Below are 72,089 nucleotides of genomic sequence, written 5' to 3'. Positions count from 1 at the left end.
CTCACTCTCTTGTTATTATTCTTTTTGAAACCAAATACTTTATGTTGGACCTCTGAGTCCTCCTCACTATCAGAGAAGACAAAATCTGTGAACATGTTTTTTCTTTTATTTCCCACTTGACCGAAGAGATTTGGACGAGTCTGTTTGTTTGTTTCTGGTTCAACAGTCTTATTTATAGTTTTATTAGTAGAGTTGAGTAAAGCATCAGGAAAAACCGGTCGATTCCTAGGTCCTTTATTGAAGAGGTTTTTTGGAGCGACCTCTATAGATTGGTTTTCGATGTATGTCTTTCCGAGGGACTTGCGTGAGCCCATAATGTCGTCGAATTTGGCTTGAGTTTGTCGCTTCTGGTTGAAGAGCCTCTGCTGTGGTACAACTATGCTGGCGACTGATTCGTTGTCACTGCTTTGACTCTGTTGAACCGATTGGCTCTGCTTGTCATCTCTGAAACAGTGAAAAAAAGTTGTAAGTTTATTGGGTCCTTCAGGTGAAAGGCCCAAACATGAAATTATAACTACTACCAGTCCTTAAGTACAACTATGGTCCAGTTTTTGACTTTGATTGTTTGACCCTATATGGGCCATACAATAATATGTATACCAACTATTTCAAATGTGTAACTAAGTGTATGGATGAATAAAGCTATAATAATAATATATAGATTATTATAAAGACATCTTTCTGTACATTCATCATCATCATCATTCATCATGCTGCTGCTTTGCTGGGACGTCAGTTAGCCGCGACCACGACCAGTGAAACCTGTGTCGAAACGTCGGTAAATAAAGGTAATAAAATAAATTCGCGATAGACCCGATTTTAAATGTGATTTAATATCTTTTTGTACGCCAAAAGGCAAAACATAGTGATACCAAATAGACAATTTTATACACCACTGTGACAGTTTCACCTATGTTTTACAAATAAACACTTTGACGATTGATTAGATCTAGGATCTCTAGAACTGTGTCAGACCTACTTGTTCTTTAGTCACTTTTTCTTTAGTATCATCATCTTCCTCGCGTTATCCCGGCATTTTGCCACGGCTCATGGGAGCCTCGGGTCCGCTTGACAACTACACTTTTTCTTTAGTATATGACATCTATTTAGATAATCTGGCCTAGTGGGTAGCTATGTAGTGACCCTGCATATGAAGCCGATGGTCCCGGGTTTAAATCCTGGTGAGGGCATTTATTTGTGTGATGAGCACAAATATTTGTTCTCGAGTCATGGGTGTTTTCTATATATGTGCCATTTTCAACCAAAAGGGTACTTATTGTCGCTTGTCAGTAAGGTGCTATTTCCATATAGCTTCAATTAGAAATCAACCTTATCAACAAGTGACAATGTGGTACCTTTTGGTTGAAAACGTCACATATTTAAGTATTTATAAATATTTATGCGACCATGGAGGGAAGAGCGTCCTCAAAGTAGACCCCAGATGCGTTGGGACGACGACATTAAGAGGACTGCGGGGAAGCAGTGGCTCCAAGTCGCACAGAACCGTGACGAATGGCGCAAAATGAAGGAGGCCTACACCCAAAGGGTAGGAATGGGCTAAAGAGAGAGAGAAAGTTAAGTTTATAAGGAACTTACTTCTCAACTTCAGACTCATATTCCTGCAGCAGGTCGTCAGTCATCTTGTTAGTGTCCAGGGCTTCGAGGACGTCCCGGCTGCTCCCTTCCAGCCTCTTCCACCAGCTGGCACCTGGAATTCATTCATATTATCTTGAATCTGTGAATCTTGTTGTAATGCTCGAAGGATGATATTGAGGTGTAGCCTCGCGTGTCTGTTGTCTTTGGCGGTCAAAGGGAGATATCATATACTAACCCAGTTCGTTTTATTTAGCATTAGAATAAACCGGCCAAGTGCGAGTCGGACTTGCGCACGAAGGGTTCCGTACCATTACGCAAAAAAATCACGTTTGTTGTATGGGAGCCCCACTTAAATATTTATTTTATTCTGTTTTTAGTATTTGTTGTTATAGCGGCAACAGAAATACATCATCTGTGAAAACTTCAACTGTCTAGGTATCACGGTTCATGAGATACAGCCTGGTGACAGACGGACAGACAGACAGCGGAGTCTACTAAAGATTAACTAACGTCAAGATTGTTTACCTTTTTAGGGTTCCGTACGCGTTTTTACCCTTTGCGTACGGAACCCTAAAAAGGTATACAATCTTGACGTGTCTTTTTATTGAAACATATTGAAAAAAGCTTTTAGAAAATTTGTTTATATTACTTATGAAAGCAAAATAATGTAACGCATAAGATCGTATATAATTTATAATTGTAACATATTTCCTGTGACTTATTTATCAAAAGTGATTTTTTAGGGTTCCGTACACAAAGGGTAAAAACGGGACCCTATTACTAAGACTCCGCTGTCCGTCTGTCTGTCTGTCTGTCACCAGGCTGTATCTCATGAACCGTAATAGCTAGACAGTTGAAATTTTCACAGATGATGATGATGTAATTGATGTATTTCTGTTGCGGCTATAACAACAAATACTAAAAAGTACGGAACCCTCAGTGGGCGAGTCCGTCTCGCATTTGGCCGGTTTTAATAAAAAGACAGTCAAGATCGCTTACCTTCTTTCTAATGCTAAAAAAAGAACTATAAGTAAACGTAAGAATTATGGTGCGCCATTTTATTTCAAGTTGTACACAACACTTTCATTATATTTTATTCAAACATTTTTATGTTATTTCTACTGAGAATGACAAGCTCTTTGAATCCTGATAAGAGAAAAAAGTGCCGCAAGATTTTTATTTCTTTTCCGTTACCATTTTTCATAGATGAGATATATAGGAGCCAGGAACACTGGGATAGCTAATTAAAAAGGTCAATGCACGTCTGTTCGTATTCAAAGATATATTCGAAGACAAGTTACAACTACCACCAAATTATGACATCGAATTATTTATAAAAATCTTAACCTACCCGCGAGTTGACTGACCGAGCGATCAGTTGTGATACGTGTCTATGTATGTACCTGCGGTACTATACATGTACATATATCACACCCTACCACTTAACTAAAACTACATAGTATACGGTCGTCGGCCATGTACTAATATGGCAAGTAAGGATCCTGTGAAAACTTCTCCTCCAGGCCAGATGAAATTAACCCTACTAAAACTAATAAATGCTACTAAAACTGATATGGAAAAGCCGTCCCCACTATAGATAGTCGTATCTACTCTATCTCTTACCTATTACCATAATAAACTGACAACAGAACTTTCTTAAATATAGTTATTTATAAAGTACACAATAAACAATTATAATACTGGTTATAATCTACTTTTTTTTATCCTAATAATTGTATTATTACAAATAACAAATAAGTACCTAATATAATATGGGATTACCATATCTTTCTACGGGCAATGGCACACGTTTAGGTATCGGGGCGGGTGGCACAGAGGCGAGCTCCGGTGGCGGGCACGGCTCCGAGTTCTCATGGTTATCGTCATCGTCCGCCGCTGGGCACGCCGTTATAGCTAAGCGTGAGTTATTGCGTAACTGATCTATATGCCTTTTAATAATTTGACCGTCTTCCCTTTGCACCAAATAATTACGCGAACCTAATTGTTCCGTGATCGTACCGCTAACCCATTTCTCCCCCTTGCTAAAATTTCTAGCCCAAACATTATCATCTACACTACACGACCTTGAGACGCCCCCCGCGTTTTCGCGCTGTCGGAGCTGCGCGGCGCGCGCACACTCGTGCGCCGTGGCGCCAGCATCGGCGCGCAGCAGGTCAAGTCGTGTGCGCAGACCTCTTCGCTGCAGCAACCTCGCCGGCGACTCGCCCGTGCTACTGTGAATAGAATTCCTATACGCCAGTAAATATGACTGGAGCGCAGCGTCCACGTCTTGCCTATCCCGTAACGCCTTATAAATTGTTTTTTTGACTAGCTTTACTGCACCTTCCGCTGCTCCGTTTGAAGATGGATGATACACCGGAGAGTAAGTTTGTTTTATGCCATTAAATTGCATGAACTGAGTCAGTTCTCCACTCGTGAACGGCGGGCCATTGTCCGATACCATCATCTTGGGTAGCCCGAAACGCGCAAATATCTCCCTTAAAACTCTGATGACGTCATCTGCCGTCGTCCTCGTCATTTGTTTTACTTCGATCCATTTGGACGATGAATCTACGACAACTAAATAGGTCATGCCGTTTAAGGGTCCTAGGAAATCCATATGCAACCTACTCCAAACTTCTTCGAGATATGGCCAAGCTTGTGGTGTAGATTTGGCTGGAGCTGGTGCTTCCAAAGCGCATGTGGTGCATTCTCGACACGTTTTCTCGATTTCAGCATCGATGCCGGGCCACCAAACATAGCTCCGGGCAAGACTTTTCATCTTGACCACTCCAAAGTGGCCTATGTGCAGCTCACGCAGAACATCAAATCTTAATGACGTGGGTATCACCATTCTGTAGCCCCACATGATACATCCTGCTTCTGAGTACAGTTCGTGACGCCTTACCCAATACGGCTGCAGCTCAGGATCGTCGCACTTTGCCGGCCACCCTGACTGTAAGTACATAACCACTTTTCTCAGTAGACTATCTGTTTTTAAATTCGTTTTGACTTGATCACTAGTAATTGGTAAGAAATCCTGTACGAATTGTACATATGTTACCTCTGTCCTGTCCGCTGCTTGCTTCCCCACTGGTAACCTGGACAGTGCGTCAGCTCCATTTTTGTCCGTAGGCACGTATTCTATGTCATACTGGTAACCAGATAAAATTACCGCCCATCTTTGTAGTCTGCTCGCGGCCATCGATGGAATACCTCCCTTATCTCCGAAAATTGATACCAACGGCTTATGATCGGTCCTTAGCAAAAACCTTCGGCCGTACAGGTACTGATGGAATTTTTTTATACCAAACACAATTCCCAAGGCTTCTCTTTGAATCTGAGAATAATTTACCTCCGCCGCATTGAGCACTCTGGACGCGTACGCAACAGGCCTTTCCGTTCCATCTGGCATCTGGTGCGAAATCACAGCGCCCACGCCGCTCGAACTCGCATCCGTAGTTAGACATAAGGGAAGTTCAGGGTCATAGTGCGCCAACACCGAACTGGAAACCAAACAACGCTTGATGGCATTAAACGCTTCCGAACATTCCTTGGTCCAAATAAACGAAGCCCCCTTCCTTAATAATTTGTACAATGGTGTTAAAGTCATACTTATATTTTTAACAAATTTCCCATAGTACATAATCATTCCTATGAATGAGCGAAGCTCGGTTAAATTAGCCGGTATCGCCATGTCCTTTATGACTTTTATCTTTTCCGGACACGTGTGAACCCCTTGTTTACTAATACGAAACCCTAAATACGTCACCGACTCCGCGAAGAAAGAGCATTTTTCTTTCTTTACTTTCAACCCAAATTTCTCGAGGCGTCCTAGCACTTGATGTAATGTACGCAAATGATCCTCCCTGTCTACTCCCGTTATAATTACGTCATCAAGGAAAACACCTACTCGCGGTAAGTCTGCAAAAAGTTGTTCTAGTTTCCTTTGAAATATCCCCGGACTCGATGAAAGCCCATAGATCAGCCTATTATACATATACAAGCCTTTATGTGTGTTGATCACGGTATAAGGTTTGGATGCCTCGTCCAACTCGAATTGTGCATATGCTTGAGACAAATCAATTTTTGAAAACGTTTCCCCCCCGTGTAACTTGACCAGCAGGTCTTCCCGTCGGCCCGTCCGCGAATACATCCTTATACCTAGAAATCAATGAATCCATAGTAAGTTCCAATTTGGTATCGATCTTATTACAACTAAACTGGTCCAGACCCATTGTCTTCCTAACAATGGGTTTTTGCCCCCTTCTATAACAAATAAATCTAAAGTTATCTCTTTGTTTTTATATTTAACTATCGGTGTAATTTTACCGAATGGGCGAAAACCTCCTCCCGCGTAAAAGTTGAGTAATACATTAGATGTTAAAATAGGTAAATTTTTAAATAATTTTTGATAGCAATCTAGACTTATACATGAAATAGCACTACCGGTGTCAACTTCCATTTCCAAACATATACCGTTAACGTCCAACGTCATCATAAACGGCTTATAACGACTTAAACTGCCTACAGATAAAGCGTTAAATGGTACCTCGTTCAATAACTCCTCCTCATCATCTTCATTCGCGCCCAACGCATGTACTCTCGCTCCGGTTTGTAGTCGGGGACACACCTTCTTCAAATGTCCTTGTTGCATGCATACGCGACAAGAATACATGCGGAATTTGCAAGTTGCCGCGTCATGACTGCCGCCACAAACACGACACTGGCCCTGATCGCGACCGCGCTGCGCTTCTGCCGCTCCCGCTCCGGGCGCCGGTCTCGCCTGCGCGCGTCCGCCCCATGCCTGCGACGCCGCCTTGCTGCGCCCCGCTGCCTGGTTTGCCCCGTTAGCCCTCCAGGTCCCCGACGAGCCCTGCGTTCTGGCCCCGCTTGCCGATGCGTAAAGCACTTCCACGACCTCTTTACTAGTGCCGCGCGTCTTACTATCGACAGCCGCCGCGTCTTTCTCTGCTGCCTCCATGGCAACCGCTAGCTTCCAGGCCTTGGCGAATGACAACTCGTCTTCTACAAACAACCTCTGCCTAATAGTATCGTCCGCTATGCCGCACACGAATTGATCCCGCAGATTATTTTCCAGTTCCGTCTTAAAATCACAATATTTAGTCAACTTCTTTAAATCCGCGACATAAACTGCCAACGACTCGTCTTTTTTTTGTATTCGTTGACGAAATTTGTAACGTTCCGCCATTATGCTCCTTTTAGGTTGTAAATGATTAGTCATCAGCTCTTTTAGCGCTTCAAAGTTCTTTGTTGACGGTTTGTCCGGCGTACACAATGTCACTAGTAACTCGTAACTTGCACTGCCCATCACTGTAATTAACGTAGGGACTTTCAATGTCTCCGTTACGGAATTCACTATGAAATATTGTTCTAACCTATCCACATACAACGCCCAATCGTCCGTGTTAGGATCAAACGGTTGCAACTTTCCAATCGACATTATAACACTGTCTTTTCACTGCCGCACGCTTAATTGTCCGAATTCGTCGCCAAATGAGATATATAGGAGCCAGGAACACTGGGATAGCTAATTAAAAAGGTCAATGCACGTCTGTTCGTATTCAAAGATATATTCGAAGACAAGTTACAACTACCACCAAATTATGACATCGAATTATTTATAAAAATCTTAACCTACCCGCGAGTTGACTGACCGAGCGATCAGTTGTGATACGTGTCTATGTATGTACCTGCGGTACTATACATGTACATATATCACAATAGACTGGATTGCGGTAACGGAATGGAAGGACTGAAAAATGTCTAGAAGTTTTGGGACACTTTTTTTCTCCTATTAGGGTCGATTGAACTCGTGATTCTGAGTAAAAATAACATGAAAATTCTCAAATTCGAAAAAGAGTGTAGTGTACTACTTATTTTTATTTAAATAAACTTACGCCTCGGCGCCTCAATATCAGTGTCATCCGGCAACATAGATGGCCTCTTCATCGGTGACAAGACAAATTTGTCGCTCTTCACAAATTTCTCCACCACAGTCGACAGTGGGCCCTCGGACTGTGCTGTTGAGGCGGAGCTCAGGGTTCGTCGGGTACGTCGCCGGGGGGCGGTGAAATCCTGGGACCGGGCAGGCGAGGGGACTTTTGACAGTGACTTATTGGACATCTTGAGGTGCCTAAAATTAATATTATTGTAAAAGTGAGTACCAAAAAGTAAGTAAGTGTTGAATGTGACCACAAATTATGCATGATTATGCATAATTTAGGCTAAGTTATTTTATTGTATACAATTTTGCATGATACTTGTATCTTAAGAAAGCAAATAAAGAACTGAAACTGAAATCATTCTGATGGATGAACCCTAGGGAGATGGGTTACTATTAATTCAGGAGACAAGTGTAACAACTACACAGAGATAGCATTATTCTCTGCAATTTATATTAATATAAAATACTGTAACACTGTTAGAGCGCTGGTGGCCTAGTGGTAAGAGCGTGCAATACCAATGAGTCTTTCGGAACTTATGTACGAAATATCAGTCGCTTTTCGGTGAAGGAAAACATCGTGAGGAAACCAGACTAATCCCAACAAGGCCTAGTTTCCCCTCTGGGTTGGATGGTCAGATGGTAGTCGCTTTTGTAAAAACTAGTGCCTACGCCAAAAAACGGGACCCTATTACTAAGACTCCTCTGTCTGTCTGTCACCAGGCTGTATCTCATGAAAATTGAATGAAGATTATGTATTTCTGTTGCCGCTATAACAACAAATGCTAAAAATAGAATAAAATAAATATTTAAGTGGGGCTCCTATACAACAAACGTGATTTTTTTGCCGTTTTTAGCATATTGGTACGACTCGCACTTGGGCGGTTTTTAGCATTAGAATCTTTTCTAAGAGTTTTTCTAATGCTAAAAGAAACGAAGTATACTTATGCTGTCTATATATTGCCAAAACGAGACAAAATGTACAAAACAGAGGTATTATTTCAATTACTTGTAGAATTATAACATAACATAGTCAATGTAAGTAGATTTTAACTAAAACGTATGCAAATTATCAATAAACAGATGTTAAAATAACACGTTGAAACAGTCATATTTAGCCACTGCATTTGTTGTTTTCGTATGAGATTTACATTTCTTCTATAATGCGCTTTAGGCACGCTGGCAATTACTTTGGTTTATCTCAAAAAAATGCCAATAAACTAAAACTCTTCATTAAATCTGAGAATGATCGAGAAGTGATTATAACAAAGCGAGTTGCTACTTACTTCTAAGGAAACAAATTATTTCACTGCACCACTAATATAGTTCTAAAATTGCACAATAATTTTTAGTGATTATATTTTCTTATTTCCATCTTAATTCACTTGTATAAATACTATGTCTATGCTTTATTATCTTTGCATTGAGTAACATCGAAATAAATAACCGTTTTAGTCAGTGATTTGAATTTGACACTAGACACTTAGACACCTGTTCCGTTTCACGTAAGCGCTGTGAATGATTATTTAATTTTGTTGGTTGATACCAAGTTGATACAGTCTGGCAAAAAAAGAGTAGAAATTAAAAATTAAAAAGTGCCAACACTGTAGTCGTCCCGTTTTTCTTAGATTGATTTGAAAGGGACAACACTACAGTGTTGCCACTTTTTAATTTCTACTCTTTTTTGCCAGACTCTACCATGTTGATGCATAAAGTTGGTCAAGCAAATCTTGTCAGTAGAAAAAGGCGCGAAATTCAAATTTTGTATGTGACGATATCCCTTCGCGCCTACATTTTTTAAATTTGCTACCTTTTGCTACTGACAAGATTTGCTTGACCAGCTATAATAGACATATTATAGTACAACAAGTCTGGCAAGAGTAGATATTAAAAAGTGGCAACACTGTAGTGTCGTCCCGTTTTTCTTAGATTGATTTGAAAGGGACAACACTACAGTGTTGCCACTTTTTAATTTCTACTCATTTTGCCAGACTGTTGTACTATAGTTGGTTGTAGTTATAGTTGAATGTAGAGGAGATATTACAAATATATTGACGAGTATGGACGGTATAGAAACGACGATAATCTCTTTCGGCAGAACTGTTGCAAAAGTGACCAGCTTTCAGCTGTAAATAATAATTCCGGTGGCGCTAGGTAGGCTCTGGGACCAAAGAGTTGTAATATATAGGAGATTCTGTGACATGAACCATAAGGCCCCTCCAGACTATGTGCTTGAATCGCGGCGCGACTTCGCGGAGAGAACATGTCGCGACGTTGACGTATGACTCCATACTCGCAAACTTCACAGCGATTTCGCAGACTGGTTCGCGCCAAGATGGCGGAAAAGCATCAGCTAATCGAGTTTAACTGCTAGTTATCTATGGCATCCTACGTGATTTAGCTATTTTTCCACTTTGTTTTGTTGTAAAACCGTAAAATATAGCCGCTTTATATAATATAATTATTATTTATCTTGGCACATAGGGTGACATATGAGTCAAAAATAGTGTGTAATGTGGAGTCTTGCCAGTTCGCGCTTCGCGCCTCCTTTGACGCGGGCTAATAAACCGACAAAAACGGGAAACTAGGCGCGAAGGCGTGAACAATCTGCGAAATCGACGCCACAGTTACGTTCGCGGCTTCGCGCCGTGATTCGCGCATGAGTGTGGAGGGACCTTTACTTTTGACGACCGTTCTGGCCTAGTGGGTAGTACCCTGCCTATGAAACTGATGGTTCTGGGTTCAAATCCCGGTAAGGGCATTTATTTGTGTGATGAGCACGTATATTTGTTCTCGAGTCTTCGGTGTTTTCTATGTATTTAAGTATTTATATATTATATTCTACTGGATGTGTTCTGAAGAATTGTTTAGTAAGTAAGTAAGTAAGTCGTTTATTGCAAACCATGGTACAATACAATATTATAGATGTTACAATTAAAAAAGATCACATGGCACCCTGGTAGGGTATGACAATTATCCTTAAAACTACATTAACTAAATACTAAATAAATTAAATATAACATTTAGTACTTACAGATAACACTTCTTAACGTTATATTATTGCTTTTTAATATTTTCTAAGTATAGGAACTTTGTTTACTATCATAATAGATCATCCTGCATAAATTCTTCGGTGGTATAGTATGGTTTTTTTTAATAGAAGGGACTTGAGTTTATTTGTAAATAAGTGATTTTTTTGTGTATTTTTTATTTCTGTAGGTAGCTTATTATATATTTTTATTGCTCGGTAGTACGGTCCTTTTTTATAAATATCTAAGATTGGTTCCGGAAGACTGAGATTATTTTTGCGACGTGCACTCTTATTAAATTCAAATAGGTGTAAATTGTTTTTGACGAATGAAGTTATTTCCAGGATATACAGAGAGGGGAGAGTCAATATTTGAAGTTCCTGAAAATGAGGTTTGCAACTGTCGGTCTGTGGAATATTTGCCAATATACGGATGCATTTTTTTTGTATTATAAAGAGGTCGTGAGCGTCACTGCTATGGCCCCACAACAGTAAACCATAACTAAGCCAAGACTGTGCATATGCGTAGTAAGCGGACAGGGCGCACTGGATATGTGTGTTTGATTTTAAGATGCTGAACGCGTAAAGGAAGGAAGATAATTTTGCTTTAACTTTGGCTATATGTTTTTCCAGTCTAGGTGGGTATCAATAGTTAGTCCTAGCAGGGTACATTCAGTCTCTTCTTTTATGTTTAAATCTAGTAATAGTGATGTCAAGTCAGTCGGTCTTTTCTGGTGTGGTCGAAATTGTATAGTCTTTGTTTTAGCTGTATTTATAATTAAGTTATGGTCTTGTAGCCATTGTGATATGTCAAAGAAGGTTTCCTTTATGTGTGAAAAGTTATTATTTGAGTCATTATCGTGTTTAAATAGGAGGGAGATATCGTCGGCAAACCAGTGGCCTTCAGAAGGACGTTCGCCCTGAGCGTTTTCACATTGCCCGATTCAATATCGGATGTCGGATGAAAGTACAACGTAATATTTGTTTGTCTGCGTATGTGTAGACATAATGTTTGTTGTAGTGTGCATGACCGCTAAATACGGCGCCCCCGCGACCTTACGCGGATGTAGGATCCTATGGTGACGTAGTTTCCATAATCGGAAGTCTCCTTTACGCACTTTTTCTTTCTTTCTTTCAAATTGCCGCCGTCATCCTCTATCTTTACTGACGTTAACTATATTCCTAGTGTCCCCCTTCTGATCCCGACTATGGAAAGTGAGGGGTTTGGTTTAATTCTGTGTAAGATCTAGTATTTCCAACATCTGTGTCATGTGTAACAATAAGAGGAAACCACCCATTTGATAAGATAACTTAGATAACCATTAGTATGTTACTGACTTCTTATGATCTAATTATAGAATGTTTGGATTGGGAATCCAAAAAATTTTTTTTTATAAAACTACGGTGGTAAAGAAGCGCCCAGTCTGCCTGATGTCAAGTGGCCACCGCAGCCTATGACCGCTTGTAACTGAAGTGGTTACATACATGCGCGCTGCGGAAACGTTGAACATAAATGGATTAAGAGGATAGTGGACGACCCGTTCTCCATGCAAACGTAGTCCCCATTTTCCTTTCTGGATATTAACGTTATAGAAAACACCTTAAAGCAAGTTTCTGTATAGGCAGACCCTTCAAATTTTGTATTAAGTAGACGAAAAGCAAAGATAGATATAACTCCGTAATAGATGGACACAGTCTAAGGAAAAAACGTGCCTCGAAAATCAAGAAAATTTGATTCTCGTTCAGAGGGCGCTACTACCTTTGGCCTACTGTCGTATAGATGGCGTTGACGGTTTCGTTTGTTATTTATAATTTTAACGCATATCAGTAAAAGAACATGGTTCAAAATAATCAAAATCATATTTAAAAAAAATGCAAATAAAAAAAACAATTATACATATTTGAATACATTTGAACGTATTTTTATAAATCTTCATTTTTAGTTTTAAAGTATGTTGATAGATGGCAGTGAATTTACAGTGGTTACAAAATTTACTATGACTGTACCGTTCTATCTTATTATATCCTCTTTGACGAAAAGGAAGGAATGGAAAAATTGTGAAAAACAGATATAGTGAGTTTCGGTAGCTCAGTTGATTATAACAATCGAACCGATTTTCCGAAAGGTCGCGAATTCTAATTTTGCCGGAATCGGTGAACTTTTCTATACTTCCTTCAATAAAAAAAAATTGTCGGTTATATATATTCATTAAAGTAACACCGAATACAGAAAATCGATCAGAAGCGCTCGTGGCCTAGCGGTAAGAGCGTGCGACTTGCAATCCGGAAGTCGCGGGTTCAAATCCTTTATTGCACCAAAATCATACATTTTACATACATGTAAAACTACAAATAAATTCTTAAAGAATAACAACATATATACCTACAACTTACACTTTGTTAATGTAATATAAAAGTTAAATTTAGATTAAGGTACTAACATTGAAAATGAGTGCATCATTTCGCCGTTAAACGCAAGTTTGGCGAACCTAGTATAAGATTAAAATGTGTTATTCTTTTTTGAAAAAAAAAAAAAAAAAAAAACCCTTGCTTCGTACCAATACTACCAATGAGTTTTTATGTACGAAATATCATTTGATATTTACCAGTCGCTTTTCGGTGAAGGAAAAACATTGTGAGGAAACCGGAATAATCCCAACAAGGCCTTCCCCTCTGGGTTGGAAGGTCAGATGGCATGACAGTCGCTTTCGTAAGATTGTGCCTACGCCAATTCTTGGGATAAGTTGCCAAGCGGACCCCAGGCCCCCATGATCCGTGGCAAAATGCCGGGCCAACGCGAGAAAGATGATTAAAGTAACACCGAATGCTAAACATAGCGCAAATCGACCAAGAACACTATTTGTCTGTTGATATACAGTTGATTGATTAAACCGTGTGATAGTTCTGTTTGCAGTGACAACACACTAGACACGTGACTACAGAATAATATAAAGGAAACATCGACCTCATTGTAATTATTTGTGAGTTAGATACCGCAGTGTTGTGTTCAAGATGAGCAAGAATTGTGAGGATTTAGAATGTGACTCCAGGCCTCGGGTAAGTCTACCCGGGACTTCTCTGGATCTCTACAAGGGTTTGTAGGCTTCCTAAGGGTACAACGACCGTTATTTCGCTGACCTCATTGCCAAATCGTCAGTCCAACTTAAGTATTAGAGGCAAAACTGTTCTTTCCCAGCAGCTATCGGTGCTTGCTTCGCTTATGTATCGGGGTCGGAGCCCTATGAAGAGAAGAGCAAACTACAGTAGAAATTATCAGTTTTAAGAATGTCAAAGATCCGCAAAAGACGATTTAACTGGTTTAATTTCTAAACTGGTCTAATTTAATTGTTAATTTTTTGGGTGCCTTGAAGACTATCAGTCCGCCGCACGATATCGGCATACCAGTTGTTAGGAACTGTCAAATTTTTGTTCTAACTGACAGGCCGATATCGTCCGGCGGACTGATAGTCAGTGGGCCCCTGTATGCTGGTCACGAGTACGGTTTGTCGATCCCTGTAATTAAACCGACAATGAGACTTCCCCTTCGATACAAGACCGCGCCACTTCCTGATGCTAGTTTACTTCTTGATGATTGTTGACTCGGAGTTCGAGCAGTTTCATCGTCATATCAACCAATGGGCCAAACTGGGGCGTTCAGAGAAAACGGCGAAAATATACTCTTTTCACTTTCCGATCTATTCTTTCTTTCTCGGTATTCTCTCAAAATCGCCAAGCCAACGAAGCGAAGCGAAGCTTACGTTAACTGACCCATAAAAAATGTACAAACGGGCAACCGTCTTTACTTCACTAACGTTGTGATTTTTGCCGGGCATTAAGTATGTACGTTTTTAAATTTAAGTTTAATCCTGACTAATCTGTCGTACATGATCTCATTTTTAGGCTAGTCAGTAGGGTCAATTGTGAACGATATTAACAACTGTCCCATTAGATTCGTGATTGCCCGACCAGTTTCAGGTAAACACGAACACTAGGGGTTTTGTTTTTGGTATACAAGTTGATTAAATAGAGAGAAATTGATACTGTTGATTGTATATAGTAGTTCAAAGTACGATTATTTACCTTTCCGAAGAAGCTATTACAGGTTAATCTTTTGATTCATTCCAAAACTCCCTTAGGTGTTCGTAATTACCCCGCCTTCCCCTATAGCCCTGCTATCTCGTAAGTACTGATTGTTATTTGTGTAAACTGATGTAATAAGTGTACATATATAAATTGTGGTCTTAATCTAAAAATACCAGACTTAACCTTAGACACGTGTAGAAAACGAATAAAGGGTTTATTCATCTTTATCATAAAATAATTCTACTGTTATCGGTGCAAAGTGACAAGGCCAACTATTTACTTAATATATATATTATGTTACCTACTTTCTGGATACGATAATTACGATAGGTAGGCCGATTTTTAATTAGTGGTCTAATTTTTTTATCTTTACTGCGTCCCCTGTGTGTATAAAATGTAACAATTTCATAATGTTTCTGGCATTTAACAAATTCTAAATTCCCTTTTAAAATTCAAATCTTTCTTGGAATCCCTTCCCTGGTTTCAATTTTCAATTCGATCCAAAACTTCGATCGATGAACTTCTTCATGAATTCTAACGTATTGTACTTAAAAGCTGTTTATCTCACGTCTACAGTGTAATTGTGATTCAAACATTTATTTTAATAATATAAATTAGTGCTGTGCAGTGTTATAGTGCACATTTAGTCGCCCACTACATCGTAAGGGCCCTTGTGCCCCTTTTATTTCCTACAAATAAATACCCTCGACGCCCCTGGTACCTGCATTTTTATTGAAACACCCTGATGACTGAGGCTCTATCCACTGTCCCCTCACATAAAATGTTAATGATCAACAAAGATCGAACATCGGGGATTGGTATTGTAAATTTCGTCGGCTTTGGTTAGTTACTCGTATACCTCGATACTTCGGTAGATTATTTTGGAGTGATTTGTTGAGATGTTTGTTTAATTTATAGTTTATACCTACTAACAAACTAGTGTAAAGCGGACTTTTCAGGAAGTGTACGATGATAATAAGAGACATTAAGATTGTAGGCGACAGGTTAAATAAAAGGCGTAAATTCGCGAAATACGAGGCCAAAACTATGAGCGAGCGAGGAGCCAACGCGGCGGGTGTGAATTCTGGAAATGTACTCCTACCTACAGTTACATATATAGGTGCAGCGTATGACTTGGGCTCGCTACCGTTCATTGTTTTATGTAGCTTTAATTAGAATAGTTTACACTAGATGGCGTAACAAGTACCAAAATTAACCAACAACAATAAAAATTGATAAACCTAAAAGTACAGTTCACATAAAATATATGCGTCGCCTACAATCCCACCCCCTTAGTGATGACTAGTCATCACGAGCCATCTCTGGTGCAAGTAAGGCGACGCGTGTGACGGGACGGCGTAAAATACCGGTGCGCGTGCGGACATCGACCACGCGAGTACGTCCATCAGTACCGGCGTGTGTCGCACTCACTATTCCGTGCCGCCATGATCCACGATCTAAGTTAGGTTCGACTAGGATTACGTAATCTCCTACGTGTAAGGAACGCCTTTCGCGCGTCCACTTCTGTCGTGGAAGAAGTGTAGGCAAATACTCCTTAAGCCAACGTGCCCAGAACATATCAGTGAGACGTTGCGCTATCCGCCACTGACGTTTTAGGTGGAGGTCCTCGTTGTCGTACCTACCAAAAGCTGGTCCATTTGATGACGTGCCAATCAAAAAATGATTAGGCGTCAGAGCTTCTGGATAAGAAGGGTCCGTCGATACGTACGTTATTGGACGACTGTTGACCAAGACCTCAACCTCAGCCATCAATGTTGAGAGCGTCTCTGGGCGTGGTGCGCGTTCCTTGAGTACAGCTCGCAGGGATGATTTTACAGTGCGCACCATACGCTCCCATGCGCCTCCCATCTCTGGAGCGCCTGGAGGAATAAACTTCCACTCGATTCCTCTCACGAGTCCATCACGGCGCAGCGCATCGCTGTCTAGTTCAGCGATACTGCGTTTCAATTCTAAATCGGCGCCTTTAAGATTTGTCCCATTATCGCAGTATATCGCGGTAGGGGTACCTCTACGGGCTATCATCCGTCTCAAACCCATTATGGTCGAGTCAGTTGTAAGGCTTTCCGTTATTTCGACATGAACGGCTCGAACTGTCAGGCATGTAAATAACATACCATAGCGTTTTTGCCTACCACGACCGACGGTGACCTCCATTGGGCCAAAAAAGTCAATTCCGGTGAACGAAAACGGACGACGGTTGTGCTGCAGCCGGGCAGCTGGCAGGTCACCCATGCGCTGCGGCTGCGGCATGGCGCGGCGATATTTGCACAAGAGACAATGAGCTGCGACTGCGCGTACAGTTGGTCGCAGTTGCAAAATCCAATAGTGTTGCCTTAACTCATTAACTACTAGTTCTTGAGCTCGGTGCAGTGCTCGCCTGTGGTGGTGTTCTACGAGCAGTCTGGTGATTCGATGCTTGCCATCAAGAATCACTGGCCTCTTCGCAGACTCCTTGACACCCACAGTCTTGTCGATACGGCCTCCTACCCGTAGTAGGCCCGCATCGTCAAGATAAGGCGTTAACTGCAGTAGCCGGCTATCTTTCGATAACGGCTTATTTTTCTTTAAACAATCAATTTCTGCAAGAAAAGAATCATGTTGACATTTTTTAATCAACAGGTCCTCTGCCGACTGCACCAGCCCGGTGTCGATTCGATTACATTTACGTTGACATTTTTTTATAAATAATAATACCCTTGCAGTTGTCATAATTAATCGAATCCACGACGAAAAATTATTTTCGTTAGGTACCGGCAGCGTGCTAGTACAGTCGGCCGAGGACACGACGTTAATAATCTTACGTTCACAAACAGCCTCTTCGAGCTGCTTAGAACTCTTAAGATCCTTGGGCCACTCACTTTCGCGTTCACGCAAGAACCTAGGCCCCTGGAACCATACATCATCGAACTGCAGAGGTGGCGCATCCTCGCGAGTGGCCACATCGGCTACGTTTAAGGCCGTGGGCACGTAACGCCACTCTGACGCAGTGGTCAACTCGTCAATCTCACCAAGGCGGTGAGCGACGTATGGTTTATAGTCTCTTGGGTCACTGCGAATCCATTGGAGGGCGGTATTTGAATCCGTCCAAAAATACCTTTTGTTTGGCTTAATATCTTTGTGCTCGCTCTGTATTGTGGCGGCAAGACGAGCAGAGAGCAAACAACCTTGAAGTTCCAACCTCGGTATGGATACCGGACGAAGTGAGGTCACTCTGCTTTTACTAGCCACAAAACATACATTCAGAGTCCCATCTGAGCGAACAAAACGCCAATAAACAACAGCGGCATATGCCTTACTGCTGGCGTCACAAAAAGCATGCAATTCGGTACTTATAATGGTGGGGTCACTCACCCCATCCGCCGAATCGTCATAGCATCGCGTCCATGCTCCCGCGTCAGCGTAGTGCCGTGGTATGCGCAGCGATGCTAGTAGTTTAAGCTCGTTGAGCCACCTTACCCAGCACGCATGCTCCTCCGGTCGGATGCGGTTGTTCCAATCCACGCCACTGCGGTGAACGTTCTGAAATATTATTTTGCTCTTTATAATAAAAGGTGACAAAAAACCGTGAAGGTCATAAACCGACATGATGAGACTAAGCATTTTTGCTTTCGTAGGAGCCTCAGATCCATTTAATATCTCCTGTGGAACACGATTAAATGAAATTCTAAATCCAAAAGTATCATCTGAAGGATGAAACATTAACCCTAATGTGCGCTCAGTTGTATTCATGACTCCGTCCTTGAAGTGAACAGCTGATTGCGCGAGCGCATCGGTAGGTATTTTTTTCAATACCTCCTTACTATTGCTGGACCAGTTTCGTATCTCGAATCCACCGCTCTTGTGAATAAGAGTAATTTGTTCAACCAACTTAACTGCATTTTCTACACTGCTAGTTGAATATAAACAATCATCCATATAATGACTATTTACAATAACATTTACCGCCTCCGGATATAAATCATCGTACTTCGATGCATTTTTATTCTTAATGAATTGAGCTATAAAAGGACTGCAAGTAGCACCAAACAATAGACTTTGCATAACACATGTTTTTACGGGTGCGCCCGGAGATTCCCGCCATAAAAAACGAAGTACATGTTGATCTTCCGGCCTTATTTTCACCCTTAAAAACATGTCTTTAATGTCCCCAATTATAACTATTTTATTCTCGCGAAACCTGAGCATAATTCCCATAAGTGAGTTATATAAGTCTGGTCCCGTTAATAAATAACTATTAAGACAATTCCCATTTACTTTAGCAGCACAATCATAAACAAGTCTCAACTTACCAGGTTTGTTGGGATTCTGAATTCCGAAGTGCGGGAGATACCATACGCGGTCGGCCGAAAGTTCATTTTCCTTGAGCTCACGTGCATAACCAGCGGCAAACAGCTTGTTTACCTCCATTCGGTAGCGATCTGCGTACGCGTCGTCTTTAGCAAATTTGCGCATTAAAGACTGTAGTCGCGTTAAGGCAGCTTCGCGTGTATCTGGCATGGTGCATACGTCCTTCTTGAACGGCAGACCAACCTCCCATTGATTTCCGATAAGGCGCGCGGAATTTTCTAATATCTGCAACGCCCTTAAATGATCGCTATTTTCACGGCGTAAGGTTGAAATTCCTATGGAGTCTAGGGAAAAAGAATGTTTAATTAAATCATTTAATTCACCTATATTCTCGCTGTCTGTGTGACTGAGATGGAACACGTTGGCAGCGTTAGAGTGAGTGCGACCACAATTGCCATGAATTGACCAACCTAACTTGCACAGAGATCCATAGGGCTCGGTTTCACTACCATGAATGATTTCAATCGGAGCGATTAAAAAGTAATTATCTTCCCCAATAAGAATGCGCGGCATAACACGACTTTTACACACATAATCCTTAATATGAGATAAACGTTTACAATTTAAACTCCTAATTACAGACAAATCTTGTGCTGGTAAATGTAATTTAGACACTTTACGCAACTTAATGTCATAACTATTGTTATTGTTTTGTCCACTTATCTGAGCGATGACGGTCGGTACGGCTGATTGGTACACTTCTAGTCCAAACGCGTCGGTAAACTTTATAGAACGCGGTTGTTCACATTTAAGACCTAGCTCGGTTGCTAGGTCAGAGTCTATCATAGACACTGAAGAGCAATCGTCCAGTAGCGCGTATGTACTTACGGTACCTTTAGGTCCACGCAATCGCACTGACACTACTTTTACCATAACGTTATCCGTAGAAGAAGGTTTAGCACAATCCGATGTAACATGTGCCACGGTGTCGGGGGCCGAAGGTGCCGGCTCGGGGGCCGGCGGTTGAGCCTGCGCCGGGGCCGGCTCGGGCGGCGGGTCGACGACCGCGTCAGCTGATTGTGATGACGTAGGCTTCTTCCAGTGTAGTATCTTGTGGTGTGCGAGTCCACAACCATTTATGTCGCAAACGGGCGCGGGGCATGTTTCTCTGTCGTGTCGTGACGTCAGACAACAATAACAAAGTCCTTGCGATTTGATGAACTTCCATCTATCACGGCGCATGGCACGTTTGAACACACGGCACTCTGGTAGCGGGTGAAATCCTTTTGAGCAAAATTTACAATCTTTGTTTTCCTCGACGGCTTTAGTTGTTAATACAGGCCGATTAATACGGACTTTGTTATCACTTGAGTACTTTGCTGTAGTTTTTATTTCACTCAGCTTACTTTGTTCACGTACCTGTGTCATTCCAACTAGTGATAACATTTGTGCTTCTTGTTTAAGAAACTCAGAGATTAGGGTCAACTTAGGCTGGTCTTCATCTAATCTTTTGTATGCGAAATCGGTCCATTTGCCAATCAAAGTGCTCGGTAGCTTGTTAAGAACAGCTGATGCGAGCTCAGGGCTGCGTAGATAATCTGGCTTATTTAGCGCACCTATTGTTGCTACGCAGTTATTTACTTTAATTGAAAAATCAATTAGGTCATAATGGTACGACGTGGGTAACGAAGGTAGCTTCTTCAGCTGCGTCGTAAGGTTCATGATGATGACTTCCGATCGGCCAAACCTTAATTCGAGAGCTTCCATGACGGCTGCGGGCGGGGTGTTACCGATCAGCAGAGCGGTGACCGTGTCCTTGGCGTCGCCTCGCAGTGCTTTACGTAGTCTCTCCAGGTTCTCAGACTCACTGAACTCACAAACTCGAGTAGATTCCGTGTAAGCCTTTTTAAAGTGCAACCATTCGACGCTGTCGCCGCTGAAAATCGGTAAGTCTCGTGGCGTAGACAGGCGGCTAAGCAAACGATCCTCGCGCTTGGCTGACGAGTTCGTCATGATATCCTTCAAGGTAAGCGCTAGTTCTCGAATGCTGTCACTGGGGACATCGGGTTGCCGGACTATAGGTAAGTTGACGGGTGCTGGTGCAGGGTTGGGTGGCAGTGCTTGCTGCTGTGGCTGATAGGGCACATCTGGCTGCGGTATGTAAGTAGTTTCGTCGTGACCTTGACTCAACCATCGTTCGACGCTAGACCGCGCTCTGTTGCTAGGCGCACCTCCGCTCGCTTCACTACCGCGCTCATTTTCCCTCTGCGATTCTTCGGCGTCAACTTGGGCTAGATCAGCTTCTAGCTTTTTATCAATAAGTGCCAACTCAATCTGGGCCTTGGCCTGAGCGGCTTCAAATTCTAATTGCTTACGTCTTGCAATGGATGATGACGTAGATAACTCCGACTTGGCAGACGAAATCGAACCACGTACACTTTTTGGTGTTTCCATTTTCACTTGTTCCAAATCCTTCGGCTGTTTCACTTTTTCACTATCGGTGCCGAGGTCTAGGAACTTATTAACTATAGGTTCCGCGGGCGCGGGCGCGGGCGCGTTGCTCGATGTACTCGCCATTTGCAATTGCGTGCGCTCGAGTTCGCGGCGATGTTGTCTACGAGTTTTAACCTGCGATGGGGTCCTGTACATCACTTCTAGCACAGATTCGGTTCGAAGACCACTTTATTGTAGGCGACAGGTTAAATAAAAGGCGTAAATTCGCGAAATACGAGGCCAAAACTATGAGCGAGCGAGGAGCCAACGCGGCGGGTGTGAATTCTGGAAATGTACTCCTACCTACAGTTACATATATAGGTGCAGCGTATGACTTGGGCTCGCTACCGTTCATTGTTTTATGTAGCTTTAATTAGAATAGTTTACACTAGATGGCGTAACAAGTACCAAAATTAACCAACAACAATAAAAATTGATAAACCTAAAAGTACAGTTCACATAAAATATATGCGTCGCCTACAAAGATTTTTGCCACAACCCAGTAGATCGGCAATAAATATAATCTTAAGAATTGGCACAGACACTAGTTTTAATAAATGTGACTGTCATCTGAACAAAGGGAAACTTAAGATTTTCGTAATAATATAATAAAACTTGTTTCAGGTGAAGGACCGGTTTCCTAGAATAGTGATAATTATAGTAGTGGCTGAGTTTTGTGAAAGATTCTCTTATTCTGGTATGCGAGGTAAGCATCAAGTACAATGATAATTTTCCCGGATTCATAAGTTCAAAAGAGTGGCCACCCTACTCGCCCCACTCGCCTGATCTAAATCCAATGGATTATAGTCAGGGCCTGACTTAGAGCTCTGACCGCCGTAGGCTGACTATGTATATCCGCCCCCCGCTTGTCTCAACTCAGAGCCACCGCCGCGCCCCCTTGTCCTTGCGCCCTAGGCTCCTTATTAACCTGTGGGTAAATCAGGCCCTGATTATAGTTTGTGGTCAATCTTAGAGACAAGGGCCTGTGATACTAAACACAAAAGTGTAAACGCTCTAAAAGCAACACTTACAAAAGAATGGAGAAAAATATCCTTGGAGGAGCTGCGGCATATCGTTGAAAATTTTAACAAACGTTTGCGTAAGGAGGCTATTTTGAAGATAATTAATTTTTGTTGCATAAAAAAGACTGTAGTTTTAATTATTAACTTATTTTGTACTAGTTACGTATGTACTTAATAAAGTAATCAGAAAAAACTTTGTCAACGTATTTTGGGACATTCTGTATATGAATCTTAAACCGCTGTTTAATTAGTAGTCACTGTTTTATCAAACCAATTTGTGGCCAATTTGGTAAAGTAAACAATCTTGAGTATTAGCGTGACTGCAAGACGGATTTTTTTTTCAGCATTCTTGACGTTATATTTACGAAGCAAATTGGGATACTCCGACGACGAAGCTACTGAACTGTACCATGTCTTCGCAACATTCGTATATTTGTTCCCTATTTTCGGAGGAATTATGGCCGACAATTACCTTGGGAAGTTCAGGTAAAAATCACTCAATTTTTTTAGGGATATTTTGGGGACACAAACATAATATATTCTCATTTCTTTTATTAATTTTATTTTCTTTTAATTTATAAAAATAATATATGTTTTTGAAAGAGCTACGTATTTGTATGTACATAATATATATTTTTAAATCAAATACCTATAACGAAAAGTAGGTACCTATGTACCTACCTATGTACCTACTGTATGTAATTGCATGAGTTCTATAGTACTAGCCTCAAACTTAAGCAAAGCTTGTACTATGGGTACTAGGCGACGATATGTATACTAGCTAGATATGTTTACTAGTTTAATTTTATGTTAACTTTTTACATGTTCAAAACTGTCCAGATTTCACTCCGCATACGTTATCGTTACATTCGTTACATCCCTATAGTTATTTGTGCAACAAGAGAGGAAAGTTGGTTTTTCTTGCGAGTGTTGATTTTGAGTCCCGAGAAAGTTAGAATCTTGGGCGTAGCGAGGGACTCAAAAACACGAGATGTAAAATAACTTAACTCTCGTGTTGCACATATAATTTTTCACCTCAGTAGTGAGAACATATTAAAGGTTAAAATGTATTTCGAATTACACAAAATAATACGCAGAAAAAAAAAGTAATAGAAGTATGAAGTGGCAGTCCATGGCCTTCACTAAATCGCACAAAGTCGCACTTTCCTCACTCCAGGGAGTGACGAAAGTAGGCTTGTTCGAGCTGCTGAGGTGAAAATTAAATTAAAACGATTGTTTCAGAACGATCTTGTACATGATGTTCGTTTACGCTGCGGGAAATTTGCTGGTCGCCATCACTGCCATCCCGCAACTGGCTTTACCAGGAAGGTAAGTCAAAGAAACAATTTGGAGCATCCCATGAATTTGTCTACCGTTGTCACGAACAAACTCGATTTTTTTCAAGATTTGCAGGAATTGCAGGTATAGGGTTTTTTTCATAATGAAAGTTACAAATGTGAAACTTTGGGACCGCATCATACCTCAAGCAAAACTTGGCTAAGAGCGTTTTCACCATGTCCGATCCGATATCGGATGTAGGATCCTACATACGCTAATTTACGCAGTGTCACCGTATTTCGCAGTATCGGATGTAGGATCCTATACATAGGTTCAACAGCTGACGGGGGTCCGACATGGCTGGAATTATCGGAGGTGCCTCTCCGATATCGGATGTTGGATGGTGACTATGAGAAAAACAGTTGCAGACTGTAATAGGTGCATTCCACGAGAATGTCTCTTACGAAACGCCGTTCTTCTAATAGTTCTGAAATGGCTGAGAAAATGATATTGGGTCTAGTAATATTTCATGACTTTGCTAACAAATTGGCAGTATATTCTCGAGCTTTACGGATTTGATTGAATTAGCTGCCATACAGGGCAAAAGCATTTCGTAAGGGACATTCTCGTGGAATGCCTCAATATCAGATCAATATCAAATGAAGTGATTTTCAAAGACGCAATGCCGCTATATATCCCATTCCGTGCTTTATTCGTTTAGTGTGTCTATCTAATATAACTGGATCAGGCATGAGGGGGGGGGGGGGAATGACCGAACGGTGTGTATCTTTCAGTTGAGTAGCAGAGAAAGCGCTATTATTGTTTGTCCTTGTCACAGTCTCACATTTTTTTTATTCCCCACCGTAAGTACGGTTTATGGTGGGCAACAAATAAACTCGACCAATCATATTGTCACATTGCCTATGTTATATCCCTCACGGACGCACGCGTATAGCACATCTAGGTATAGGCACAGATTTATTAACTTTATTTATTTACATACAAGATATATACAGTGGTACTACGTAAACGAAATTAATAACTAGCTTAAATCTAAAATAGGCCCTTGAGGCATTGTACCAAGGATGCCGGCGGCATTTCCCAGCTGTATCGCAATGCTGATACGTTGTGCGAGAAAGCCGCCAGCTCTACGGTCACCAGTTACGTCAACCAGACGCTTCGCGATTTCTGCAAACAACTTATGCGCGCTGGGATCCCATGGACCTAGAGTTTCAACTCCAGATTATATAATAGTTCTTACGTATCGGATCCTACAATGTAAGTCCTACCATCATTCCACGCCGCATCATAAAACTACATTATATAAGTTCCTTTTCAGACTATGCACGCTCCTTGGGCTATTCCTCATAACAGTGGGCACGGGTGGTATAAAACCATGTGTCACAGCGTTCGGAGGTGACCAGTTTCAGTTGCCACAGCAGGATAAGTACTTGGCCGTGTACTTTAGTGTGCTGTACCTTAATACTTGCGCGGGTACGTATAAGAATACAATAAATTCGAATGTAAATGTCAATTTAGAGCCAGCGTCTTTCGAGCGTCGGCGTCTAGCAAGGACACTCTTTGATAGAGAAAGATAGTCTTATTGCGATTCCTATAAGAGAAAGAGAAAATAGTGCGATGCTTTGTCCTTATCACCGACCGGCGATGGCAAAATACCGAAATTTATAAGAGAAAAGAGAAAAAATTCTATGCTGCCTAAATTTTATATGAATATGCTTTCTCTTACCCCCGGTCGCTCGGTGGCGCGTCTATAACTACTTGTATATACTATGTCTATGGCGTCTAGTCAGCGCTATAGAAAATGGCGCTGCTGCGCAGTTGCGCCAACGTTGCGTCGAGCAGCAGCCATAGAGTTGACGCTCGAAAGACGCTAGTGTGGGATGGCTCTTAATGTCATTTTGTCTCACGCTCAGCAAAATCGAATTTTGGTATTATTTTGTGAATTTACCCTTGTTCGAACACGAGATCAAAGTTTTCTACGCTCAAGATTCTAAATTAGATTCAGTAGTGTAGCGAGAGCTGATGAAGACCAAGAGATTATGGCATTACTATGTAGTGAAGTCTGATTTTGGTCCGATTTTTGATCTTTTGTTTTACGTCTTAACTTAAAAATGTCAGTCCTAACTAAAGCTCAGCTAATTAACAGTCAGAATAGTAAGAAAATAGTCAATATTTTATAAGGTTTGTGTGTTTATTATCCACATTAAAATAATCTTTGTTGCAGGCAGTCTAATAGCCAAGTCCGTGTCGCCTATACTGCGGTCCGAAGTCCACTGCTTCGGCGATAAAGACTGCTACTCACTGGCGTTCGGCGCTCCCGGCTTCGTGGTGCTATGCTCCATAGGTGAGTGAATAATCTTTCTTGCAGGAAGTCTAATAGCCAAGTCCGTGTCGCCTATACTGCGGTCTGAAGTCCACTGCTTCGGCGATAAAGACTGCTACTCACTGGCGTTCGGCGCTCCCGGCTTCGTAGTGCTATGCTCCATAGGTGAGTAAATAATCTTTCTTGCAGGAAGTCTGATAGCCAAGTCCGTGTCGCCTATACTGCGGTCCGAAGTCCACTGCTTCGGCGATAAAGGCTGCTACACACTGGCGTTCGGCGCTCCCGGCTTCGTCGTGCTGTGTTCCATAGGTGAGTGAATAATCTTTCTTGCAGGAAGTCTAATAGCCAAGTCCGTGTTATTATACTGCGGACAGAAGTCCACTGCTTTGGTGATAAAAACTGCTACTCACTGGCGTTCGGCGCTCCCGGCTTCGTCGTGCTGTGCTCCATAGTTGAGTGAACCTTTGTAACTCGAAAAAGACAATAAGACTGTACTTTACAAGTTGTATAACTACCTCTTTAATACGAATTTTTATACATTTTACCCCTGTAACTCGAAACCTCTTTAAAATGAACAAAAACCCATAAGAACCTCCCTAAGTCGATGCCCGATAACACGAAATTTTTGGCGTTTCCCTTGAGATTCGTGCTATTTAGGTTCCACTGTATAGTAAGTTCAACTAACGCTGCGTCTTACAAACGCAAAAATTCTAAATATTTACTGTATATTTAAACGAGCGTGTTTTGCAAAATAGTAAAATATAAAACTAGTTGGTTCAACAATAACAAGATAAAAGTCAGTTTATTTATGTGTAAAAGAGTAATCTTGATTTTAATAAAGCGTATTTATAATAGCATTGGTTGTTCTGCTGTGGAATGGCAGAACAGAACGATGCTAGGTAAATAGTTAAATACTGTATCTTGCCATCCAATTCTAGACAGGCCTGACCTTCTAATTTATCTTTGTTATTCCAATGAAGGTGATTCTCTATTTTCAGCGCGATATTATTCTTATCTGGCTATATTTAGCACAAACTATTACTTCCTGTCTATAATATCTACCTATATTTACTTTAAAAAGCGAAGGAAAACTTTGCTTACTTAGCGAAGACTTGTCATAAATATGAAAACAGATGATGTAATAAATAGCAAATAAATAAAGATAATTTTTGTTGCTGCAATGGATTATTTTTATAAAACAACGGCGGGAAATAACGTACGGTGGACCCAATTTAACGTTTATAATATTTTTACTTCTTCCTAAGTATGTAGTTTCACTAATATTCTGCAAAGAAGGCACAGTTATTGTGTCTTAACTCTTAAAATCAGGTTATAACTACTAAGCCAGGGACAAATGTCCCGCGACACGTGTCAGCGACATGCCGGCCACACACTGGCGACACGGGTCGTTGTCACAGGGCGGACACGCTATACATCAAATATCACTTGTGTTTCTATGTGTGAACGGCACGTCTGTACACGCGGTATGCGTCATTGTGTAAGTTGCTTAAAAATAGTACTGAGCGGCCGGCAAACGGCCGTCAATCTGCTGTCGCGGGGCTGCCAGGTAATTCGAGTCGGGGCGGGGCGGTGCGTGGCCGTTCTGTATGATAATACTATTACTTATTCTGTGTCGATGTTGCCAGACATATCAAGTTGACCCGATGTCGCTGGCATCTGTTGACATTTGTCCTCCAGTGTATCCCTGGCATAAATATATATAAATTTTGGCTGTGACTTGTTACGACTTGGTGGTAATTAGTCGGAATAACCCGAAAAGACGAATATGAGTTTATTTCAATGTTTGTATTTAATTTCGGTTTGTTTTCAGTGATTTTCGTCAGCGCCAAAAGTCGATACGTGATCAAGAAGCCTCAGGGGAACGTGGTGATAGACTTCGTCAAATGTGTCACTGTAAGTATATGCTCACACACTCACACACTGAAGTTCTCATAAATTCCAGGAAAGATTCACAGGAAATTTTACAAATATGCATACGTCGTCTATAATGTTATGGGAAAGTAAGTATTCTGTTATAATTATTATAATTATGAATAAGGCCTACATGATTCTAATTGTGTCTCATACCGTAAATGGAACGCAGACATTTTTTTTTGCAGTTTAAAAATTATATATTTATTGCTGCTGTTTCCCCACATTATTAGTCCGTAACGCATATTTGACATTATATACAGGCTGGAATTTCTTAATGGCTCTACAAGTCATCTGATAACTTTTTGACAGTGCGAGCCTTATGGTTTCATCTTGGCAACAATCTACATGAAAATGTTTTTGGTGGTCTAGTTATACAGATACTCGTACAACCTGTTTTCGCATTCAACAAGCGAACTGAACGCTAACAATATTGATATTGTAGTTTGCGGTAAACAATATCGTGTTTACTCCCATTACCGAGTAAACTTTAACTTAATCTTGGTAACGTTAGGATATGAGAGGGGTTAAATTTCGGTTAAACTTTAAATGGGTTGATATTTGAGTACAGAGTTTACTAGCCACTAATTAATTTAGGGAGCGTGCTGAATTGTAGGGGACAGAATCACCAAGTTTGATGGCGCGAAGATAATGCCAAATTTAAATTCTCGATTTAGGTCACTAGATGGCAGACCCTACTGTGTGAACTGGCATAAGTGACCAGGAGCGGTATTCGACATGCGTTAAGTGACGTTTCGTGTTGAACTTCAGTTGAATGGAAGAAATCGTGTGTTGTCAAATAGGTAAATTTGACATTAGCAATCCACAGTTAGGTGACAACGAAACCAAACCGAACCACGCAGAGTTCAGAGCCATTTTAAACCGTATAGTAGTAAAAAAACAAAGTTGATTTTTGTTGCATAATTTTTTCAATGAATGAGTTTTGGTGTACAACCAAATGATACTTTCCACAGTTGATGAACAAATGATTCATTCCACTGTTGAACTGATGTTGAAGCCGAAACTGACAGTTGTGCATCTCGAATAGGGCCCCTGCTCACAACATCAGTAATGTGGTAATAATCAGTATAGGACCTTTTTACGAAATTTCTATGTTCAAGATCGTTTAATTTGCTCTCTAATTCACCAATAAGAATGATTAAACATTTAAAACTTTCGCGTTTTGAACACATATATTAATCACATCACAATATATATAATATAATCATTTATCGCAATATTTTGCTGGGACATCAGTTAGCCGCGACCATGACCAGTGAAACCCGTGTCGAAACGTCGGTAAATAAAGGTAACAAAATAAATTCGTGATAGACCCGATTTTAAATGTGATTAATAAGAATGATTAAAGTTTGCGCGTAAAGATGTTTTCAATTGCCATTCTCACATTTAAGATCGCGTTTGTATTTTCGAGTCATAGACAATCAATTACGTTCACAACCTCTCCTGTAAAGGTAAAGCCATCTTTTCTGATTGATCCCAATTATCCCAAATAACCCGTTTATACAAGTTGTAAGATACAATTATCACTTATTATTTATTTTAAAATTTTATTCAGGCAACAATGCCCATATTACATATACCAATAGAGCGGTACTGTCATAGTAAATTTTGTAAACCACAGTAAATTTACTGCCATCTATCGACACACTTTAAAACTGAAAATGAAGATTTATAAAAATACGATAAAATGTATTTAAATATGGATAAATGATTTTTTTTATTTGCATTAATTATTTTTATGATTTTGACCCATGTTTTTTCACTGATATGCGTAAAAATTGTAAAATAACAAACGAAACCGTCAACGCCATCTATACGACAGTAGGCCAAAGCTAGTAGCGCCCTCTGATCGAGAGTCAAATTTTCTTGATTTTCGAGGCACGTTTTTTCCTTAGACTGTATCCATCTAATACGGAATTATATCTATCTTTGCATATACTCGTACCTTATAGATAACATACATATAAATTTCATAAACTTCAAAACTAAACACTATTTTGGCGATAGAACGGCGTGGCTCCGTTGAATCGTTGCTTATACTCGTATTTATGCATCAGCTCGTGTTCACTGGAGTGTCAAGCCAGGGACCGGCCCGCTATCCCTTATCGGGGTTTTATAAGGGTATTGCATAAGGCTTAACTCACCATACCCTTTGCCAGACGAAACCCTTTGTTTTGGTTTTAAAAACCCTTATATAAAGCTACCACATTTGAGTAATCGGTAGCCCAAATACCCTTACAAAACCCTTATCATCCGCTCACCAACCCCTTGCATATTGCTTATAAGGGTTAGCCTTATAAAGGGCTTCCCTTTTAGCATATAAGCGTGCTAATTTAAGTCATCTACCTTGTTCATAAAGCACACATTACTTCGAATTCGAGCGATCGTCGGCGGCGACGGCGGCGTTCTTTGACTAGGCACGTATTTTCTTTCCTTTTCATACACTACCGTAGATATATACTAATCCTGTCTCTTTCACGCAAAGGGAAACCTTTATAAAAAGCGCTTAAAGATAAGGGTAACCCTTATTAAGAGCTAGCCTTATTTTTGGTTAGCTTTTCGGTAAGGGTTAGTCAAAGGTAAGGGTATGAATGGGCTTGCAGTTCAAAAGGGAAAGTCTTTCAATGTGTTAGCCGTGTTTAAGTGTCACCCATTGAAAGGGTTTTATCGCGGAAAGGGTTGTCCGGTCCCTGGTGTCAACTTTTTCTTGTGTGAATCAAACTTGTATCAGTTGTATCCCAAATAATTATAACATATATTTCTCCTTACAGTTGGGTCTCAAAAACCTAATACTGCGGCGAAAGAAGGACGCCAACTCCCATTGGCTGGACAGCACGCAGCATCAGTACGACCAGCGCTTCATCAGGGACATCAAGAAGACGCTTTCTTTACTGATCCTGTTCACTGTCCTACCTGTTTTCTGGGCCTTGCTGGATCAGATGGTAAGTGTGCTTGTGCAGTTAAATAACTCCCATTGGCTGGACAGCACCTAGCATCAGACCAGCTTCATCAGGGACATCAAGAAGACGCTTTCTTTACTGATCCTGTTCACTGTCCTACCTGTTTTCTGGGCCTTGCTGGATCAGATGGTGAGTGTGCTTGTGCAGTTGAATAACTCCCATTGGCTGGACAGCACCTAGCATCAGACCAGCTTCATCAGGGACATCAAGAAGACGCTTTCTTTACTGATCTTGTTCACTGTCCTACCTGTTTTCTGGGCCTTGGGCTGGATTAGATGGTAAGTGTGCTTGTACTCCCATTGGCTGGACAGCGGCATCATACCAGTGCTTTGTCAGAGGGATATCAAGGAGACGCTCTCTATACTGACGCTGTTCACTGTCCTACCTGTTTTCTGGGCCTTGCTGGATTAGATGGTAAGTGTGCTTGTACTCCTATTGACTGGACAGCAGCATCATACCAGCGCTTTGTCAGGGATATCAAGGAGACGCTCTCTATACTGACGCTGTTCACTGTCCTACCTGTTTTCTGGGCCTTGCTGGATTAGATGGTAAGTGCATGTGTGCCGGATCAGATAACATGTTACGTCGTCGCCCAAATCTGATTAGTGTTTAATTTGTGTTTTGTACTATGTTTCATTGTGTTTTTATTTATTTTGTAGTTTCGCATTTTGATTTGTGTTTTTTAAGTAGTCACACTACTGTATATAAATTATAAACTGAAATAGATCTCATATAATAAGAAAAAGTGATCAATTCCTCCAGTGGCGGAGGTCTCATATATATTATACTACTCTTTTTTATATTACAATAATCGTTAAGTAATATATATAATCGGTCCGGTCTAGCGTGAGTCATCCATTACGCGGCGCGGCTAAAATTTTATAAACTCAAGAAATTGGGATGGGTACCGGGTAGCCTCTTTGCTCTAGATCTAGGGCACTAGCTGCGTAACCTGAATCCGGCCTCCGCCACTAGAGAGCTTATTAAATAAGGATTATTTTTTCGTGCAGGGTTCTCGCTGGACACTACAAGCGACGAAGGTCTCCGGAAACCTGGGCTTCGTCACCATCAAGCCGGACCAGCTGCAAGTTATCAACCCCATATCCATTATCATACTGATACCGCTGCTACAAAAGGTAAGCTGTTTTTTGTTATTGAATTCAAATATTAGCCTATATGCCTATATGGATTCTAGAATTAAAGGCAAACACATTGGAGCAAGTAGAGCGTGTGTGTAGAGGTTGCACACGCCTGTTGTCATATATGAAATTATATGTCAACGATTATTGCGTCGCAATTTCCGCTTTTATAAAAATTTCAAATATTCACTCATTTTGGCGGACAGAAAAACAATAGGAAAGAAAATGGTGGCAAATAGTTAAAAAAAAAATTTTGTTTATGTTTTAATGTAATCTCTTGGTATCAAAATCAGCCAGCAAATACTACAACCAAAGAGTTTTTACTACAAGTTTAGATTTATAAATACGAAAGCAAACTTTCACCGACCTATTGTAGTAGTCAGGGCTCGGAACCGGTATTTTTTTTAAACCCCGAAATAGCCCAATATTTTGATTTTTTTTATGCTCATTACGTAGGACTGATGGTCTCATCGGAAGATCAGCGCTGGAAGTCACCAGCAACAATGCAAAAACAATGCAATGCAATGCAAAATTGTTTCACAGGAAACAATTTTGCATTATTAAAACGTCCCATTAAAAATGAAATTATAAACAAAAGAACGAAAAAGAACGTAATAATACCGGTATTTTTGTATGGAGCAAATACCGGTTTCCGACCCCTGGTAGTAGTGCGTAGTGCAAATGCAAACCTGCATTGCACAACGCTGCACAGTGATAACTAACTATATAAATCAAAAACATACCGTATTTTGGCAAATTATCTTTGTGTTTTTCGATTATAAAAACGATAACATAATATAATTTCAATTTCAGTACGTTTACCCATTTTTCGAGCGACGTAACATGCTAGTGAATCCTTTACATAAGCTGACGCTTGGCGGTGTGCTGGCCGGCATCGCGTTCATAGTGTCCGCCGTCATGGAGATATATCTCAAGGTACTTTTTTATATTCTGTACAAGCTCTCAGCACCGACTTCGAAGTGCGTGACGCGGCTAGCGGGGCGGCTAGCGGCGAGCGGGGTGGCTAGCGGGGCGGCTAGCGACGAGCGGGGCGGCTAGCGGGGCGGCTAGCGACGAGCGGGGTGGCGAGCAGGGCGCCTAGCGACGAGCGGGGCAACTAGCGACGAGCGAGGCGGCTGGCGGGGCGGCGAGCGGGGCGGCTAGCGATGAGCGGGGCGGCTAGCGGGGCGGGTAGCGACGAGCGGGGCGGCGAGCGGGGGATATAATCCGTTTTCATAGTTTTATTTCATGAGTAACTATCGCGGTAACCGAAGACAATATTAAAATTTTTCGTGTTCAGATTTCAGTTTCAATTTGGAGTGATATTGCTAAAGCTTGAGAATTCCCCACATTGCAATGGTAAAAAAACATTCGTAGACAGTAAATGGTTTGAGTTCTGAAGTTCCTACACTGGCGGTTTTAGATGGAAACTTTTTCAAACTTGCAAATACGCAGAAGTATTTCAAGTCGTTCTGCTATTTTCTCGGTACTGCGCAACTTCCATTCGGATAGATTTCGGATAGATTCGCAATTTGAAATTCCTACATTGTAAATAAAATTTCTTACAACTATTCCTGAATATGTTGAGAAGTGTATAGTGTTGTTTGCAATCCGAAATTCCTGTAAAAATATCGTGCAATTAAAATATTTTCAGTTTCCGTTTCGAAGGTTTATATTATAACGTTTCCAAAACTAGTTATCTAAAGTCTCATACTCTACGATTTACGATACTCTATGCGTCAGATTTTTACGCAGATAATGTTACATTAAATTACTAATAAATAAATAAAAAGTCATTTATTGTCGCAAAAACATAACAAAACTTACAGCAACAAAAAAAACCAAAACCAAGCATAATAGGGTAAGCACAACGTAGTTATAAGTCATAATGTATTGTTTGTCCACATTTTCGTTAGTCATAATTTGGTTTTTCTCAGAAACGTGTAACTTTTCAGGATTGCCATAAAACAAATCTAACCTAACCTATCTATAGGATAACCTGAGGAAAATCCTGAAAAGTTAACGGTTTCAGAATTATGACTAATGATAATATGACAATCATTACATTATGACTTTCAATAATAATGTGAAACAAAGAGACCCCATATATATAGGCATATATTACATAACTTAAATTACATTGAAGCTAGCTACTATGGAATTACATTGATTATACCAGTCTAGATGGATTGATCGAGCTATTTATGAACTTTCGACGTATTTAAGAAGGAAAACCAGTTGTAAAATAAAAATATCTATCACCGGCTTTAATTGAAAATCGAAACTAACCTAAACTATTTCCTTCACAGACGACCTACCCGCAACTGCCAACTCCCGGTCTGGGACAACTTCGGATATTCAACGGAAATCCATACTCAGTCAATATCACAAACTACAACATATCATACTCTTTACCACCACACCACTATTACTTCAAAAAAGACTTCCAAATCTACGGAACAGAGAACATAACATTGAATTTTGAAAGATTATCTATCAACGAAGATTTTCTGCGAAGTAATAATTCTTTTGAGAGAGAATTTATTTTAAAGGAGAATAAAGCGAACTCATATTTCTTGGACGGGGATGAAGTGTATGGATTTTTCGATAATGTGGATAAGAGTAAATCAGGCTTGCCTGTAGTAAGGTGGGGACTTTTAAATGTTTAAAAATTTATTTATATTAATGTTGAACTTCCTATCTCCAGCTAAACTGTCGAATGAAATGTCGCCTGCGGTATTTCCGGACCGATACGACCTTCAAAAAATAAGCGTACTCCTATCTTAAAGGCCGGCATCGCACTTACAACTCCTCTGGTGTTGTCTGCGGTTGCATCAGGCTATCCGTCTACTCGTTTGCCTCATATATAATAATAAAACGATGCCTCACTTTATCATTGCCAAATGCCATGCGAGTTATATAGATGTCCAGAACCCCTAGGGTAGTTTTTAGGGTTCCGTACCCAAAGGGTAAAAACGGGACCCTATTACTCAGACTCCGCTGTCCGTCTGTCACCAGGCTGTATCTCAAGACAGTGGAAATTTTCACAGATGTATTTCTGTTGCCGCTATAACAACAAATACTAAAAAGTACGGAACCCTCGGTGGGCGAGTCCGACTCGCACTTGGCCGGTTTTTACTAGATAGCGTGAAAACGTTTACGTTTGCGTTAAGTCATATTTTGTATGGGATTTTGAAAAGCGCGCAGATATTGAAAACCTGATTCTTTCAAATCTTTACATTCTAAAGGGGCCCACAGACTATCAGTCCGCCGGATGATATCGGCCTGTCAGTTGTTCGGAGCTGTCAAATTTTTGTTCTAACTGACAGGCCGATATCGTCCGGCGGACTGATAGTCAGGGGGCCCCTCTAGGCTCATTCTACTCAGAATGGACAGCGTTCTCCATGCTGCTATTACAGAAAGATGTCCCAAAATGTCCATTCCATTACGTCACGCTTTAGTATGATTTTTAGGGTTCCGTACCCAAAGGGTAAAAACGGGACCCTATTACTACGACTCCGCTGTCCGTCTGTCCGTCGCTCATCTTATGAACCGTAATAGCTAAACAGTTGGAATTTTTACAGATAAACATAAACATAACATAAATATAATTTATTCAAAAAAACACGTGGCATGCTTACATTCATACAAAACAAAAAACTTACAAAATAGTGATGTTCTACATGTGCCTGAACTAGGGTACCCTGTGTTTCAGGCACTGTGGTTTCAGGCGAGAAATATGGCAAACATTGTTAATGGAAATAATTTTTGTTCTAACTGACAGGCCGATATCGTCCGGCGGACTGATAGTCAGTGGGCCCCTTTAGGCTCTTCGGTTACCGCGATAGTTACTCATGAAATAAAACTATGAAAACGGATTATATCGCGTATATTGAATTTATAACACATCCCGACGTTTCGAACCCTTTACAGCGTTCGTGGTCAACGGGTGACTGAGGAAAAATTACAAAGTGCAAAAATACCACTATCACTTTGTAATTTTTCCTCAGTCACCCGTTGACCACGAACGCTGTAAAGGGTTCGAAACGTCGGGATGTGTTACAAATTCAATATACGCGATATAATCCGTTTTCATAGTTTTATTTCATTGTTAATGGAAATTAATTTTCATTTACAAAATACACAGCAATAATACTATAATTTAGCAACTTAGATGATGTATTTCTGTTGCCGCTATAACAACAAACACTAAAAGGTACGTAACCCTCGGTGCGCGAGTCCGAGTCGCACTTGGCCGGTTTTTTTCCCACGTATGTGCGTAACGTAGTGGAACGTAAAATTTTCATACAAACTATTGGGACATTTTTTTATCATCAGGATTGAAAATGCTAGTGATTCTGAGTTGAAAGGACCCAAAAACACCAGGATCTGTGAGAATCAGGTTTTCAATATTTATTTTAGAAAACGCGTTAGTCATGTCACGCTCATCAAATTAAATTTACACTAAGGGTACTGACAGAGTAAGGTGACACGCCTAATTCGGTGATACAAGTTTTGAAGCATGACACCGAGGAAAGCTAGTGAATTAGGGCCTTTTAAATGGGCCTCACGGCAAAGCCGCCGAAGCCGTGAAGCCGTGAGGTCCCATTTAAAAGGCCCTAATTCACTAGCTTTCCTGGGTGTCATGCTTCAAAACTTGTATCACCGAATTAGGCGTGTCACCAAATACCCCTACCCTACAACTTAACTATTGAAGGATTTCACAATAGGGTATTTGAATACTAGTCGAATCAGTTTCTTTTTCGAACTGTCAAAACGAAACACTAGCATGTGACGTCACAATCAAATTATCTACTCTTTAGTATTGTACGAGTTTTAAAATAGAAATTGTGTCTAAAAATAAATGCTGTCTACGTTTCTCTATTAATCTTCTGGTTATTTGATGCATGGTGTAAAATAATTTATTTTAAATACAGTCAAATACCCTATTGTATGTGAGACGATTACATTCTGAAAGACTCATGTTTAAGAGGCCCGTGTCGATTTTAGTCGCAAAAATGTAAAATTGATAGATTTCGTCGATGGAATTGTACACCTTTTGTTACCAAATTGAAATAACAAGTACTGCTTTCTATTAGCACGTCTTCTTATCTTGCCTTTTATCAGATCAATTTTTTGAAAACAGACTCACTAAATTAGTAATGATTTTTTTTCTGAAGGACGTTTAGGTAAACGCGCGTAAAGCACTGATTTTGTCGCTCTTATTTGTAAATTTCGTAAAGTTTGGACTGCTAAAAATGGTAAATTTGTATTACACATATTCTGTACTTGACCTTTATCAGATTACATTTTTGTTATATGACTTAGAGTTCTAGAAAATGATAATTAAACGAATTCAATTTTCTCCAGAAATTACTTCAAAACAAGTTACAATTTCTCTGAAAATCGACTTAATTTCAACGTAATTTGGATACTTGAACAATCTACAACATTTGCTTAACTATTCTTATACATCAATTTGTATAATTTACCACCATAATTTTTTGATGATTTTTTAAAAACTGCCCCTTCTCTTCATATATTACCGGTGACAGACGCTCGCGACCTCATTATTAAAAGGCAAGATGAGAAAACGTGCTAATAGAAACCAATACTTGTTATTTAGATATTACGTAACAAAACGTGTATAATTTCAACGACTAAATCTATCAATTTAAAATTTTTGCTCCAAAATCGACTACGGCCTCTTAATCTTTACACGGGTTTCTAAAATAATCCAATTGTGTAAATGAATCCCACCGGAAATAAGACCGTGAATCCTGTACGAAATCGACCGGAAGTGCCGCCATTATGGGACCGGAAACGGGCAGGACGGCGCCATTAATCTATATCCTTGTCGTCAATATTCGATGGTTTAAATATTTTGAAGGGTCTTTAAGATGCTAAACATATACCTATCTTGTTTTTTTTTTTGTTTTTTTTTTTTTTAAACTTGAAATTACCTTTTAAAAACAGCTCTATCCCTACTAATATTATAAATGCAAAAGTACCTCTTCACGCTTAAGACGATTCTCGCTGATTTGGCCTTGAGCGTCTCAGCGTCTCTGTACCCGCACCCCGCTCACTGCGATCGTACGTGAATTTCGTCTCGGTGCGGCGACTGCGGCGGAACGAGGTTCAAAGAATAACCTACAGCCCAGAGGCGCGCGGCATTTGGCGCTATACCTCGTATTTGTGTATCTTTTGCAGATATTTTGTTGTTTGAGTATGAGTAGATCATGCGTGTAGAGGTCGTAAATTATAATAAAAATATATTCCCTTATGCATTATACTTTACAAGCCTCAATTAGTTAATTTGTGTTTTATCTGTTTCTTACAAATAAATACCTAAGTCAAATCGACGGATTAAGATTTATAGCTAAAGCTTGGTATGTACTAAATTGAGGCGTACAGTGCGTTTATTTATACCGTTTTTTTTATCCGTAATAAATAAATATAAATAATGCCATTAATAGTTAACTTATAAAATTAAAGTACCTACTAGCTTCATATACAAATGTGTTATTTTTCGAAATTCGAAGTTTTCTCAATCATTACGTGGGAATATCATCATTATTAGGGTTCCGTACCTCAAAAGGAAAAAACGGAACCCTTATAGGATCACTCGTGCGTCTGTCTGTCTGTCTGTCCGTCTGTCACAGCCTATTTTCTCGGAAACAACTGAACCAATTAAGTTGAAATTTGGTGTATATATGTAAGTTTGTGACCCAAAGACGGACATGTAACGTAAACAAATTAATATTAAACCTACAATAAACTTAATAGTAAGTTTTTCCGTAAATAAAAATACGATAGGCCGTTTTGCTAGTTCTTAATCGATTAAAATTATTTTTAAACTACAAAAACAATGTTTTTTAACAGGTACTATTCATACATACAACGTAATAGGTAATAGGTAGCTTATGATCTATTATTTATTGTTTCGAGATGGAATGGAACATTATTCAAAACGTAAAACTTGAATGACATTATAATATGTCGGTTAGAAAACATTTATTTATTTATTTCAAATGAAGTTTTCTCAAACATCTCAATCTCAAACATTATAGTATAATATATGTGGATATTATCATTACATTCATTGTAATACACCGCAAAATACCGTGTTGCGCTCGCTAATGCGCGTCGCAACCAAATCAGCGCTCTGCAGTTATTTATTCTTTGGCCACAATAACTCCGATATTATAGCACTTTGCTTGTGCATAAGCGAACATAGTGCAAGGAAGGCACGGAGCGACGAGCGACACAGCCTCCTCGTCTCAAAGCTGGCACACGACTGCCGGCCACGCCATTTTCAGGCTGCATACGCATGAAATGTGGAAAAACGTTCGATTTCTTAAGAAAATATTTTTTGATTAAGAAAAGCTATGTTGCATTTGTAGAACCTGTTAAAACATTTTTGTTAGTTTAAAAATAATTTTAATCGATTAAGCCGTTTAGAAGTTATAAGCAAAGTTAGCCGCAAAACGGCCTGTCGTGTTATTTTTTTTTCGGTGAAACTACAAATTTCAGGAAGAAAGTCTAATGTTGCGATTGTTGTCCATAGAGTGAAGATGCATATATATTTTTTTCATAATTTTTGGTTGACTCATTTAGAAGTTATAAGCTCTAAAAAGTAACAATTTTTAGCCAAAAACTGCGCGAAGCGCCTTAAACAGCTGAACTAGTTTAGATGAAATTAGGTATGGAGATAGTTTGAGGCCCGATCATTTATTGAATAGGTTCAAATACTACTACAAATAGGGTATTTGACTGTCATCATCATCATCATGTCAGCCGATAGACGTCCACTGCTGGACATAGGCCTCCCCCAAGTACCTTGGGGGGGATTGCCGTAGTCGCCACGGTTGGCAGGCGGGTTGGCGACCGCAGTTTGATAGAGGTAGTTCTCGGAGGACGCTCCTGCCCATCCACCGGATTTTCCTTAAGTCGCCTCTTACGACACCCACGGAAAGAGAGGGGGGGTGGTGCTATTCTTACCTGGCACCACACGGTTTGACTGTATTTAAAATAAATTATTTTACACCATGCATGAAATAAAGCACCAGAAGATTAATAGAGAAACGTAGACAGCAGTTATTTTTAGACACAATTTCTATTTTAAATTCCGTATACAACTATAAAGAGGTAATTAGATTGTGACGCCACATGCTAGTGTTTCATATAAATTCCATGTAGCAAAATTGTTTTGACCTACGTGAGTGACCCGTTTTAAAATAATTTTAATACTATTATACCGGGTGTTTCCTGTAATAGGAGCATTAAATTAAGCTGTAGGCTGTACTCAATGTGACCAACATTTGTTCAGCAACTTTTAAAAATAACTTGTGCTTTGATTTTCATTACACTTTAGAGTTTATTCTAGGACGCAATTCAATTCAATTCAAGTCAATTATTTATTCATAAAATTTTACATTTTATACGTCCGTCGGTTTACAATTACACATTACATTACATATTAAATATACATTAAACAACTATTACAATCTAAATACTTATTTACAAAAAGAATTCGTCAATGGTGTACAATGCATCTTTGACTAATTTTGTTTTCATTTGACGTACAAAAATGCGTACAGTGTATTGCAAAAATTGTTATGTTTAAAGGGTGACAAGCAACGTCAAACACACAGATTGCAGCGTACATTGAAAATAATATTTTGTTTGAGGCGTACAGTCTCCAGTTTAATTTATTGCTCCTGTTACAGGAAACACCTTGTATATTGATAATATTTCGTTGTTTCCAGATTCTTAGTGTCGCACCGAACTAACGCCTCCGACATAAAGTTCTACAACGAAAGAAGGAGCGAGATAGAAACACATATAAGTGTGGGAGTGTCATCTCAAATAGAGGTGTTCGCTTCTACATATTCCATTTGGATGGATGATGAAGTGGCGATGAGACATATTGAGATGAAGGGGGGTGGGGTGTACACTGTGGTTGTTGATGAATATGTAAGTGTGCGCTTAGGGTTCCGTACCCAAAGGGTAAAAACGGGACCCTATTACTAAGACTCCGCTGCCCATCCGTCTGTCTGTCTGTCACCAGGCTGTATCTCATGCCGTGATAGCTAGACAGTTGAAATTTTCACAGATGATGTATTTCTGTTGCTACTATAACAACAAATACTAAAAGCAATATATAATGGCAATAGATAACTCATTGATACGAGCCAGGATTTGAACCCGCGACCTCCGGATTGCAAGTCGCACGCTCTTACCGCTAGGCCACCAGCGCTTATTATAGAATAGAATAGAATAGAAGATGCTTTATTCAAAAACGCTTAAGAAATAAAACTATGAAAACGGATTATATCGCGTATATTGAATTTATAATACATCCCGACGTTTCGAACTCTTTACAGCGTCCGTGGTCAACGGGTGACGCGATATAATCCGTTTTCATAGTTTTATTTCATGAGTAACTATCGCGGTAACCGAAGTCAAAAACGCTTAATTTAAACTTAACTAATGACGCGTATTACTATTAAAAATAATTTGTACATTTATTATAAATTATATATTTAATTACTAATTAACCTATTTAATAGTTGCAAGACGATTGTACATAAAAACACGAACTACATATACGTATTAATATTAGGTATATATTTCAGAAAACAAATGTGATTGTGATCACGGAGCCAAATTCCATCTCCATGGCGTGGTTGTTACCGCAGTTTCTCATCATGGCTGTAGCAGAGGTAAGAACCGTTTTAATTAGCTCCATGCATGAATTTATTTTTATTTTTGGATTCATAATTTATATCGTTGGAACACCGGAAATGATAAAAATACTTTTTTAAACCTTAACATTATTTTATTAAAAAATATTTAAAATGTTGAAAATTTTTGAGCGGTTGAAACGCTTATAATTTTTGGCGCGAATTTGACAGAGCGTGATGACGTCACACGTTGGGCGGCCCAACTGACGTTTGCTACTAATGACATTAATCTGTCGAACGCGTGACGTCACGTGGCGTTTCGAGCGTTTCGCTCATTAGCTTTTCGCGGGCAAATTTTTGTACTTTTTATTTATAATTTTAAGTTATTAAATGGTAATTTAAAAACGGAAATGCACTAGTAACATGATATAACGGTAACAAACATCCGAATAAAACATATTTCGTTCAAATATAAACTTCATGCATGAGGCTAATTGCGAATGCACCCGTTCCCCTTACAGCATTTATACGTCATGTAACTATGGAGTTACAGCATTTTGCTAAGACGTTCTGTAGGTTATTTTTTAATTAAACCTTTTTTTTGCGTTCCTCTAAATTTGTCTATGAGTATAATGTGATAATAGCTCAGTACGTGAATAATTGAATAAATGCTAAAACAGGCAAGCGACCTTTTGTATTGTACTTGTACTCTGTGTTACTGGATACTATTAAGAGAAACGACCGACCATTTTAAAAATTAAACCCTAAAGTGGACCTTTAAATACACGCTTAATCGCGTCAGACCCTGAATTTTTATCCTTATAAAGATAAAGTTGAATCCCTGTTAACCTTTTTACCGCCATTTGTTATATCTATAAATATCCCACACGTGCTGAAATTATTGCACAAGCCACAAGGGTCACAAACTTAGTATGCTTACTCGTTCGTGTCTTTCCTCTAGACATGGAAAAATTAAGGGAATCTAAAGCTAATTTTTACGCTGTGACCTCACAGGCTCACATTTTTCGGGTTACCCTCATCTGGCAGAATATTATTTGTCAGAAATACACTTCGCATAACACGTATCGCAGAAAACTAAGTCGAATGATACTTTCGCATAAATATATACTTAGAGTTTTGAATGATTCACGGTTAGTGTCACTAGACTTATATTGACCGGGATATAGACCGTGATTACCTTTTGTATTATTTGTGAGCTCCCGATATTTCGACGCAGTTACATGCATCATGTTCACGGGTGACTGAACATGATGCATGTAACTGCGTCGAAATATCGGGAGCTCACAAATAATACAAAAGGTAATCACGGTCTATATCCCGGTCAATATAAGTCTAGTGAAACTAACCGTGAATCATTCAAAACTCTAAAAGTAACAATAGTATCCTGAAAACGTTGGCAGGTAAGATAGATGCACGATTACTCAAACACTGGAACAGTCTACACGTGGCCGCAACAGATGTTGACAAATGGTGCATCTAGATTGCCTAGATTTTATTTTATTTGTTATTGTATTTTATTTTAAAATTTATGTGTGTGTTTTGTGAATTGTAATTGTATGTCACTAACCTTAATTAATTTTAAGTTTTGTTGTACTTACTAACACTATATGGATCAAAATGATTCGAATTAAATAAATAATTGAAATTGAAATTGAAATTAATAGTCATTTCCTGAAACCTGGAACCTGGTCTGGAGCAGAAGGACATGATGTCACGAGTCACGATCCTCAGTATTGAGGGACCGATTGAAGAAGAAGAATAGTCATTTCGAATAATATTCATTTGGCAGATATTTCTAAGTAGGATAGGTTAGGGTTTCCTGCCAAATAATATTATATTATGCAAAGTAATATTATGCAAAGTAATATTATGCGAAAACCAGTATGCGAAAGGTAATTCTGCCAAGTAACATTATGCAATAGAAAAATATGTCAAAAAACTTTCTGCAGCACCATAGGGAACCCATAAAATTCAACATGTGCCGTCATCCCTATACCAAAGATAGATATAACTCCGTAATAGATGGATACAGTCTAAGGAAAAAACGTGCCTCGAAAATCAAGAAAATTTGATTCTCGTTTAGAGGGCGCTAAGACTACCTTTGGCCTACTGTCGTATAGATGGCGTTGACGGTTTCGTTTGTTATTTAACAATTTTAACGCATATCAGTGAAAGAACATGGGTCAAAATTATAAAAATAATTAATGCAAATAAAAAAAAACATTTATCCATATTTAAATATATTTTATCGTATTTTTATAAATCTTCATTTATAGTTTTAAAGTGTGTCGACAGATGGCAGTGAATTTACTGTGGTTACAAAATTTACTATGACAGTACCGCTCTAGTATAAGTTACTCTATGCCTATACTAATCCGTTGAGCGAGGAAGCTTATAAGCTTATTATACGAAAAGCAGTATGCGAAAGGTAATTCTGCCAAACGATAATTCGGCCAAGTAACATTATGCAATACAAAAATATGTAAAAAAACATTCTGCAGCCCCATAGGGAACCCATAAAATTCAACATGTGTCGTCATCCCTATACTAATCCGTTGAGCGAGGAAGCTGCTAACTGCGGCCGGTTATTTTTGTCTGATATTCTCTTACTTAAGTCCTTAAACGAGGCTTTCCTCAAGGGTCCTTATGCTTTATGTACATAAGGACCTTTCCATCAGGAAAGGGTCCTTATAAAGGGGTAGTAAATTATTGCGTTGTCCATAAAACCCCTGTCAACTCTAACAAGCCCTAGATAAACGTTAGTCCGTTTCTGTCGTTTTAAAATATGTGTTTGTTAGAAAGGAACAAAATTTAACAAGATTTGCTAAGTAATGACTAACATTTAATTTACATGTATTTAAAAGATTTTAATTGTAATTTCTTCTTTTTAGGGTTCCGTACCCAAAGGGTAAAAACGGGACCCTATTACTAAGACTCCTCTGTCCGTCTGTCTTTCTGTCTGTCACCAGGCTGTATCTCATGAACCGTGATATCTAGACAGTTGAAATTTTCACAGATGATGTATTTCTGTTGCCGCTATAACAACAAATACTAAAAACAGAATAATATAAATATTTAAATGGGGCTCCCATACAACGAACGTGATTTTTTTTGCTGTTTTTTTCCGTAATGGTACGGAACCCTTCGTGCGCGAAAGTTTCTGTTAATCTGATTATCATCACTATTGATTTCTTATTAAATTAATTACGTACCATTATAAATAATTGCGCCAAATTGTAATTAATCGTGTAATTGTATTTAATTCTAATTTTATCAGACTGAGTGACATATATACCGGGTGTTTCCTGTAACAGGAGCATTAAATTAAACTGGAGGCTGTACGCCTCAAACTGACCAACATTTGTTCAGCAACTTTTTAAAATTATGAAATTTTTAGATTATACCTTTTTCATACTAATTAAATATTATTTTCAATGTACGCTGCCATCTGTGTGTTTGACGTTGCTTGTCACCCTTTAAACATAACAAATTTTGCAATACATTGCGTTTTAAAATAAACTTTAAAGTGTAATGAAAATCAAAACACAAGTTATTTTTAAAAGTTGCTGAGCAAATGTTGGTCAGTTTGAAGAGTACAGCCTCCAGTTTAATTTAATGCTCCTGTTACAGGAAACACCGGTATATCACTGACAAATATTTTCACATGTCTATCTTGACTGAATGTACAGTCGCCATCAGATATATCGGAGCGGCAGAGGCGCTCACAAATATCTGAACATGCCTCTATTGTCTACACGTTAGAGTGCGTGTTCAGATATTTTTGAGCACCTTGGCCGCTCCGATATATCTGATGGCGACTGTATAATGGGAAGCTATGTATATAAATTAAGATCTTATGTTACCATACGTTCATTGTAAATAAATGATTGCGTTCATTCATTCATTCATTCATTCATTACGAATAAGGGGATATGTTAATAATGGTGTTTGTTAAAGGTCCTATTCGCCGTGACGGGTAACGAGTTCGCCTTCAAAGAGTCCCCAGAAAGCATGAAATCTGTGATGGCAGCGGTTTGGATGCTGACTGAAGCTGTAGGGAACATCATCATCATCATCGTCACAAGGCTTCTGGCTGATTACCAAACGGTACAGTATATAATATACTAGTTTTTGCCCTCGACTTCGTTTGCGTGGACTTAGTATTAGTAACAGCAGCTAAAGTAAGTATAGCGCCTGGAAAAATTCTCATAGCAATCATTCAATTTGAGCACATTATTTACTTATTTATTTAAAACTTTATTGCTCATAAAAAGTGTACAACAGGCGGACTTAATGCCATTATAGGCATTCTCTACCAGTCAACCATAGGGCTAAACAGACAAGCGTCAAGGTGGGTGCACTGAGAAAAAAAAAAATGCACATGCATTATGCACACAAATTAGCAGGCACTTCATTAATTATCTCAATTCCACCCCGCTTTTTACTTTCTTAAGGGATGATTTTCGGGATAAAAACTATCCTATGTCCTTCTCAGGGACTCAACCTATCTCTATGCCAAATTTCATCTAAATCGATTCAGCGGTTTAAGCGTAAAGAGGGAACACACAGACAGACAGACAGACAGACAGACAGACTTTCGCATTTATAATATTAGTATGGATTAGTATGGATAGTTATACCAGTAAGTAGGACCTAGCGAATGGGCGGACGGGCAAACGGATTTAAGGTTTCCGGATTATCATCTGCAAAAATATTATGATATAAAAATGACGTTTAATCAGGTTCTCTAAATCATTGCCAATTTTTTTTTGCCGAATGTCATTTCGCAACCAATTATTCGCATAATTTCATTTTGCCGAAAGATCAATTGGCAACTCAACACAATACCTAATTTGATTTGCCGAATGGTCAATTGGCAACTCAACACATACTTCGTTTGATTTTCCAACCTAACAATAAGCAAATGTATTTTTGGTCAGCAATTTAAAAAATACACTTTTTAAAACGCAACGTTGTAGGTAACACCGTAGCAGAATGACTTCGAAAGTGTAATACAAAACATAAAATTTGTTGACATAATATTGATTATTTTGTAAGACCTTTTTTGATTTGTATCTATTAATTTATTAAATATTATTATGTAAATACTCATGACGATCATAATATAAACTCATATAGATTAGTCTAGCATAATTTATAATGTAATTTCATATTATGAGAATAAATATCTAATCTAATCATACAAAGTTTATTTTAGTACCATATTTAACATGGTACGATGCAAAAAGTCCAACGCCGCCGGACTAATGTCGCAATAGAAATGACACCTTTACCGCCATTTTCATAGCATGGTTTTACAATCGAGTTTTTTTTGCAGGAAACCCAATTCTTTTTCTACACGGGCCTGATGTTTGTAGCTATCGTCATATTCCACTTCATGTCTCGGAACTACCAGTTCAAACATCAAGAATCTCAGCCCGATAAGATAAGAGATAAGAGGAGCAACAGCGAAGCCATGTATCTAGAGATTAAACAGACTGAGGATTTGCTAGACCATTAATGTTAGTAACTATATTGTAGTCGCCCGTTTCTCAGCACAGACTGCCGCCTTGCGGACGCCCCTAATGTCTTGCCGCCCTAGGCCCGGGCCTGCTGGGCTTGAAGGCACAGGATATAGTAAATAGTATTATCATACAGAACGGCCACGCACCGCCCCGCCCCGACTCGAATGACCTCGCCCCGCGACAGCAGATTGACGGCCGTTTGCCGGTCGCTCAGTACTATTTGTGCCATTTTCAACCAAAAGGGTACTTATTGTCGGTTGTCAATAAGGCGCTATTTCCATATAGCTTCAATTCGAAATCAACCTTATTGACAAGCGACAATGTGGTACCTTTTGGTTGAAAATGTCACATTTGTAAGCAACTTACTCACACTATGACGCATGACGCGTGTACAGACGTGCCGTTCACACATAGAAACGCAAGTGATTTTTGATGTATAGCGTGTCCGCCCTGTGCTGAAGGTAAATCCGCTACTGTCCAGTGATTCAAGTGTATGAATACATATGTATATACTACCGAGATATACAGCGTTTTGATACGACCGCATATTCTAAAGGGCAGTTAGTATAGGTAGGCCCAAATGAATTAACATTCATATAAGTCAGCTGTTCAGCACGCAATGTATCATTACTTTGTTTCTATTCTAAACAGGGTGCCTAGCCAAGGTGACAATCGCTTGCGCTACGACAACGAAACGCTTTGTGTCTCGATCACTTCCATATTAGTGCGACGGTGACAGTAGCGTTTCGTTCGCAACGGAGCGTAAACAATTGGCATGTTGTCTACGCAATATTTCAATAATTGGTCGTGATCTCAGCCTAAAAATATGTATATTCTATGTTTATATGTTTAAAATGTAAGTACATGTATTCAATATTTTATGTAATAAACATGTTGTTAATTTTAGGCCTTTAGGGGACTTATCGGTTCATACCACAGATTTAATATATACGCTAGATGATGCAAATACCACGATTTGTATTAAAACCAAGCGTGCCGACTTTTTCATACAAAATTAACGCATAATATAATTTAAAAATTACTTATCTGTGATAGGAAATATGTTCTTGCCTTTGGGTGCTCGCAATTTTTGGGCTGTTGCAGTTAATTATCATGCAACGAAGCATTTTTTAAGTTTTCACGGACGTCCGGCTGCAACAGCCGGCGGCGTGGACTGTAAAGAGCGACGGTCAACCTCGACGCTTGGTCGGAGTTCGGACACGCGAAGTAGATGCATTTGCGTCTTCTATGGTATATTTATTTCTGTGGTTCATACTATTTTAAGTTGGTACTATAAGTGGTTATAATGTTTTGATAATTTCGTTAATTTATTTAGACAACTTAAAAATAATATAAAATACGTAAAGGTTTTTGTAATTATTGTTTTTAATTAATAATACCCTACCCATTTCTTCACCTATTCTCACCCTTCTCACCACAGAAATGACCTTAATCTAATAAGATGCCAAATCAGTTTTCACTTAATAACAAAATACAGAATTCTTGATATGCAAAATATTAATATAATGATGTATGAAATGTTGATTAAATGTAATTAAGTGTGAGCGTGTAATCTTTACGCGCGGTTGAAGTAAAACTTCTTCGAAGATGACGTTTATCGCTATGTTGGTACTTCGACGTGTGTCCTATTGTGCGTGTGTCACTACTGAGCGTTACTTCCGTCAGACAAAAATCTAAAGAAGTCGCGCCTGAAGAAGTTTTACTTCAAAGTATTTTTATTTTTGCATGTTTTTACCTATAGTATAGTTTCAAAATTTAATTGAGACGGTTAAATGTTCGGGAAAAGTATCAAACCAAATTAGTTTCGTTATACAAAAGTACCTAGGTATTTATTTATACTTGAACAGAAAAAAACTATTTGCCGAAACCCGGGATTGAACCGGGGACCTTTAGATCTTCAGTCTAACGCTCTCCCAACTGAGCTATTTCGGCGATACTGAAATGGTTGAAAAATTCTACAACCATTGTTTCCAAACCATTCATTTACATTCCAATAAAGAGACTACGTTTAAATGTACATCAAATGTACATTCAGCAACTAAAGGGGCCCACTGACTATCAGTCCGCCGGACGATATCGGCCTGTCAGATAGAATAAAAATTTGACAGTTCCGAACAACTGACAGGCCGATATCGTCCGGCGGACTGATTTATTTATTTATTTTATTTTTATTTTATTAATTCAAAAAATTTACACAGCATTACAGCGAACTAATACACTGAGAAATTTATAATAGAAAGTATTCTGATAGTCAGTGGGCCCCTTTATGGAAATGTAGATACAGCCAAAGTGGCTTATTATATCTTATATCGCAAAAGAGTATACTCCCATCTCCCATCTTAAAGGCCGGCGACGCATTTACAGCCCCTCTGGTGTTGCGGGTGTCCATGGGCGACGGTAATCGCTTACCATCAGGCGATTCGTCTGCTCGTTTGCCTCCTATATCATAAAAAACCGGCCAAGTGCGAGTCGGACTCGCGCACCGAGGGTTCCGTACTTTTTAGTATTTGTTGTTATAGCGGCGACAGAAATACATCTGTGAAAATTTCAACTTTCTAGCTATCACGGTTGATGAGATACAGACTGGTGACAGACAGACAGACGGACAGCGGAGTCTTAGTAATAGGGTCCCGTTTTTACCCTTTGGGTACGGAACTGTAAAAACTAGAAATTAGATCAAAATACTACGTATCTCATCAATAATTGTACATCGATGCGAAACCATTCCAGCCTACGGAACGGAAGCGGATGTGAGCACAAATGCATTCTCGAAGAATATCCCGGTCTTCATTATTCAATATTGATAGTACCTTGCGAGATTACTTTCTTTTCTTGATGGACTTGAGGGCGGTGTTGCCTGTAGCCAATGTCACGTAAAAGGGTAGAAACAAAATAAATGCTCTTTAGAGCACGACTCTGTTCGGTGGTTGTTGTAGTTGTCTCGTAAAACCGATAGCTGGATTTTACGAGAAGCACGTGGACTACCGGCCGTTGACTCCAAAATGGTGGTTAAACACGCTTTGAGATTAATTCTCCATTCACTGCACACTACCACATTAGATTATTGTATAATAAAGCTATCGATATTACACTTTAAACAATATTAATGAGCAAAAAAACAATTAATTTAATCACGAGGCTACTATCAAGATGGCGTTCGAACCGGAAGTCCTTGCGAGATTACTGCATTCATTCTTGATTTCTTGCACAGTGCATACAGGGTGATAAACCACACTGGTATATAGGTATATTGAAACAGTGTCCGTCTAAGCTAACTTAGCACTGACTTTTTAGGGTTACGTACCCAAAGGGTAAAAACGGAACCCTATTACTAAGACTCCGCTGTCCGTCTGACCGTCTGTCAGTCACCACTGGTGACTCACCAGGCTGTATCTCATGAACCGTGATAGTTAGACAGTTGCAATTTTCACAAATGATGTATTTCTGTTGCTGCTATAACAACAAATACTAAATAGTAAGGAACCCTCGGTGCGCGAATCCGACTTGCACTTGGCCGGTTTTTCTTCATGTTATTAGAATGAAATATGTAATACAGAGCGATAAAGACAAAAACTAGGTAAAACGCGTTAAGGCCGATATTTATAGGTAAGTAGTTATTTTATTCATTATTAAGATGTCATCGGTTTCGCCATGCGAGAAGAAAAGCATCTCAATCTTTACGAATATACCTTGTATTGGTATATACCTTTACCTACTATCAATTTACTTTTCTCATCTCTAAATCGACGTCATAAGTGGTTCCTTTCAAAGTTTGTAATTGCATCTTAGATAAAACTCACCTTATAATTTCAGACTTTTGCAGAATAGAATAGAATAAAATAAAATTTTATTCGTAAGCACAAACAAACATTACATAATATTAAAATAAAACAGAATAAGATTAAAATGCCACGAAATGGCCTCATCTCAGCATGTTGCTGGTGGCTTCCAGCGCTGATCTTCCGATGAGACCATCAAGTGAGAAGAATCACGGAAGGTAACTAGCGCCAGCGGTATCTACACAAACTAAAAAGCAACAGCAATGACAGACAGACCAAACCAATGTCGAGCGTTCATGAAATCAATTTTATATAAGATTATTATTAATAAGACAGCATCAGTAGAAGACGAATACTAACATAATAATTCTACCCAGGTAGCATTTATACGTCATTATGACGTCAGGGACGACATAATGACGTCATAAGAACGTCATTATGAGGTCGCTGACGTCACTTTGCTACCTGGGTAATAAGGTAAGGCCAAAGGAACAAAACACTTGTAGTGAGCATTAGGGTCGCTCACCCTGTATACTCGATTTCTACAGTACGAGCTGTACGAGCAACTTAATAAAGAATCTATTTACCGACAACAGGAGTTGAAGCAATATCTTCTTAGAATCATGTTTACTTTGTAATACGGGTTTGTTTGACCTTTTACAGAAAAAAATCATGCTAGATAAGAAGAACATCTTAGAGGTTCAGAATCAGTTTGAATGTGTAGGCAGAATATTCCGTTTATACAAAACAGACATTTTGTTACATGTGTTCTTTGACAGACTTATCTATAATGAGGAAATGATCATCTGTTAATGTTTGTGTATTTGTTTAACCTTGAGAGTCACTAGTCACTATTGTTTTAAGGAATAATACTTATCTTTCTTCCTCACTTTTAGGAATATACTATACAGCTAAATACGTGTTTAATTTAAAATTATTTGCGAATAGAAACTAGTTTTTTAAAAGTGCTTTATTGTTTTCAATAATGGCTGACAAAGTGAAATTTCAAGAGCTGGATGAGTCCACAGTAAAATTGCTGTCAAACCTATGTCCAGGTATTTATTTATTCCACTTGGCAGCTAAGTTTGCTTATCTCTTAAGTGACGGTAAGTGACGTCATGCGTCATAGCCCAGGTAACAAAGTGACGTCAGCGACGTCATAATGACGTAATAATGAGTAATTATGGCGTCATAATGACGTCGCTGACGTCATAATGACGTATAAATGCTGTTAGGGAGGTCAAAGGAAATAAAAAACTACGCGACTGCTATAGCATTCGTGTCCGCGAATGTGTTAAGAAGAATACGCGATTAGAACCGGTAGAAATATTTGGAGACTCTCGGAGACGAATCTTTTCCTCTGAACTTCTGCAGCCGCTTAGTGTTTAATTTTTTTTTAAATTTAATAGTTATGTTCAGGGGCGTAGCTAGAGAATATGGTGCCCGGGGCAGTCACCAAATTTGCGCCCCCTGACGATTGACAAAAGTTTCCCTGCTCGTGCCTTTTCGCCCATTTTGGCGCCCCCCCTTGGATGGCGCCCGGGGCACTTGCCCCCTCTGCCCCCCCTAGTTACGCCACTGGTTATGTTATTGCAGAATGGTCCGAATCTAGCCGTTTCGGCGATGCTGGTTACCTGTTACCGACTACATACAAGGATGACGCCGACCAGTTTAAGACTATGACAATTCGACCTGACGACGTCTGGGTTATCACGTTTCCTCGCTCTGGTAAGAATTCTCAGTATATTTGTCGCAGCCAACTGGTTAATTTAGCCAGCTAATTAAACGTCTAGTCTATTCATTAAATGCCGGTATTTAATTAATTGGCTGAAGACCAACTATAGCGTTTAACTAGATGGCTGAACGTCGTGTAGTCATTTAGTGAAATTGGACATTGATGAATTTATGGTATTCGGTTAGCAATGCAATGGATGTTTTAATAAAATCTGGAGTGTATTTTTTCACGTATAAACCACCATCACCACCAGTCACCACCAGCCACCCACCACCACCACCACCAGGTGGCATCACCGAATGGGCCCCACGGAAGACCAGCGCTGGCTTTATAGCTAGCATATGCTGAGGGGTCCATTTCGTGATGCACACTTGATGATTTCTTCTTTTAATAAAATAAAATAAATAAATAAAAATCGTTTATTTCAGATCTGCATTGATCCATAACGGTGTTAGTATAAAAAAACCTAAAAAACTATGTTAAGTACTAAATTAATTAATAATAGTACAACTAAAAAATATTTATCTCTAAGTAAAAACTAAAAGCTAGGTATTTGGTTAGACGTGGCCACTCGGAGACCAGGAGCGCAGGTTGCCATGCTTTATTTCGTTCTCCCAATGGCCACCTCCACCCAAAACTTCGTAACAGGGCAGTCGAGGCGCTCGGCCAACACCCTGAGAAGACTGTTGCTGCTGCCGCGCACCCGTCTCAGCATGGAGGCGATTCTTTTCCGCCTAATGGCGAAAAAGTCATCTACTCGCGCCTCAGCGAACATGCCGGACGCGCTGCAGTGCTTCGGCAGCCGCAACAGCATCCTCAAGATGTTATTATATTGAACGCGCAATGCGTTATAGGCCCGTTGTGTAAACCTCACCCACAGGCTGCTCGTGTAGAAAGTCTGGCAGTAGGCTCTAAAGAGCGTCAATTTAACTGCTTTGTTACACCGTGCGAACCTGCGGGCGAGCATGTTGCCTCTCACTGCCGTCGCTCTTCTCTCTCTTTCCAGATCTAGATCGTCCTTCAAGTCATCTGTAAGCATATGCCCCAGATACTTGAAGCGATCGACAACTTTTAGGGGTACGCCACACAGCATGATCCTCGGCTCCGTAGACGGGTTGTACTTACGAGTTTTGAAAATGACCAGCTCACTTTTGGCCGTGCTGTATTTTAGACCATGCTGCTCGGCGTATTCCTCACATATAGAAACGAGCTGTCGTACCGCGTCAGCCGAAGGTCCCAGCAGCGCCATGAAGTCCGCGTAACTTATATTATTAAAACGCACATCACCTATATGGCAACCGACATGTGCCCTGCTGAGTGCCTCGATCAGCTCGTTCACGTAGAGGTTGAAAAGGAGAGGCGATGTTAGCCCTCCCTGTCTCACCCCTGTTGTCTGTGTTTTATTGCTGTTGTTGTCTGTACATGTTCGTACTTGTGTTGTGATCGTCACGAATAAATTAAATATCTTTTATCTTTATCTTTTATCTATAACAGGCACAACATGGACACAGGAATTGGTTTGGCTGCTTAAAAACAACCTTGATTACGACAAGGCATCGAAAAGCATGCTGCCGGAGAGATATATTTTTACCGGGTGAGTTTTAAATAATAGTTATTCACGATACAAGTGGGGAAAGTAGGAAATTCGTAACGAGTAGTAGGGTAGTGATAAATTAAAACGCGACTACTTATTCCCGCACTAGTGCGGGAAAGTAGCACCATAATATTATATGTAGTGCAAAGAAATTTTTTACCTCACTCGCTCGGAAAACCTCAGTTTATAGCGCGAAATCTGCGTGCAAAAGTCTATTTTATCCGCTAACGTGCAAAAGTAATTTGAATTTCGAAAACGATATGTGCGCTTTTCTAGTTGTCTTAAATTTGATATGTTAAATAGAGGGCAAAATTAAATGTTTTTTTTTTAAATGATTTTTTTTCCTTGCATCTCACATTTTCCTCGCTGTAGTGAGGTGAGAAGTTGTGTGTTCCTCACAGCTGCAATGTTATTTGGCGTCTCGTGTCTTGAAAGCCTCGCTACGCTCAGGAATCTATCTTTGAATCGTTCGCTTCGCTCATGGTTCAATCTTAGATTCCTTCGCTCGCTCAGCTTTCAATTTTAACACTCACGCCAAATAACCACTTTGCAGACTTGCATAACAAATAACTATTATCTAAATATACCACCTTGTTACAGAGTCAGACAGTTGACGAATACAGAATTGCAAGCAATACTCACTGAAAGGAGGCCCAGTGTCATGGAAGCGTTGGAAAATGCACCTTCTCCTCGGTTCATTAAGAATCATTTTCCCTTGTCCCTGTTGCCACGGAATCTTCTGGACATTGCTAAAGTCGTGTACGTGGCCCGTGATCCTAGGGACGTGGCAGTCTCTTATTATAAGTACATGAAATTATTTAAAAATGATGTCGGAAACTTTAAATTGTTTTGGAGACTCTTCATTAAAGATTTACGTAAGTAAATATTATAAAATATTATATTGTATTAAACTTTGATAATACCTAGTGGCAGAGCGTCCAATGAACGGGACTCATTTAGGCTTAGAACGCACTGCGGTTTTCTCATAAGCGGTTCCGCAACCGCAAAAAATGTAAACGTACGGCATGCTTTATAAGCGCACGCACTTAAAAGACAGAAATCGCAAGAAATTAGACTGAAACCGCAAGAAAAAACCGCAGTGCGTTCTAAGCCTTATAGCCTCTTGAATCTTAGTCTTGAAATTTGAATCTTAGTTCAATGGAACAGGTTTGCTTTTGTTTTATATCGTTCGATATTAAAACAAAATAAATTCGACTCTATTTTCTAATACCAATGATTCAAATTTGATTGCCAACAAGGGACTGACACTCTTTGATAGAGAAAGATAGTCTTATTGCGATTCCTATAAGAGGAAAGAGAATAGTGCCATTGCTTTGTCCTTATCACCGACCTGGTGGCATCATAGGTAGGAGGCGATAGCGAAATACCGAAATTTATAAGTGTAGGAGAAAAAATCCTATGCTGCCCAAATATTTTATGAATATTCTTTCTCTTACCCCCGGGCGCTCGGTGGGCACGTCTATAACTACTTGTATATACTATGTCTTGATTGCCAATTTTCCCGGTTGGCATTTTTCTAGCAAAAACGAGATTGCCAAAATGAAATATCGACATACATGAAATGTAACTACTGAGATTTTTTTCAATTTTTTTTTCAGTCCACTGGTCTCCATTCTTCACTCATTTAAAGGAGGCATGGGCATTACGTCACCATCCACATATGCTCTTCATCTTTTATGAGGATTTATCAAAGGTACATTTTATCGTGAAACAAGAAAATTTCTTTATCTAACATTTCTGTCACTCTTGCATATTCGAGCGATAAAGAGGCAGATAGCGAATTTTCGGATTCGCGTATCCCGGTCGGTCCTCTGTAAGCAAACCGCCTTGATGCATCAATGTCATATTTTATTATCTCTGAAAACTTGTCAAAAACCTGTTAAAGGTACAGTATGTATAAGTTACTCTATGTTTTACTAAAAAGGCTAGTCCTGCACTCTGGTGACAGAACATTGCAGTAATATCCCCTATTCAATATTTCCTTGCAGGATTTGCCCTCATGTATTAAACGCATGGCAACATTTCTCGGTGAAAAAGTAACGGACGAGCAAATCGTGAAGCTCTGCCAGCATTTGAGCATAGACAACTTCCGTAAGAATCCGTCTGTGAATCTGGAATGGCTGACTCGAAGAGTTGGCGACCCTGACGCTGAGAGCTTCATACGGAAAGGTACAATCGATGAATATACGGCCCAATTCGAGCAATGCTTATAAGATGTCACAGCGATACGATACCGATCAGTGTCAAAAGTGACGTTTTTGGTTGAAGAAATGTTACTTTTGACTGAGAGATCGGTATCGTATCGCCGTGACATATGAGCATTGTTCGAATTGGGCCGTTAGTATCTAAAGTGGGGGGAAATGACGAAACGGGATGGTCTTATCAGCAAACTGCCTAGGCTGTATTATAACGTCAAAATAGCTACAATACCTCTCTATGAGATAACTAACTGTTGTAAACCCTTTTTTACAACTGTGACCTATAAAACCGTTAATATAGCGTCGTTTTACGTCTTTTAGTTACAAATAAAGTGTTAAGTGTCACCTAATTGTTTGTTGGGAATGGTATCGAAATCTAACTAAGTAGTAGTAAACCACTTTATATTGTACAAAAAAAAATGTTAACATGAAATTCATATAAATTTAGGTACAAAGGCGAGCTTATCCATATAAGGCGGCGGCGGCGGCGGTTTACTATAAAACTTTCCATACAATTAACCGACCCTAAGAGTTCGTCTCCGTAATAGATAGATAAGATAGTTGAATTTTTACAGAAATATTAAGCAATGTTATGGTTTCAGGCAAATGTGGTGGCTGGCAAGAGCACTTCGACGAAGAGATGACGGCGCAAGCGCAGCAGTGGATGCGCGAGAATCTTTCCGACTGCGGTCTGCGCTTCCCTGACACCGATTTTTAGACGAGGTCTATATTTTGTTACATAATTATACTATTAAACTATTGTGAGACATATTTCAAAGTAATTAGATCAGTACGGTTTCACTCACACTATTATTTTTAGTCGCTTTTGGCGACATGTTTCGGATTCTTCGGGAATCCTTCCTCAGGCACGAGTGTCCGCGGCGGCTGTACGTCGTGCACTCCGCCGCCCGCCTCGTCGCTCGTTGCGCGCAAAATCACCCACCACCACCACCACCACGCACCCGAAATTTTAATTAACCTTTTTTACTTTTACAATTAAAATACTTACAAGAACCTCTATCAGGGAGTCCTTAATCAGGAGTCGATTGTGAAATCGCTTTACAGTGAAATGATTAATATATTCGCGTCCTAGTCCCTTCATCTCTTCCGATCTGAGAGCAGACAAATTGTGGCTCATTCCAAACGCCTGCCAACGAAGAGCACTCGTTGGTACTTAAATAATTAAAATTAATAGACCCTGTCTCAAACTCTCGTGACACTCAAACATATTAAAATTACACAACTTTGGGAACGAATCAAATTATTTTTCCCCTCACTAGCTCGGAAAGCCGTCTTCCTTTCCTCTTATCCTTTAAAACAAGCGGAAAAACGCATTTTATCTACTAGTGAGGAAAGTAATTTGACCTTGAATGGAGCGTGTTTAAGTAGCTATTGACAGATAACAAAACGTAAAAGGCTCATAATAATGGTTCATTCGATATTAATTATCATAAATAAATGGTTTGAGAATTTAATAAAAAAAAAACAAATTTAGCTTTATTTAATGATTTTAAGTCATAAACCTTAAATTCCTAGAAACATTTGTTTTTTTAAATGCTGTTGAATGTAATTCTGAACGCACAAGTCGAGTCGATGCAATTTCAAAACGCATCGTCAGAAATGTCAACATTGTTAACGGCCCTCCACACCCATGCGCGAATCGCGGCGCGAAGCCGCGAACATGAGTGTGGAGTCGATTTCGCTGATTAGCGAACTAGACTCCACACTCACGTTCGCGGCTTCACGCCGCGTTTCGCGCATGGGTGTGGAGGGCCCTTTAACAAAAAAATTCTCACCGACTCCCACACGTAAAATTACACAACTTCCAGAGTTTTCTGTTATAATATCATATTATCGTTAAAAATGAGTGATTCCAGTGATGAAGATGATCTAGCGCCTGTGGATGTTGCACTTTCCTCGCTATAGCGAGGGGAAAAGTTTTGTGTTATACACGGGTGCAAATGTATTTAACTTCTCGTGTGTTGAAACACTCGCTACGCTCAGGATTCTATTTTAACTATAGAATCCTTTCGCTTGCTCGTGTTTCAATTCCACACTCGCGGGTAAAATACAACTTTGCACCCTTGTATAACAAATAACTATTATTAAATAGTCCACCACCAATTTCTCTCGCTATATCGTAATTCCGTAAGGAATTCGTATAGATGCAAGCGCGTACTGCTCGCCCTTAGTTGGTCAAAGACGCCTAGTCTTAGTAAGATAGCATATAGTCGAGAAATTGGGACCGGTTCCGCCGTGGCCGGGTGGCCTAGGGGTTCAAGGCGTTAGCCCGGATTGCTAAAGACGCCGGTTCGAATCCGGCCTTCACCACTGGAGGGCTTCGTCAGTTTTTCTTTAATATATCACATCTATTTCAGTTTATGATTTTAAAATTATTTTTAATGGGTTACTTGCGTATTAAGTTGAATAAACTTTCGATACGTTTAGTTTTTGAGGATCTTTGACTGCAGAACCAACCGCACCGTCCCTACTGATCGAGTGCGCTGTGTAGGTATATACGTGGTATATACTAAAGGAAATGGATGGCGGGATAACCTGGACTCCTTTTTGAGCGACTGGCCAGATGTAGCTCAAACCGGGAGGAGTGGAAGAAGAGGGGGGAGGCCTTTGCCCAGCAGTGGGACACAATAGGCTCGTAATAATAATAATACTAAAGGAAAAAGGTTACAAGAGGTAAAACCTATCTATACCATCTATAAAAACCTTTAACAATTGTTGACCCCATTCAAGCCAAATATTAAAATCTTAATCGAAATCATAATATAAAAAGGTTGACTACACCTACCGAAGAAAAAAACCAAGTGGGTAGGTTCACCGAAAACGGTCTCACTTGCGCTCGCAAAGCAGTAGGAACAGATCGCGCCGGTTTCACAAAATCCACTTACCGAGTGATAGATGGCAGAGGACATTAATCTCAATTTCTGACTAGGCTCAGTGGGGACTCATACCTGCTGGATGGAGTGTGAAATGTACTCGAAAGTGTATTTGAACCTTTTTACGTTGTACCATTTGTTATAAAAAAGGTAGCGCACACGTTTACATTGTTGGTACAGTCGCGATTAGATATATCGGAGAGGCCGAGGTGCTCAAAACTATCTGGACACGCACTCTAACGGACTTGGAAAAACCTTCATTCTTTTAAAATTATGGCTTCAGTCCAGTGGGACCATTTCGCCAGTATCAAGGTCTTAGGAGCTTGAAATACTACTAAAATTGTACGGTTAGTACAGTCGCCATCAGATATATCTGAGTGGTCAAGGCTCTCACAAATATCTGAACACGCCTCTATTAGGCGTTAGAGTGTGTGTTCAGATATTGTGAACACCTCGGGCGCTCCGATATATCTGATGGCGACTGTACAAGACTGTGTAATACGGTGATTTATAGCGACTTTACAAGTAGCACGTGGACTACCGGCCGTTGACTCCAATTTGGTGGTTTTTTTTTTTTTTTTTTTTTTTTTTATGAAATAGGAGGCAAACGAGCAGACGGATCACCTGATGGAAAGCGATTACCGCCGCCCATGGACACCCGCAACACCAGAGGGGTTGTAAGTGCGTTGCCGGCCTTTAAGATGGGAATACGCTCTTTTCTTGAAGGTTTGAAGGTCATATCGGTCCGGAAATACCGCAGGCGACAGTTCATTCCACAGTTTGGCTGTGCGAGGCAGGAAGTTTCTAGAGAAACGTACAGTTGAGGACTGCCAACCATCTAAGTGGTGAGGATGGTAATGTTTTCGCGTAGGGCGATGGCGAAAAGAAGCTGCAGGGATTAATCCGAACAATTCCTCGGAGCACTCCCCGTTATACACGCGATAGAAAATGCAGAGCGAGGCCACATCTCTACGCAGCGCCAAGGAGTCAAGCCGTTCCGAAGTACGCTGGCAGTCGACAATTCGAGCCGCTCTTCGCTGGATGCGGTCCAGAGGGAGAAGCTGGTATTGGGGTGCCCCTGCCCATAGATGAGAACAGTATTCCATGTGTGGGCGAACCTGCGCTTTATACAGCTGTAGGCGGTGGGCCGGCGTGAAATACTGTCTCGATCTGTTGAGCACACCGAGCTTTTTTGAGGCTAATTTGGCCTTACCCTCTAAATGGCCGCGGAACTGGACTTCACTCGAAATGTCGACGCCGAGGATTCCGATACTGGCTGCGGCAGTCAGGGGAGTGCTCTCAAAACGAGGTGATACGACAAATTCTAACTTTTTTGCGGTAAACGCGCAAACCTGTGTCTTGGCAGGGTTAAAACGGACTAAGTTTAGTCGACCCCATTCAGAGATTTCTTCTAGGGAAGTCTCAATTTCAGACACAAGTTTGTTCCGGCTCTCGATGACGTTTTCCCGAGAGATATTGGTGCGGCCGGTGTAAGAGGCATCACCCGTACTATCATCAGCATAACAATGAATTCCGCTGATTTGCAGCATGTCATTGATATGCAGAAGGAATAGCGTGGGTGATAGCACACAGCCTTGGGGGACACCAGCATTCACAGACATGGAGTCTGAGCATTCGCCGTCAACTACGACCTTTATGCTTCTGTCTGCTAGAAAGCTACTGACCCATACACATAATCTCTCGGGAAGCCCATAAGATGGTAGCTTCGAAAGAAGTGCTTTGTGCCAGACGCGATCGAAGGCCTTCGCTATATCCAAACTAACAGCCAATGCTTCACCCTTTGTCTCGATTGCCTGTGCCCAACGATGTGTCAGGTAGACTAGAAGATCACCAGCCGAGCGGCCTCTACGGAAACCGTATTGTCGGTCACTAAGCAACTGGTGGTCCTCTAGGTACCGAAGGAGCTGGCAGTTGATAATGGACTCCATTATCTTCGAGAAAAGGGAGGTTATAGCTATTGGCCTGTAGTTGGATGGATTTGAGCGGTCGCCTTTTTTAGGGATCGGGTGCACCAAAGCTGACTTCCACGAGGTCGGGACTACGCCGGAAGAGTAAGAGAGCCGAAAAAGACGCGTTAAGACCGGTGCCAACTCGGGAGCACACATCTTCAGCACAACCGCAGGGATTCCATCGGGCCCACTCGACTTATGAGTGTCGAGGGAAAGAAGTGCTTTGCGCACCGAGCTTTGTTTGAACCGGACATCCGGCATATAGCTCTCGCACCGCGGTATGGTCGGCGGCGCGTTTCCCCCGTCATCCAAAGTCGAGTTGGACGCAAAGAGTTTGCCCAGAAGATCGGCTTTGTCTTTTGCGTCGTGGGCCAATGAATCATTCTCCGTGTGCAGAGGTGGAAAAGATGGCGTGCAGAAATTCCCCTGGATAGCTTTGGCAAGAGACCAGAACGCACGAGTTCCCGACGGGAGGCGCTCTAATTTCTCGCCAATTCTACCAATGTGCAGCGACTTTGCTCTGGCAATAACTCTTTTGAAGGACCTGGAGGCAAAGTTAAACTTCTTTTTTAATGCGCTAGTCTTTACATCCCGTACTGCCGCTGCGTCTACCCAGGCCTGGTAACATTCCTGCTTTCGGCGAGAGGCCTCTTTGCAGAAACGACCAAACCAAGGTTGGGATTTGCCACCAACAGGGACCACAGAGGACGGAATGAAAAGCTCCATTCCCTGCAGCACCACGTCAGCAACAGAATCAGCAACGACGTTGGGATCATCCGGCGTGAAGCAAACCTGCCTCCAAGGGTAGGATGCAAAGAAGGACCGCATCCCGTCCCAATCTGCTGACCTATAGTGCCACACACGGCGGCCACGAGCAACTCGCCGACGCGGCGGGTACGCGAGTGGCACCGTACTCCGGATCAAGCAATGATCCGAGGAACCGAGTGGGGCTTCAACGAATACATTGTAGTCAACCGGATGAGAGGTCAGCAGAAGGTCCAACAGGGAAGGTTCATGGCCTTCCACATCTGGGATTCGCGTAGGCGCAGTAACCAATTGTGTCAAGCCATATGCCAGAGCAAAGTTATAAACAGATCTGCCCGCATGATCAGTCTTGCTAGAGCCGAGCCATTCGGCGTTGTGGGCATTAAAATCACCAAGTACAATGATCTCAGCGGAAGGGATCTGCTGCTGCACAGAGTCTGCAGCCGTTTGGATCTGCTCAATGAGTCGGTCAGTTTCGGCATCACCGCTATGGGACCTATATAGGCACGAATAGACACGGGGATGGTGATCGTTGTCTATACGCAGCCATAAGGTGGAGAGGTCCCTACCTTCAAGATTGTTGAGGCGACGAAAACTGATATCGTCTCTAACGTACACGCACACCCCAGCCCTAGGCGAAAAGGAGTGTTCCAGTCCGTACCCAGGGTAGGAGAGGTAAGATGTGTCCGCCGGAGACGCTATCTGCGTCTCGGTCAAAAAGAGCAAGGCCGGCTTTGCTGTCTCGAGGTGTAGGTGGACAGCATTAAGGTTGGAATGTAAACCCCTGATGTTGCAGAAGTCCACGGCCAGCGTGGCAAGGGGTGCCGAAGTTGCTTTGCTCTTGCCTCGGGCAGATGACAGATGGATGAGCGCGGTTTTGCCCCCCCCAGAGTACGAAACGGGGCGGCCTCGGCGTCCACGCTCAGGCAAAATGTTACCTGAGCATGGAAGCCCAGTGAGGGGTTCTCCAGCGCTAGTGCAGCAACTGGTACCCTCCTGGGGTAACCTCTTTAACTGCGCCATCATCATTAGAAAGGGGGGGTTTGGGGGTTGGAGCTATCTGGGAACCTTACTCACCATCAGGAACACAACACTACATGCCTACAAAGTAGGCAGCAGTGCTATTATGGCTGTGGTCTTCTGTAAGGTGGAGGTACTTCTCCAGTTGGGCTGCTCCAAATTCAAGCGTGATGACATAACGCTGTGCCCTACCTCTCTTGTTGGACGTAGTTTAAGGACATACCCGGGTCCAAACGGTTAAACGCGCTTCAAGATTAATTCTCCATTCACTGCACACTACCACATTATTTTACTGTATAATGAGTTATCGATATTACACTTAACAATATTAACAAAGATAGATATAACTCCGTGATAGATGGATACAGTCTAAGGAAAAAACGTGCCTCGAAAATCAAGAGAATTTGATTCAGAGGGCGCTACTAGCTTTGGCCTACTGTCGTATAGATGGCGTTGACGGTTTCGTTTGTTATTTAACAATTTTAACGCATATCAGTGAAAGAACATGGGTCAAAATCATAAAAATAATCAATGCAAATAAAAAAAATCATTTATCCATATTTAAATACATTTAATACATCCAACGAGGTGGAGCGACGACCTGGTGAAGGTCGCGGGAATTCGGTGGATGCGAGCGGCACAGGATCGGTCGGAGTGGCGAGCCTTGGGGGAGGCCTATGTCCAGCAGTGGACGTCTATCGGCTGACATGATGATGATGATGAAATACATTTTATCGTATTTTTATAAATATTTATTTTTAGTTTTAAAGTGTGTCGACAGATGGCAGTGAATTTACTGGGGTTACAAAATTTACTATGAGAGTACCGCTCTAGTATAAGTTACTCTATGATATTAATGAGCAAAAAAACAAAGGAATTAATTAAGTGGCTACTATCAAGATGGCGCTCGAAACCGGAAGCCGACTTGGATAAACTGTCACAAGAAATGGTCCCTATGACAGTACATACCATATGACATTATGTCATTATTAAGATTAGTGTTAGCTTTAGTGTTAAAGCGATTTATTACTATAAAGTTAGAGAACGCTTTTTTATTATTACGGCTAATTGTATGGTAACCAATGCATTGTGTTTTGACTAAAAGGCGAGTACTCCGTTTTGCCCGCTACCTCGATTTGTTCCGCTCTCCCCTACGTAAGTGGGGCTTAGAGCAGTCTATCATAAAACAAATTAAGTACCATCCAAAGATTTATACGGCGTTTTTGTAAATTTGCAGAAAAAATAAGAATAATGTGAGTTATTACGCAAATGAATTCCCGAGTACCTTAGGAAAATACAAGAGCGAAAAAGAGAAGAAGAGAAGATAAGAGTGAAGAGAGGGAAATGAATAAAAATCGGCCAAGAGCATATCAAGCCAGTTAGTTTAACCAAAGATAGATATAACTCCGTAATAGATGGATACAGTCTAAGGAAAAAACGTGCCTCGAAAATCAAGAAAATTTGATTCTCGTTCAGAGGGCGCTACTAGTTTTGGCCTACAGTCGTATAGATGTCGTTGACGGTTTCTTTTGTTATTTAACAATTTTAACGCATATCAGTGAAAGAACATGGGTCAAAATCATAAAAATAATTAATGCAAATAAAAAAAATCATTTATCTATATTTAAATACATTCTATCGTATTTTTATAAATCTTCATTTTTAGTTTTAAAGTGTGTCGACAGATGGCAGTTAATTTACTGGGGTTACAAAATTTACTATGACAGTACCGCTCTAGTATAAGTTACTCTATGGTTTAAGGTTCAGTACTTCGTTTTTATAAATAAATGCACTAATAAAACCAATAATCGAATTCTAAGAAAACCATAAGTATGTGGGTCAAACGTCAAACACATTTTAGAAAATGGTTATGCAATAAAAGTTATATGACTTTTATTGCATTGCAACTTTCGCTTGGCGGTTTCAGATTAGCGTTTTATACGAGCGTATAAGCTCGTTTTTAGAAGCGCGCGTAGGAGCATATACGCTCGTCTTTTCCCACGCGTGTCATTTGTACGAGCGTTTTCGCATTGATAAGCTCGTAAATACAAGCTCGTGCCGTGCGAGCTGACACGCACCGGTTCGAACGCACACGGCGGTATAAGCTAAGCTCGTATACGAGCGTCCGCATTTATGAAGTGCTAAATGTAGGCGCTAAGCGCGTATACGGACGTTTGCTGAAACGATCGTATACGCGCGTGAAAATACGCTAGTCTGAAACCGCACGAACATACAAACTAAGCTCAGTCTCACCAAAGATAGATATAACTCCGTAATAGATGGATACAGTCTAAGGAAAAAACGTGCCTCGAAAATCAAGAAAGTTTGATTCTCGTTCAGAGGGCGCTACTAGTTTTGGCCTACAGTCGTATAGATGGCGTTGACGGTTTCGTTTGTTATTTAACAATTTTAACGCATATCAGTGAAAGAACATGGGTCAAAATCATAAAAATAATTAATGCAAATAAAAAAATCATTTATCTATATTTAAATACATTCTATCGTATTTTTATAAATCTTCATTTTTAGTTTTAAAGTGTGTCGACAGATGGCAGTGAATACTGGGGTTACAAAATTTACTATGACAGTACCGCTCTAGTATAAGTTACTCTATGGTCTCACTAACTTTGTATTGTCAAACGTTTCTTTGTTGAAGGCTCATCAGCTTTAAGTTGGACTTTGACAAAGGTTTCTACTAAAGGGTTATGGATAAAGAAAATTTGATTTGGGTATGAATAGTGAGATTTATATACAAAAGAGATAGAGATGTCTGGAATTTAATAATACAATTTTTGTGAAACAGTTAAATAGATAATTCATGGTCAAGTACTAACTTAATTATTAACATGTAGGTATTTCACAGTGTAAACTGCTTGTGACAACATTTAAAATGTAGACTCCGTAGAAATAATGCAAGAATATATTAAATGAAAATAATATCTTGCAGTCGATTATTATAGGCAGTGTAGTTACTAAAAAACCGGCCAAGTGCGAGTCGGACTCGCCCACCGAGGGTTCCGTACTTTTTAGTATTTGTTGTTATAGCGGCAACATAAATACATCATCTGTGAAAATTTCAACTGTCTAGCTATTACGGTTCATGAGATACAGCCTGGTGACAGACAGACAGACAGACAGACGGACAGCGGAGTCTTAGTAATAGCAAAGATAGATATAACTCCGTAATAGATGGATACAGTCTAAGGAAAAAACGTGCCTCGAAAATCACGAAAATTTGATTTTCGATCAGATGGCGCCACTAGTTTTGGCCTACACTCGTATAGAGGGCGTTGACTATTTCGTTTGTTATTTATAATTTTAACGCATACCAGTGAAAGAACATGGGTCAAAATCATATAAAAATAATTAATGCAAATAAAAAAATCATTTATCCATATTTAAATACATTTTATCGTATTTTTATAAATATTTATTTTTAGTTTTAAAGTGTGTCGACAGATGGCAGTGAATTTACTGGGGTTACAAAATTTACTATGACAGTACCGCTCTAGTATAAGTTACTCTATGGTAATAGGGTCCCGTTTTTACCCTTTGGGTAAAGAACCCTAAAAATCGTCTGCAATAGACGACAAGGCCAATGATGATGATGTAGGTACTAAAAAAGTAAAAATACTCGTCCAACCATACTGTGCAAAATTTTCAATTAACAAAGATAGATACAATTAAGAAACGCAATGTGCATAAGAGAAGCTTTTTACATAAAAGCACTTCAAAAGCTTGTCTGCATAACCATGAACTCAAGATTCACTTGCTTATATTACTGTGCCTCTATAATTGAACCAATTTAACGTGACCTCTATGTTATAATGACTACCTAGTATGATTTTACATCACACACATCACGTGATCTGGGTTCCGGCAGAATATCAGTGCCTTGGCCACCGGGTTTACAGCCAATTGCAAAAATCCGGTTTTGCTGTTTCACAAAAACCGAACCGGTTTTCTGAAATACGCACGGTTTTGTGACCCCTAGCCGGCACCCTTTTGCTGTTGCTGCAATGCACACAGTGCAAGTCTTTCCGCTATTCCTGTTGGTATTATGTCACTAATATTTATAAGATTTTGTATTTTGTTTTAATCGATTGTGTATTTTCTTAATTGTGTACTCTTCTGTTTGCCGATATTTCTAAATTGTGTGTATTTACGCAAACAAATAAACGCTTTATCTATCTATCTATGACATACCTATGCATAAAGGATGACTCACGTTAGACCGGGCCGTGTCCGGGCCGGAGCTTCCGGCGCTTCGTTTTCTATGGAAAGCATCACGTGATCACCTGTCATGTCATAGAAAAGTAAGCGCTGGAAGCTCCGGCCCGGACACGGCCCGGTCTAACGTGAGTCATCCTTAATCGGGAACTGCAATTATTCTTAGACTCAATAATATTGCTATCACTTTGACCTCTGTTTATAGTGAGCATAAATATCTAATCCAAATGGCAATCGGTTTTTAGGCCACGTGGGTAATATTGAAAATTTAGGAACTAAGATAGAGCCTTATCGCTGTTAAGCAGCTGGTACTCATCCACAAATTATCCTTTAATATTCTGATCAGCGCAATTTCCATGCTAAGCTGTACTAAATCTACATACTAAGTTCTCGGCTGGCAAGAACTGGTCCAGCCTGCCTTTTAACTTGCAAAGGGTGTTTGGCTCCATGCCACGATCAAAAGCAACGAGTTAAGTCACTGTTACACGGTCCGACGTATAGCCTGGTTATTTAAGTCGTGTCACACTGTCGGACAACCCGGTGTAGCAGCTTAATTGAGCAAGAGAGTGGATTTTTAACTACCTGCAAATTATCCCCTTTATTCATAAAACTTAGCAACTTCTTATACACTGTAAAATTATGTATCTTTCTTGTCCATCTGTTTCCCTACATTCCCTTCAGTAAATATTGATCCTAGCGAAAGTGTTCAGAATCTTCGATACGTAGAGAATTTTATGTAGATTACTTACATTTTTTGCTACGGGCTACCGTATACATGTTATTGACTAAAAGTTCATGCACGTTCCCTTAGATCCTAACTTCTACCGGTGTGAATATATAGTCCGACAAGAAATTGTAGAATATTATTGAGGGCGCCACTTCCTACGTAACTGTCACTTTTTTGACGTAAAATTAAACATGGCAACAATTTAGTATGTTTTTTTTTTAGTTTCATTTTATTTAATAGCTGTGGCACTTGATTCTGCCAGACGTACATGGAGACTATATAAAGGAGCCAAATCTCTTTGTATGAAAAGTGTCCATCAAAGAACAGTAATTAGGCGGCGCCACCATACACCGAAATACTACCAAAAACAACCTACGTAATTTGGTCGGCTTATTTGTTGCCTTATATGGTTCATGTTATACTCATGTCCCAGAGCCTAACTAGCGCCACCGGAGAGATTAGGAACTATTATTTAAAGCTGAAAGCGGTCACTTTTGCAACAGTTCTGCCATAAGAGATTTGCATCCTTTCTATACCATCCATAATGGCAACAATTTAGTATGGATTTTTTTTAGTTCCATTTTATTTAATAGAGCTGTGGCACTTGATCCTGCCAGACGTAATTTAATATCTGTCGGACACTGTTGTCGTGTAGCAGCGCCTTAATGTAAAATGCAAAGATCGCTTCAACTTTATAATTTATGCTGCTATTTTAATATCAAAAACAATTTCCAGCGCGGGTTCATGAAACTTTGCCGTAAAACTATTCACTTTTAGTTCCGTATGCGCAACTTGTAGTGATCTTTTAATGTGTTTTCTTATACACTTAAGTTAATGTTGTTTACCGTGCTGACCGTGCACCACAAAGTAGGTATGTGACTAGCTAAAATGTCATGTAAAAGGGTAGGAACAAATTTAATGCTCTTAGAGCACGACGTTGTTCGGTGGTTGTTGTAGTTGTCTCGTAAACTAGATAGCTGGATTTTACGAGAAGCACGTATACCGGCCGTTGACTCCAAAATGGTGGTTAAACACGCTTTGAGATTAATTCTCCATTCACTGCACACTACCACATTAGATTACTATATAATAAAGCTATCGATATTACACTAAACAATATTAATGAGCAAAAAACAAAGGAATTAATCACGAGGCAACTAGTACTATTAGTTATTCTGTGGCAACTATCAAGATGGCGTTCGAACCGGAAGTCCTCTTCTTGAGTTTATAGTTAAATAATAAACATGAATACCTATATTAGGTAATCCGTATTTTTTGACATTCAGATTTGTATTCTAGAAAGTTTCTAGACTAGTATTTTTTATATAATTTTGGTGTATGATGATCCTTTTGTGAAATTTTTATTATTTAGTTTGACATATCTATAATAATTCAATGTTTTTAATAATAACTGCATCAATAAATTGCTCTGATATTTAGATTAAGGTAATATTTAAAACTTGACAATTTAAAAGCGCTTGTTTCTAGGCCTATTTGAATAATAAAGAATATATTGAGTTTGAGTTTGATGAGAGCGGAACTACGTTTGTATGGAGAACCGAGCTTGCCGGGGACCCTTAAACTCCGAATGCCGCTCTAGGGTTGTCAACTCGTAAAAAAGTTTCAACATGACTGAAAAGCCAATCGTAACTATTCCTTAAGGTTCCCAAAAATTCAAGCAACCCACTATTAGCATAACCATGCAAAAACTTGTGTTGAATAATTCAAAACAAGCAAACCCTCGTTAGCAACTTGGACCCGTTCCAAAATCGGAAAGGCATCGGTGCCAATAAGAATTATACGGGAAAAATAACCTTCGGACATCCTAGTTCTTATATAAATGGTAGAAGGTTTAGTTTTGTTTAATTTAGCAGCTTTTTATGGTTTTCGTTTTGATTATTACATATATGGAGGAGTGCATGTTTAAAATCTTCCGTCAAAATTGGACAGTCCCGAAATACCGGACCGGTATTTACGATATTCCAATACGAATTGATAAGGAGCAATATCGAAATAACGGTATTAGAATAATTTAGTAGCTACCATGTCGCTACCTATCGTTTAAAAATGAAATTACGACGAGAAATTACTGCCGCGATTATGACGTTCATTCCGCCATTCATTTTATCAAGGAAATTGTGTTAAATTATTTTTTTTGTGAAAAGAATGACATTTTAAATTATTTTTAACTATTATAATTATTTATTTATATTCCTTTCTTTAAATTTATGCTAACATTGTAACTACTTCAACTACTTGCAAGAAATAAAAGGCTTTTTTTATTTTATTTATGTCGAATCTGCAGATCAACATTGAATACTCGCTTTTGTCCGCGACTTCGTCTGCGTAGTTAGTAATTAGGGTAGCTTATTTTTGATCCAATCTGCTGTTTATCGATTCCCCATACAAACTTCTACCCCTCTTTTTACCCCCTTAAAGGATGACTTCTGGGATAAAAACTAACCTATGTCCTTCCCCGAGACTAAAACTATCTCTATACCAAATTTCAACTAAATCGGTTCAGCGGTTTAAGCGTGAAGAGGTAACAGACAGACAGACAGATCCACTTTAGCATTTATAATATTAGTATGGATTTTCATAGGAAGTTCGAACGTTCAGGTTAGTAGGTACCTATATATAACCAAAGAGGATATAATAGGATAGAGTGGTACTGTCATAGTAAATTTCGAAGCCACAGTAAATTCACTGCCATCTATCGACACACGATTAAAACTAAAAATAAAAATATCAAAATATGTATTTGGATAATGTTTTTTTTTTATTTGCAATATTTGCATTAGTAATTATTTTTATATTATTTTGACCCATGTTCTTTCACTGATATGCGTTAAAATTGTTAAATAACAAACGAAACCATCAACGCCATCTATACGAGAGTAGGCCAAAAATAGTGGCGCCATCTGATCGAGAATCAAATTTTCTTGATTTTCGAGGCACGTTTTTTCCTTAGACCGTATACTCGTATAGTAACTATTTATTAATATGTGACCGTATCCATCTATTATGGAGTTATATCTATCTTTGATATAACCAAGAGAGAGCGCGAAAATATTCTACCCGCTTCACAATTCATTTATAATCCAGACGATTTCTCTCAACACATCCTTTATTTTATGCACAATTACCTTCCCAGCAATATACAGCAGGGTACTTTCCGATCCCTTTCTATATGTAAATTTCGGCCCCACGTGTTATTAAGAGAGTAAACCTTAATATTTTTTTACGACTCCCGCTCAATAAAATCATAAAACTATCAATTTTCGACTTCAAATCATGCGGATATGATTTTCGTGATATTTTTGGTGTACCTATATAATACACCTGGATTCGGAGAAAAAACCTATCCTAGGCTATTTTCCGAGGATATTGTTATGTTATCATGTTTTTGTATATTTTTTTGTAGTACAGACTTTTTAGGGATGACGTATGGATGGTATAGAAAGGATGCCAATCTCTTATGGCAGATTTGTTGCAAGTGACCGCTTTCAGCTATGGATGGTATAGAAAGGATGCAAATCTCTTATGGCAGAACTGTTGCAAAAGTGACCGCTTTCAGCTTTAAATAATAGTTCCTAATCTCTCCGGTGGCGCTAGTTAGGCTCTGGGACATGAGTATAACATGAACCATATAAGGCAACAAATAAGCCGACCAAATTACGTAGGTTGTTTTTGGTAGTATTTCGGTGTATGGTGGCGCCGCCTAATTACTGTTT

General features: G+C 39.9%; 4 protein-coding genes and 1 non-coding gene across 6 annotated transcripts in view; 2 read left to right on the top strand and 3 right to left on the bottom strand.

Moving 5' to 3' along the window:
* Window positions 1–9,024, bottom strand: part of LOC134745354 (FK506-binding protein 5-like) — a 16,480-nt gene extending 7,456 nt beyond the window's left edge. Inside the window, exons 1-4 of one of the 2 annotated variants that reach the window (XM_063679378.1) lie at window positions 8,848–9,024; window positions 7,518–7,753; window positions 1,597–1,708; window positions 1–444 (exon numbers count right to left, since the gene is read on the bottom strand). The exon at window positions 1–444 is cut by the window's left edge and continues 181 nt beyond it. In XM_063679378.1, coding sequence (XP_063535448.1) covers window positions 1–444; window positions 1,597–1,708; window positions 7,518–7,743 — 782 coding nt within the window. In that variant the 5' untranslated portion in view covers window positions 7,744–7,753; window positions 8,848–9,024. The remainder of the gene's footprint in view (window positions 445–1,596; window positions 1,709–7,517; window positions 7,754–8,847) is intronic. The other variant, XM_063679377.1, reaches the window with a different exon arrangement.
* A 4,506-nt stretch (window positions 9,025–13,530) lies between these two features.
* Window positions 13,531–47,412, top strand: LOC134745408 (peptide transporter family 1-like). The gene is made up of 15 exons (XM_063679448.1): window positions 13,531–13,646; window positions 22,098–22,179; window positions 22,840–22,981; window positions 23,738–23,824; window positions 25,113–25,267; window positions 26,019–26,138; window positions 27,949–28,031; window positions 30,842–31,012; window positions 32,041–32,166; window positions 32,983–33,105; window positions 34,479–34,816; window positions 40,938–41,145; window positions 41,808–41,894; window positions 45,834–45,983; window positions 47,215–47,412. The coding sequence occupies exons 1-15, from the start codon at window positions 13,602–13,604 to the stop codon at window positions 47,395–47,397; spliced, it is 2,100 nt and encodes a 699-aa protein (XP_063535518.1). The 5' UTR covers window positions 13,531–13,601; the 3' UTR covers window positions 47,398–47,412.
* LOC134745315 (uncharacterized) lies at window positions 17,991–21,775 on the bottom strand. The gene is made up of 2 exons (XM_063679310.1): window positions 18,983–21,775; window positions 17,991–18,212 (listed from the first exon to the last, which is right to left on the bottom strand). The coding sequence occupies exons 1-2, from the start codon at window positions 21,627–21,629 to the stop codon at window positions 18,127–18,129; spliced, it is 2,733 nt and encodes a 910-aa protein (XP_063535380.1). The 5' UTR covers window positions 21,630–21,775; the 3' UTR covers window positions 17,991–18,126.
* Window positions 47,413–49,281: 1,869 nt separating the features above from the next.
* Window positions 49,282–49,354, bottom strand: Trnaf-gaa (transfer RNA phenylalanine (anticodon GAA)). The gene has a single exon. It is a non-coding gene; the product is annotated as a tRNA-Phe (tRNA).
* A 4,873-nt stretch (window positions 49,355–54,227) lies between these two features.
* Window positions 54,228–57,480, top strand: LOC134745561 (sulfotransferase 1C4-like). Its single transcript, XM_063679635.1, has 6 exons — window positions 54,228–54,300; window positions 54,419–54,530; window positions 55,131–55,405; window positions 56,150–56,244; window positions 56,540–56,720; window positions 57,352–57,480. Exons 1-6 carry the CDS (start codon window positions 54,228–54,230, stop codon window positions 57,465–57,467), a joined length of 852 nt encoding a protein of 283 aa, XP_063535705.1. The 3' UTR covers window positions 57,468–57,480.
* The last annotated feature ends 14,609 nt before the right edge of the window (window positions 57,481–72,089 follow it).

This window comes from Cydia strobilella, chromosome 11 (genome assembly GCF_947568885.1).
Source record: "Cydia strobilella chromosome 11, ilCydStro3.1, whole genome shotgun sequence".
NCBI classification, from domain to species: Eukaryota; Metazoa; Arthropoda; class Insecta; order Lepidoptera; family Tortricidae; genus Cydia; species Cydia strobilella.
This window is presented reverse-complemented; position numbering and strand designations above follow the sequence as displayed.

Bases quoted from the DNA above. Each gene is read 5' to 3' on its own strand.
- LOC134745408 (XM_063679448.1), top strand. From the start codon at position 13,602: ATGAGCAAGAATTGTGAGGATTTAGAATGTGACTCCAGGCCTCGG. The intron at 31,013-32,040 runs GTAAGTGTGCTT...TTTTTCGTGCAG, and splicing joins GGGCCTTGCTGGATCAGATG to GGTTCTCGCTGGACACTACA. The intron at 41,146-41,807 runs GTAAGTGTGCGC...TATATATTTCAG, and splicing joins CTGTGGTTGTTGATGAATAT to AAAACAAATGTGATTGTGAT.
- LOC134745315 (XM_063679310.1), bottom strand. From the start codon at position 21,629: ATGTACAGGACCCCATCGCAGGTTAAAACTCGTAGACAACATCGCCGC. The intron at 18,213-18,982 runs GTAAGTTGAGAC...ATAATATTTCAG, and splicing joins TCAGAATCCCAACAAACCTG to AACGTTCACCGCAGTGGCGT.
- LOC134745561 (XM_063679635.1), top strand. From the start codon at position 54,228: ATGGCAACCGACATGTGCCCTGCTGAGTGCCTCGATCAGCTCGTTCAC. The intron at 54,531-55,130 runs GTGAGTTTTAAA...ACCTTGTTACAG, and splicing joins GAGAGATATATTTTTACCGG to AGTCAGACAGTTGACGAATA. The intron at 56,245-56,539 runs GTACATTTTATC...ATTTCCTTGCAG, and splicing joins TTTATGAGGATTTATCAAAG to GATTTGCCCTCATGTATTAA.